A 72089-nucleotide genomic window follows, 5' to 3' on the forward strand; every position below is an offset into this window, starting at 1 on the left:
TAAATCTACTTGCCTGGAGTATTGCCTTGGGTGTTTCATTTGGGTCCTACAACATCTCCTCTGTGGCTTAGGGGTAGTACCCCCAGCTCTACACTTCTGAGACCGGAGTTCTAACCCGGATTGTGACAGAATAACCAAGTCAATCATGGACCCAGAAACACTCAGTTCCCAGGACCTGTTGGCGGTGATCATTCGACATGAGGCTTCTTTCCAGCGCCATGAAGCCGTTCTCAGCCGACAAGAGGAGCTGATGGCTAGACATTCTCAACTCCTGGCCGAAATGATGAGTTCCCTTCACCAGCTCTTTGAACGCCTCCTTGGTCCTCCCCCTTCCCCCCGGTCACCTCCCAGTGATGACAGGCCTTCTCGGTTGGCGGAGCCCCGACTACCACCTCCCAAGCCCTTTTCTGGGGATCCAAGCTCTTGCCAGGGTTTCCTCACCCAATGCTCCCTCACCTTCGAGCTCCAACCCTCAAGTTTTCCCACAGACCGTTCCAAGATTGCCTACCTCATTACCCTTCTTTCAGACAAGGCGCTCGCCTGGGCCTCTGCGGTGTGGCAGTCCCAGGAGGCCTGTTGTGACTCCCACGCTGCATTTGTAGAAGAGTTCAAGCGGGTGTTCGATCATCCTGTCAGTGGGCGGGAGGCTTCCAAGCGCCTACTGTCTCTCCGTCAGGGCCCCCGAAGCACGGCAGATTTTGCCATTGAGTTCGAACCATGGCAGCAAGGAGCGGATGGAATGATGAAGCGCTGAGGGTCTGCTTTCAGGGAGGGTTATCTGAGCCCCTTCAAGATGAGTTAGCCACCCGTGAACCAGCTGAAGATCTCGAGTCCCTCATAGCCTTGGCCATCCGCCTGGACAATCGTCTAAGAGAGCGGAGAACGGCTCGCCGTCAGGTGTCTCAGTCCCAAGTTCCTCTGAGCAGCTCTGTTTCTCCTGTTTGGACTCCGTCATTCAGAGCTGCCCCGGCTCCTGAACTGCCCCAGGATTCCCCGGAGAGCATGCAGTTAGGCCGTTCCAGGCTTTCTTCCAACGAAAGGGAACGTCGCATGAGGGAGCGTCGGTGCCTCTACTGCGGGGTTGCCGGCCACTTCCGCTCCACTTGCCCCGAGCTTTGGGAAACGCCTGTCCCCGCCCAGCTACAGGAGGGTTGTGATGGGGAAAATTAGAGCTCCTCCTACTAACGCGGTCCTAGCTATTCCAGCCACTCTGTCCTGGGAGGGCCACCAGCATCGGGTCCAGGCTATGATCGATTCCGGTGCCGCAGGTGATTTTATGGATGTAACCTTGGCTAAGGAACTTAAGATCCCTACCCAACTACTTCCTCAACCCCAGGCAGTTACAGCCTTAGATGGCAGACCTCTGGAACCAGGAAAAGTTACTGAGGCGACTCAGTCCCTGCGACTTACCATCTCTCAACACCAGCAGGAGGAGACCTTCTATCTCATTGACTCTCCCGAGTATCCTATTATCCTGGGTCACCCTTGGCTATGCAGACATAATCCCCAGATCGACTGGCCTACTGGCACCATTCTTAGCTGGGGTCCCACTTGCCAACTCACCTGCATGCTTCAGAGTTCCTCAGCCCCTAGTACCCAGTTTCAAGAGTCTGTTGACGTCTCCCGAGTCCCCAGTGTTTACCATCGGTTCAAGGCAGTGTTCAGCAAGGCCCGGGCTACTGCCTTACCGCCTCATCGCACTTATGACTGTGCCATTGATCTACTCCCTGGGTGCTGCCCTCCTAGAGGTCGGATCTTTTCCTTGTCCTCCCCCGAGCACGCAGCTATGGACACCTACATTAAGGAGTCCTTGGCAGCCGGCCTCATCTATGCCTCTACTTCCCCGGCTGGGGCGGGCTTCTTTTTTGTTGAAAAGAAAGACGGGGGTCTGAGGCCTTGTATTGATTACCGGGGACTCAACAAGATCACGGTTCGGAATCGATACCCTCTTCCTCTCATGGCCACTGCTTTTGAGCTGCTTCAAGGGGCTTCCATTTTTACTAAGCTGGATCTCCGCAATGCTTACCATCTCGTGCGGATCCGGCCAGGAGACGAATGGAAGACGGCGTTCAACACGCCCACGGGACACTATGAATATCGGGTGATGCCGTTCGGGCTCACCAATGCCCCCGCAGTATTCCAAGCCCTGATTAATGATGTTCTCCGGGATATGCTTAATCTGTTCGTCTTTCGTGTACCTGGACGATATCCTCATCTTCTCGAGGTCACTGAAGGAACATGAGGGGCATGTTAGCCGGGTTCTCCAGAGGCTCCTTGACAATCACCTCTACGTTAAGCCTGAGAAGTGTGAATTTCATGTTTCTCAGACTCAGTTTCTCGGGTTTATTGTCACTCCCGGGCACCTAGAGATGGATCCCAAGAAGGTCAAGGCGGTCCACGATTGGCCCACACCTGCCACGGTCAAGGAGGTTCAACGGTTCATTGGCTTTTCTAACTTCTATCGGAAGTTCATCAAGAATTTCAGCTCGGTGGTAGCCCCCTTGACGACGCTTACCAAGGGAGGAGGGACCAAGATTCACTGGGGTCCGGAAGCAGCAGGGGCCTTCGAGGATCTCAAGCGCCGCTTCACTTCTGCTCCGATTCTGGTGACCCCTGACCCAGAGAGACCTTTCGTGGTGGAGGTGGACGCCTCAGAGGTGGGGGTGGGAGCCGTCCTGTCACAGAGGGGTGCGGATGGGAGATTACACCCTTGTGCCTTCATGTCTCGCCGCCTGTCTGAGGCCGAGCGCAACTACCACGTGGGGGATCTAGAGTTGCTTGCGGTAAAACTGGCCTTGGAAGAGTGGCGCCATTGGCTTGAGGGGGCTCAGCACCCTTTCCAGGTTCTCACAGACCACAAGAACCTGGAATATCTCCAACAGGCTAAGCGGATGAACCCTCGGCAAGCACGATGGTCCCTTTTCTTTAATCGATTCCAGTTCCTCCTGACTTACCGACCTGGCACCAAGAACGTCCAAGCCGGATGCTCTGTCTCGAGTCTATTCTCCCGAGGTACAAGAGAAGCCCTTGGCATCGATTATTCCGAGGTCTAGGATCGTCGCACCTCTTCAGTGGGAACTAGAAAGAGGGGTACGAGAAGCTCTTGCCCATGAGCCCGATCCAGGCGGTGGTCCTGCCGGTCGCCTGTACGTTCCTCTCTCGGTTCGGGCCCGCGTCTTGCAGTGGGGTCATGAGTCGCCCTTGACATGCCATCCTGGCAGTGCTCGCACACTGGAGTTCCTCCGACGGCGGTTTTGGTGGCCGGTCCATCAAGAAGGACGTGCAGGTCTATGTTGAGGCCTGCCCTGTGTGCAACCAGGGAAAGTCGACACGCCAGCGACCCCAGGGACTGCTCCATCCCTTACCTGTTCCTCGAAGGCCATGGTCACACCTTTCTCTGGACTTTGTTACGGGACTTCCTCTATCCCAGGGCAACACCGTCATCCTTGTGGTGGTAGACCGTTTCTCTAAGGCTGCCCGGTTTATTCCCCTGCCCAAGCTGCCCCTCGGCTAAGGAGACTGCTGAGCTCCTCATGAACCATGTCTTCCGGATATTTGGCATTCCCTGGACGTGGTCTCTGACCGAGGTCCCCAATTCTCGTCCCGGTTTTGGGGGCCTTCTGCAGGCTTATTGGGGCCACAGCCAGCCTATCGTCAGGATTCCATCCAGAGTCTAATGGCCAAACGGAACGGATTAATCAGGATCTGGAGACCACCCTGCGGTGTATGGCGGCCAGTAATCCCACGTCTTGGGCCACCTATATCATTTGGGCTGAATATGCCCACAACACCCTCCAGTCCTCAGCCACCGGATTGTCCCCCTTCGAATGCCAGTTCGGTTACAACCCTCCATTATTTCCAGAGGAAGAGGCGCAAGTTGGTGTTCCCTCGGCCCAGCGCTTTGTCCAACGCTGTAGGCGGACCTGGAAGAAGGCCAGGTGTACCCTCCTTCGGACCTCCCAGAGATACCAAAGTCAGGCTAATCGCCACCGCCGGACGGCCCCTAGTTTCCGAGCTGGTCAGAGAGTTTGGTTGGCCACTAAGAACTTGCCCCTCCGGGTCGAATCCAAGAAGCTTTCCCAGAGATACATCGGCCCTTTCCGCATTGCTAGAAAGGTTAACCCTGTTTCGTATCGTTTAGTTCTGCCTCGCTCCCTTAGAGTTAACCCCACTTTCCATGTTTCACTCCTTAAACCTGTCTTGTCTTCTCCTTTTGCCCCCCACACAGACCCCCGCCACCTCCCAGGATCATAGACGGCCAGCCAGCCTACACAGTCCGCCGGATACTGGACTCCCGGAGGGTCCAGAACTCTCTGCAGTATCTGGTGGACTGGGAGGGCTACGGGCCAGAGGAGCGCTCCTGGGTTCCAGCCAGGGACATCCTGGACCCAGGGTTGATCCGAGATTTTCGCACCCTGGGGCCAGGGTGTTCTGGAAGGAACGTCAGGAGTCGTTCCTAGAGGAGGGGGTCCTGTCAGCTTCCTGCTTCCCCTGTTTGTCTCCTGGCCTCTAGAGGTCAGCGGTGTTCCCCTTTGCCTTAGTTCTTCCTCATGTGTCCTAATTAGCTTATCCAGGTCACCTGTGCCTTGTTTCCCCTTGTGTATTTTAGCTGTGTGTTTTCCCCTTGTTTGTCACTTGGTTATTGCGTCCTGACTGTGTGTCTCCTGCTTTGTCTCACCGTGTCTGTCCTAGTAAGTTTTTGAAGTTATCTTTAGTTTGTTTTTCTCCCCTCGTGGAGTTGTTTTGTTTTGCCTCCTGTTTTGTGAACATTAAATCTACTTGCCTGGAGTATTGCCTTGGGTGTTTCATTTGGGTCCTACAACATCTCCTCTGTGGCTTAGGGGTAGTACCCCCAGCTCTACACTTCTGAGACCGGAGTTCTAACCCGGATTGTGACAGTTGGTGAAAATGTCAAGGAAAAGATTCAGGGCTCTGGTTGCCTTGACCTTTCACTTATGATTCTTCATGCTGATAGATTCAACTAGTACAGTACATGATTTAGTGAAGGTCAGAGTCCCTGAACTAAGCAAAAAGTAATGTAGTATGGTATATGTGAGAGTACTACTGCCTCCACCTGAGGCCTGGCCTGGGCATTTATGGTGTACAGTTGTGGTCAAATGTTTTGAGAATTACACAAATACTAATTTTCACAATATCTGCTGCCTCAGTTTTGATGATGGTACTTAGCATATACTCCAGAATGTCATGAAGAGTGATCAGATGAATTGCAATTAAGTGCAAAGTCCCTCTTTTCCATGAAAATGAACTTAATCCCCCAAAAACATTTGCACTGCATTTCAGCCCTGCCACAAAAGGACCAGCTGCCATCATGTCAGTGATTCTCTCATTAACACGGGTGAGAGTGTTGACGAGGACAAGGCTGGAGATCACTCTGTCATGCTGATTGAGTTAGAATAACAGACAGGAAGCTTTAAAAGGAGGGTGGTGCTTGAAATCATTGTTCTTCCTCTGTTAACCATGGTTACCTGCAAGGAAACACGTGCCGTCATCATTGCTTTGCACAAAAAGGGCTTCACAGGCAAGGATATAGCTGCTAGTAAGATTGCACCGAAATCAAACATTTATCGGATCATCAAGAACTTCAAGGAGAGAGGTTCAATTGTTGTGAAGAAGGTGTCAGGGCGCCCAAGAAAGTCCAGCAAGCGCCAGGACCGTCTCCTAAAGTTGATTCAGCTGCGGGATCGGGGCACCACCAGTGCAGAGCTTGCTCAGGAATGTCAGCAGGCAGTTGTGAGTGCATCTGCACGCACAGTGAGGCAAAGACTTTTGGAGGATGGCCTGGTGTCAAGAAGGGCAGCAAAGTCCTCTGTAGCTCAGCTGGTAGAGCACGGTGCTTGTAACGCCAGGGTAGTGGGTTCGATCCCCGGGACCACCCATACACAAAAATGTATGCACGCATGACTGTAAGTCGCTTTAGATAAAAGTGTTGTTAAATGGCATTTAAAATAAAATAAGAAGCCACTTCTCTCCAGGAAAAACATCAGGGTTTTCTGATATTCTGATATTCTGCAAAAGGTACAGGGATTGGACTACTGGGGTAAAGTCATTTTCTCTGATGAATCCCCTTTCCGATTGTTTGGGGCATCCGGAAAACACCTTGTCCGGAGAAGACAAGGTGAGCGCTACCATCAGTCTTGTGTCATGCCAACAGTAAAGCATCCTGAGACCATTCATGTGTGGGGTTGCTTCTCAACCAAGGGAGTGGGCTCACTCACAATTTTGCCTAAGAACACAGCCATGAATAAAGAATGTTACCAACACATCCTCCGAGACCAACTTCTCCCAACCATCCAAGAACAGTTTGGTGACAACCAATGCCTTTTCCAGCATGATGGAGCACCTTGCCATAAGGCAAAAGTGATAACTAAGTGGCTCGGAGAACAAAACATCAACATTTTGGGTCCATGGCCAGGAAACTCCCCAGACCTTAATCCCATTGAGAACTTGTGGTCGATCTTCAAGAGGCGGGTGGACAATCAAAAACCCACAATTCTGACAAACTCCAAGCATTAATTATGCAAGAATGGGCTACCATCAGTCAGGATGTGGCCCAGAAGTTAATTGACAGCATGCCAGGGCGGATTGCAGAGGTCTTGAAAAAGAAGGGCCAACACTGCAAATATTGACTCTTTGCATAAACTTAATGTAATTATCAATAAAAGCATTTGACACTTATGGAATGCTTGTAATTATACTTCAGTATACCATAGTAACATCTGATCAAAATATCTCATAACACTGAAGCAACGAACTTTGTGAAGACCTATACTTGTGTCATTCTCAAAACTTTTGACCACGACTGTAGGGAGTAGTGCTCTCACCTTCTGCACCGAAGGATCCATGGATCAAGCCCCCATTACAGCTCACTCTCTATCCACATCGGCCTGTTACATTGTTGACAGCGGTGGGATGGCCTTTGGCATTTGGGGCTTGGTGCGAATGTGAGGATGCTTTGAGAAAGAGGGGGAATACTGTAGCATGGTGTATGTGAGTTGCCTCTGCACCGCAGGATCCATGGATCGAGCCCACGTTACAGCTCACTCTCTCTCCACATCAGTCTGTTAAAGTAATAAGGAAAAAGCTGTGGCACTTACCCAGAAAAATATTTGTGAAAAAGAGCTATACAATGTGTGAGGGCTGTGTGAGGGAGGTGTTACCGATGGGAATTAAACCATGTCTCCCGGTCGCCAACCCAACCTGTTAAGCATTACACCAAGTAAATCCTCAAGGTCTGAGGGCGACATTTAGTCTTAAACAAGGCTACCTCATCACAAGAGCGTGATTCCAAATAACCTCTGCTACAGAGGCACTAAAGACAGTAGAGAGGACCTCTCAATAGGGGTTTGAGTTGGCTGCGAGCTAGTGGTAATGGAGCTTATAGGTTCCTTTGTAGTGAGAGGAGTCTGCATTAAACGCCCTTGGCCATGACAGTTGCCAAACGAGCCCCTGGTTCCCCTTATCCCATTATCTCCATAATGGCCGCCTGGTTACCCATGGATATCAACCACCCGAGCCACGACCTGTTCACCCTGCTATCATCCAGAAGGCGAGGTCAGTAAAGGTGCATCAAAGCTGAAACCGAGAGACTGAAAAACAGCTTCTATCTCTATGTGGTCCTCTGTAGCTCAATTGGTAGAGCATGGCGCTTGTAACGCCAGGGTAGTGGGTTCGATCCCCGGGACCACCCATACGTAAAAATGTATGCACACATGACTGTAAGTCGCTTTGGATAAAAGCGTCTGCTAAATGGCATATTATATTATCTCAAGGCCATCAGACTGTTATTAAGCCATTACTAGCCGGCCTCCACCCAGTACCCTGCCTTGAACTTAGGCACTGTCACTAGCCGGCTACCACCAGGTTACTCAACCCTTCACCTTAGAGGCTGCTGCCCTATGTACATAGACATGGAATCACTAGTCACTTTAATAAAGTTTACATACTGTTTTACTCATTTAATATGTACAGTACCCGTCAAAAGTTTGGACACACCTACTCATTCAAGGGTTTTTCTTTATTTTTTTTACTACTTTTTACATTGTAGAATAATAGTGAAGACATCAAAGCTATGAAATAACACATATGGAATCATGTAGTAACCAAAAAAGTGTTAAAGAAATCAAAATGTATTTTATATTTGAGATTCTTCAAAGTAGCCACCCTTTACCTTGATGACAGCTTTGCACACTATTGGCATTCTCTCAACCAGATGTATGAGGTAGTCACCTGGAATGCATTTCAATTAACAGGTGTGCCTTGTTAAAAGTTAATTTGTGGAATTTCTTTCCTTCTTAATGAGTTTGAGCCAATCAGTTGTGTTGTGACAAGGTAAGGGGGAGTATACAGAAGATAGCCCTATTTGGTAAAAGACCAAGTCCATATTATGGCAAGAACAGCTCAAATAATCAAAGAGAAACGACAGTCCATCATTACTTCAAGACATGAAGGTCAGTCAATCTGGAAAATTTCAAGAACTTTGAAAGTTCCCTCAAGTGCAGTCGCAAAAACCATCAAGCACTATGATGAAACTGGCTCTCATGAGGACCGCCACAGGAAAGGAAGACCCAGAGTTTCCTCTGCTGCAGAGGATAAGTTCATTAGAGTTACAAGCCTCAGAAATTGCAGCCCAAATAAGTGCTTCACAGAGTTCAAGTAACAGACACATCTCAACATCAACTGTTCAGAGGAGACTGCGTGAATCAGGCCTTCATGGTCGGATAAGAAGAACAGACATGCTTGGGCCAAGAAACACGAGCAATGGACATTAGACCGGTGGAAGTCTGTCCTTTGGTCTGGAGTCCAAATTTGAGATTTTTGGTTCCAACCTCTGTGTCTTTGTGAGACGCGGTGTAGGTGAACGGGTGATCGCTGCATGTGTAGTTCCCACCATGAAGCATGGAGGAGGAGGTGTGATGGTGTGGGGGTGCTTTGCTGGTGACACTGTCTGTGATTTATTTATAATTCTAGGCACACTTAACCAGCATGGCTACCACAGCATTCTGCAGTGATACGCCATCCCATCTGGTTTGCACTTAGTGGGACTATAATTTGTTTTTCAACAGGACAATGACCCAACACACCTCCAGGCAGTGTACGGGCTATTTGACCAAGAAGGAGAGTGATGGAGTGCTTCATCAGATGACCTGGCCTCCACAATCCCCCGACCTCAACCCATTTGAGATGGTTTGGAATGAGTTTGACAACAGAGTGAAGGAAAAGCAGACAACAAGTGCTCAGCATTTGTGGGAACTCCTTCAAGATTGTTGGAAAAGCATTCTTCATGAAGCTGGTTGAGAGAATGCCAAGAGCGTGCAAAGCTGTCATCAAGGCAATGGGGTGGCTACTTTGAAGAATTTCAAATATAAAATATATTTTGATTTGTTTAACACTTTTTTGGTTACTACATGATTCCATATGTGTTATTTCATAGTTTTGATTTCTTCACAATTATTCTACAATGTAGATAATAGTTAAAATAAAGAAAAACCCTTGAATGAGTAGGTGTGTCCAAACTTTTGACTGGTAGTGTATATACTGTATTCTACTGTATTTTATAGTCAATGCCAATCTGACATTGCATGTCCTAATATTTATATATTTCTTAATTCCAATCTTTTACTTTTAGATTTGTGTGTATTGTTGTGAATTGTTAGGTACTACTGCACTGTTGGAGCTAGGAACACAAGCATTTCGCTACACCCGCAATAACATCTGCTAAATATATGTATGCGACCAATCAAATTTGATTTGATTTGATTTAACGATCACAGTGCTCTAATCCGCGCTCGCATTCAGGCCCCCGCGTGCATTTCACACTATCACTTTCACAAGCTGTTGACTCCATTATACACAGGCAAAAAGAAAGAGCGAGGGGGAAAGCGAAAGAAGGAAAAAGGGAGTGTAGGTGAGAAAGAAGAGAGAGAAGGAGCCTTGGGGGAAGCAAGAGAGAAGAAGTGAGCCCAGGCCACCATAAAACCCCAGGAGGGGAGAGAGGCGCACAACTGTAAAAGGAGAAGCAGAGAGAGATGACAGGGTGAAGGAGCTTGAATGAGAGAAGAGAGAATGACAGGGTAAAGGAGCTTGAATGAGAGAAGAGAGAATGACAGGGTAAAGGAGCTTGAATGAGAGAAGAGAGAATGACAGGGTAAAGGAGCTTGAATGAGAGAAGAGAGAATAGTGAGAGAGGAGGGGAGAGAGGCAAGAGATTGGAAAAGAGGGGAAAGAGAAAGCAGTAAGGGACAGAGGGAGTGTAGGAGACAAAGAAGAGAGAAGGAGCCTTGATGGAGGGAAGAGAGAAGGGTGAAAGAGAATGATTCAAAGGGAAAGAAGGGGATGAGAGGAACGGAGCAGAGTAGAGGGAGAGAAGAGGTTGCTCAGAGAGGAGTGAAAAAATAAAAAGGCAGTTTGACAAAGTTTTAAAGAGGTTGAAAAATGCCACTGCATTTGTATATTCATAAAACACACTTAATACAGTATAACTCATACAATGGTGTACTATCACTGTAATATGAAAAGCATCTAATAGAAATACAAGTTAACACATCGGGTGAATTGTCACAGAGCTGTAGTGCAAAGATTTGCAACCAATACATTCAAATTCAATGTCTTATATATGCTAGCCTATATCTTGTACATTTGTTTCCTACAGGTGGATTAAAGTGAGGGTGCACAACAGTGGGCATGGCACCTTTCATTCACAGTAACTTTAAGCACAGACCATCACTGAGATAACTTTAGGGGAAGACAGGTTCAAGTCCACTATGTGGCACAAACATATTCAACACTACAATATAATTCCATTGTAATAGCACATTGAATATACTGTAATAGCACATGAGACACAGCTTTATGTAAGTGAGCTAAGAATTTACTGTAAACTCACTCCACAGCTAGCTTGAAATGCCAATGGAGCTATCCAATTGGATCTCTTTGTATATCTCAATCGGTTCACACGTTGTCAAGTGGGCGGTCACGTGCATTGACGAGGTAGAGGACCCTGGTTCAAGCCCAGTCAGAGGCAAGTTCAGGGAGGCAGCACTATATGCTACTAGCTACTACGCTGAGGCAGGTTATATTTACATTTGACATTTTAGTCATTTTAGCAGACACTGTTATCCAGAGCGACTTACAGTTAGTGAGTGCATACATTTTCATACACAAAACTACTGCTATGTTATAGCCATCTAATATCCAAGACTGTTGTCCACTCATTAAGTCATTTAGATTACATGTATATAGGGGTTTAATCTGAGCACCCCCACGTTTCTGTATGGAACCTCTGGACACACACTGAGAACACAGTGACAGAGAAGAGTGATAGGGACAACTCTAACCCTTTGCAGATCAATAGCGACTCATCAACCAATAAAGGCAGGCATGTCCAGAGACGACAAGACAACAACAAAAAAAAGAAGGACGGTGACATTTCACTCATGACATTTGAATGGAGAAAGACTCAAAAAGACGGTATTGACATGTGACATGCGGCTAAGACCTCCCTCAGTCATAGTTAGAGCCGGTCTCTTTTGCATGACTGACGAGTTGCCTTGTACCTCCTCCAACTCCCATTTCTCTTGTGACACAGCCCAAGCACTGTAAAGTACAGTGCAGACAGCTACAGTACAGTGCAGACAGCTACAGTATACCAAAAATGTCAGGAGGTCCCCAATTTACTTTATTTTTCCTTTGTAGGGTTTCCTTGTGGGTTTCATTATGTTTTTCCTGAGTGTTTGTCCAATCCATCTCCATTTCCTTCTCCTGATCAGACTGCTTATGGCCTCTTGTTTTTCATTTTCTTCCAGGTAATGGTTGGTTATTTTATCTGGCCACCATATCCTCAGTATGTAACGTAGGTAGTTGTTGATGAAGACTTGTAGTTTATTGATTAGGGGTTGTGTGGTTTTCCATGTTTCACAGCTATAGAGATGGAACAATTTTACTTTTGTTTAAAAGATTATGATCTTTGTGTTTGTGTTTCAGAGATGTCAGATTACCAGTTTACAACCATCAAGACCTCTAGAATAAATTTCATATTTAGGTAATTATCTGGTCCAGGGCCGGCCCTACCAATAAGCGACATTAACGTCCACTTAGGGCCCCCCACATGAATTTTTTAAAATAAATTATCTCTCCATCCCATGGCAAAATGTGTATAATTGCAAATATGTTCTTTAAAACAGTAACATTTTGTACTCTTGGCAAAATATGTTGAACTGCAGGAAATGTACTTTAAAATATAAATGTTTCTCTCTGCCACCAAGAGGGGGGTCATGCTAATGTTTGACAGCGAGGTGGGTGCCCCCCAACCAAATCTCGCTTAGGGTCCCAAAAAGGGTCGTCCCTGATCTGGTCAGATAAGGAGAATAAAACCAGTTAGCTGTTTTTCTTTTCTCCATTTTTTAAAATTATTTTTACATTGTTTTACAATCAGTATGCAACCTGACTTCCCTGTGAGTAAAGATGGTACGGTAAAGTTTGGGGTCAATTCAGGAATTAGTTCAAAGTTCTATATTGCAAAGAATGGGTAAATTTAAGTTAATGAATTAGTAGACAAGATGTTATAGGATCACACACCAGGTTTATAGATGTAGCTCTATTATTAGTAAGATTCCTGGTCATTAAGATTATTCGAGAAAAGACAGTGCTGTCACTACTAGGCCTACAGTACCTCGCTTTAAAACCAAGTTGCATAAACTATGGAGCAAGCTGAAGATGGAAAGATATTCAGCAACTCTTGGTAGGACAATGGATCTTTCCTTGTCTAAATAAATAGTTTAGTATATGTTACACTACCAAGGTGTCGGATCAAAACACATGGACCTAGATTCACTAAGCATTTGCACCAAGTACAGAGGTCTGTTTTTACAGCAAGGGATTAAACATGTTAAAACATGAAACTGTGATTATTTAAAATATAACTTAATGTTTTATAATTTCTTCTGTCTTCATTTTACCTTTAAATGTTTACCTTTTGATTATGCAAGAAAGGAGAAGAAGAGGAGGCACTCCCTCTACTGGGTAAGCAACACTTCAAGCAGCAGTAATAGGCCCTCAGCCTCTCATCTCACCAACAAACCAAATTGTCACTAGTATCAGAGAATGCTACAAAGTGGAAATGTTACGTGAGGGATTACTTGATAAATAAGGATAACTAATGTAGCCATACTAAACCACCTTTTTGTATAATGAGGTGAGGTTCTCAGAGCTAATGATTAAAAACACAAGTTCATTAAAACCAGGAGCAAGAGAATAGTAGACATAGTAACTATCACGATCGTTTACGAACGAGAAGGACCAAGGCGCAACGTGATAAGCATACATGTTTATTTAACGAATAAACACCACGACAAAACAACAAACGAAACGTGAAGTCCAAGGTAGCACACAAACATACCTTACACGGAACAAGATCCCACAACTAACAGGTGCCAAAAGGCTGCCTAAGTATGGTCCCCAATCAGAGACAACGAGCAACAGCTGCCTCTGATTGGGAACCACACAGGCCAACATAGAAATAATAAACAGATCTAAAACATAGAAAACAACATAGCAAACACAACACAGAAAATACACACCCTGACTCAACAAATACAAGTCCTCAGAGTCAGGGCGTGACAGTACCCCCCAAAGGTGCGGACTCCGACCGCGCCACATAAACCTAACAGGGTAGGGGCCGGGTGGGCATTCCGCCTCGGAGGCGGATCCGGCTCCGGGCGTGACCACCACTTACTCTCCACCTCCCTGTTGCGCCCCTGGTCTGGTCTGGACCTCGGCGCGCTGCTTCCCTTCTCCTTCCTCCCACGACGTACCAAGCCCTGTCTGGACCCTGGTGTGGGAGACCCCGAACCTGGAGAGGGGCTGACGTCTGGGTCTGGACTGGAACCGCTGACTGGAGCTGGACCCGACGACGGTGGATCGCGCACCACTGGCTTGGTGCGAGGGACAGGAACAGGCCGGACCAGGCTGGCGACGCGCACCACTGGCTTGGTGCGAGGGACAGGAACAGGCCGGACCGGGCTGGCGACGCGCACCACTGGCTTGGTGCGAGGGACAGGAACAGGCCGGGCCGGGCTGGCGAGGCGCACCACTGGTTTGGTGCGAGGGGCAGGAACAGGCCGGGCCGGGCTGGCGACGCGCACCACTGGTTTGGTGCGAGGGGCAGGAACAGGCTGGGCTGGGCTGGCGACGCGCATCACCGGTTTGGTGCGAGGGGCAGGAACAGGCCGGGCCGGGCTGGTGACGCGCACCACCAGTTTGGTGCGAGGGGCAGGAACAGGCCGGGCCGGGCTGGCGACGCGCACCACCGGTTTGGTGCGAGGGGCAGGAACAGGCCGGGCCTGGCTGGCGACGCGCACCACCGGTTTGGTGCGAGGAGCAGGAACAGGCCGGGCCGGGCTGGCGACGCGCACCACAGGTTTGGTGCAAGGAGCAGGAACAGGCCGGGCTGGGCTGGCGACGCGCACCACAGGTTTGGTGCGAGGGACAGGAACAGGCCAGACCGGGCTGGCGACGCGCACCACTGGCTTAGTGCGGGGAGCAGGAACAGGCCGGACCGGGCTGGCGACGCGCACCACTGGCTTAGTGCGGGGAGCAGGAACGGGTCGGGCCGTACTGGGAACACGCACCACTTGCTTAGTGCGGGGAGCAGAAACGGGCCGGACCGTACTGGGAACACACACCACTGGCTTAGTGCGGGGATCAGGAATGGGCCGGACCGGACTGGCGACACGCACCACTTGCATGGTGCGAGAAGCGGGACTGGGTTCCCTTATAAACCCCCGCTCCTTCTGCTGCCTAACCAGCTCCTCTCGCCGTGCCTCTACACTCTCCTTCTCCCTTATAGCCTCCTGTAGCTCCTCCCTCTGACCAAATAACTCCTGCTCCCTCTGAACCAATAGCCCCCGTAACCTGGTGGCCTCCTCTCCTAACCTGCAGAATCGCCCTGTCGCTGCCTCCTGCTGCCTCGTCGTCCACACCGTGTGCCCCCCCAAATTATTTTTATTGGAGTTGCCTCTCGGGTCTCCGTCGTCGGCACTGTTGGCGCCGTTTCTCCTCTCCTACCTGGGCATCCTCATTCATCGCCCTCCGGTAACGGACGGCCTCTTCCTCCGTGATTCTCCCCCAACCGAGGAGGACATCTAGTAAAGTAACCTCCTGTTTAATTCCCGGCGTTTGCTCCTGAACACGCTGCTTGGTCCTATTTTGGTGGGATCTTCTGTCTCGGTCGTTTACGAAAGCATACATGTTTATTTAATGAATAAACACCACGACAAAACAACAAACGAAACGTGAAGTCCAAGGTAGCACACAAACAACATACCTTACATGGAACAAGATCCCACAACTAACAGGTGCCAAAAGGCTGCCTAAGTATGGTCCCCAATCAGAGACAACGAGCAAAAGCTGCCTCTGATTGGGAACCACACAGGCCAACATAGATCTACACATTCTAGATCTAAAATATAGAAAACAACATAGCAAACACAACACAGAAAATATACACCCTGACTCAACAAATACAAGTCCTCAGAGTCAGGGCGTGACAGTAACAATGCAACAGTTTTCCAGTTTCCAGTTCCACAAGGAAGGGACAATCATTTTCTAGAGTTCAGATTTGTAGGTCTGTCAATGAAAATCTCAGTACAATCAATGATGCACCTACATCCTTTGAATCTTCTTTTGAAATATTTTGGCACATTTTGGAAACATTCTTGCTTGACCACTTGATAAGAGGTTTTAAAGCCAGTTTCTTAAAATAGCTATTTGCACTCCACACACATCCACACCCTACTTCCACACTCTTTAGATTGTTGAGAATCCATTCAAAAACCGCCGTAGTCTTACCAGTGAAAACAGAAACTACAATCCTTTTGTTTAATAGAACTAAAAGAAAAATTTACATTTCTGAGCGTTTCTTTTAGTTGGTCATTTAGCAGGCCAGACGTTCTTATCCAGAGAGACTTACCGTCAGTGCATTCAACTAACCATGTTTCTAAAGATCAAATCACTGATAACAATTGTATAGAAAAACATACACAAATTATAATGATAAAACACCCATCTTAAATAGTACTTCTACTGAGCCTTGTCAGCTAGGGTAGAGCTACCACCAACCGGGCCGGGCTGCCCAGTGACACAAGCCTACCAGACGAGCTAAACCACTTCTATGCTCGCTTCGAGGCAAGCAACACTGAAGCATGCATGAGAGCACCAGCTGTTCCGGATGACTATGTGATCACGCTCTCCGTAGCCGATGTGAGTAAGACTTTTAAGCAGGTCAACATTCAGAAGGCCGCAGGGCAAGACGGATTACCAGGACGTGTACTCCGAGCATGTGCTGACCAACTGGCAAGTGTCTTCACTGACATTTTCAACATGTCCCTGACTGAGTCTGTAATACCAACATGTTTCAAGCAGACCACCATAGTCCCCGTGCCCAAGGACTCTAAGATAACCTAAATGACTACCGACCCGTAGCACTGACGTCTGTAGCCATGAAGTGCTTTGAAAGGCTGGTCATGGCTCACATCAACACCATTATCCCAGAAACCCTAGACCCACTCCAATTTGCATACCGCCCCAACAGATCCACAGATGATGCAATCTCTATTGCACTCCACACTGCCCTTTCCCACCTAGACAAGAGGAACACCTACGTGAGAATGCTATTCATTGACTACAGCTCAGCATTCAACACCATAGTGCCCTCTAAGCTCATCACTAAGCTAAGGATCCAGGGACTAAACACCTCCCTCTGCAACTGGATCCTGGACTTCCTGACGGGCCGCCCCCAGGTGGTAAGGGTAGGTAACAACACATCTGCCACACTGATCCTCAACACGGGGGCCCCTCAGGGGTGCGTGCTCAGTCCCCTCCTGTACTCTCTGTTCACCCATGACTGCATGGCCAGGCACGACTCCAACACCATCATTAAGTTTGCCGACGACACAACAGTGGTAGGCCTGATCACCGACAACGATGAGACAGCCTATAGGGAGGAGGTCAGAGATCTGGCCGTGTGGTGCCAGGACAACAACCTCTCCCTCAACGTGACCAAGACAAAGGAGATGATTGTGGACTACAGGAAAAAAAAGAGGACTGAGCACGCCCCCATTCTCATCGACGGGGCTGTAGTGGAACAGGTTGAGAGCTTCAAGTTCCTTGGTGTCCACATCACCAACGAACTATCATGGTCCAAACACACCAAGACAGTCGTGAAGAGGGCACGACAAAGCCTATTCCCCCTCAGGAGACTAAAAAGATTTGGCATGGGTCCTCAGATCCTCAAAAAAATCTACAGCTGCACCATCGAGAGCATCCTGACTGGTTGCATCACCGCCTGGTATGGCAACTGCTTGGCCTCCGACCGCAAGGCACTACAGAGGGTAGTGCGTACGGCCCAGTACATCACTGGGGCAAAGCTTCCTGCCATCCAGGACCTCTATACCAGGCGGTGTCAGAGGAAGGCCCTCAAAATTGTCAAAGACTCCAGCCACCCTAGTCATAGACTGTTCTCTCTGCTACCGCACGGCAAGCGGTACCGGAGTGCCAAGTCTAGGTCCAAAAGACTACTCAACAGCTTCTACCCCCAAGCCATAAGACTCCTGAACAGCTAATCATGGCTACCCGGACTATTTGCACTGCCCCCCCACCCCATCCTTTTTAAACTGCTGCTACTCTGTTAGGTATTTATGCATAGTCACTTTAACTCTACCCACATGTACATATTACCTCAACTACCTCAACTAGCCGGTGCCCCCGCACATTGACTCTGCAACGGTACCCCCCTGTATATATAGCCTTCCTACTGTCACTTTATTTTACTTCTGCTCTTTTTTTTCTCAACACTTTTTTGTTGTTGTTGTTGTTTTATTTTTACTTTTTTGTTTAAAATAAATGCACTGTTGGTTAAGGGCTGTAAGTAAGCATTTCACTGTAATGTCTGCACCTGTTGTATTCAGCGCATGTGACCAATAAAATTTGATTTGATTTGATTTGATATCCTTCAGCATCTGACAAGCCCAGGCTACACACACATTTAGAGGGACTCACTTTAGCAGAGGAACCTCCCTCTCCTCAGGCAGCAGGTCCTCCTCCCAGCCCTACAACAACAGAACAAACATTCAACATCAGTGACCAATGTAATGACATGACAAACAATGGGTCAATCGAAGGATCTTAATGCTACTAGTCAATAGTATGTGTATGTGTGTGTGTGTAACATCTGACCTCATAGCAGTTGTGGCCCTCAGGCTCTGGCTCAGTGAACTGCTGAGTGGTGGGCGTAGAGACGGAGGCAGCCTCCGACCACGCCGAGAAGGAGAGCAGCCCATCCAGCCCCATGTGGAGAGTGGCGTACGCCACCGAGACATCAGTTTGCTGCTCAAAACACACACACACAACACACGTTATTAGAAAACAAAACATATCTAATGGAAAAATGCCCTGTAATTTCTATTCTATATACATAGGAAATTGTTTATTTACCTGGTAGCAGCCAAGCGTCACGGCCACAGACGTCTCGTGGCGGAGGTGAGACGACATACTGGGTCACCCTGCCAGCCACATACTGACAGAGAGAAACGACATGTTAAGGCCAAATGGAGTAAGTGAAGAAAAGCCTAATCTAATACTAATTCAGTAGTATTTACATCTTACCTGGATCCAAGAGATGGACTGCACCTTGGTGGCACAGTAGGGGATGCCCTCTGGACTAAGTCTGTTTGTCTCCTTGGAGATGGCCCACATCAGTTGAGTCTCCAGGCCTCGAACCCTACTCGCATGGTGCATCCTCACCACCACCTGCTGTGGAGTGAAACAACAAGACAACATCAACAAAACAATATCAGCCATCGCTGTAACATATTTCCATCAAGATCACATGACACTGACAATGTAGATTAGGATTAGGTAGTGACAAAGACACATACCTGGGATCCCCCACGCATGTAGGTGATAATGGGGCTGATGAACTGGAAAGTTCTCCAAGCTTCAGCCACCGGACCGGCATTGTTCTGCACAAGAGGGGGTTTGACATTACAATACATTCAGGTTAGAAACAGCAAACACTGCAACAGTGATGTGACTGTGTGTGTGGGTCGCTTACCCTGATCACAACAGGCCCACAGTACAGGGAGCTAAACCTAATCGGTATCAACTGCCAATTACCAGTGGCCTCCTAAAGCAGAAAGCAGACAACAACGATTTTTAGAATGTCAAAGTGACACAAATTGAATATCTGGGATACTTTTCAAACATAAAACTTTCTGAAAATTGTACCTCAAGGATAGTCGGCACATCTGGCACCTCCTCAAGGATGGCTGGCAGCAGTGGTACATCAGGCACATCATCCAATGGCACAACCAACTGGACCTCATCCAGGACAGTTGATTCTAAAATTAGGAACATTGGAATACAAACAAACAAATGTTAGGATGTAAAACGTAGCGAGCTAGCTAGTACTACTAGTTCAAAAGTGCATCTCTTAGCAAAAGTTACTAAAGTTAACGTTAGCTTGCAAGTATGGATTACAGAAATACACAACATTTCACAAATTACATTTATATTGTTAAATGTGGTAAAATAAGAAGTTTAAACTCAACATACCCTCTTCGAAGTCGATGTCGCTGTCCACCTCCCGACGATTGCGAACCCTGCAAAACGGAAAAAGACAACAAAAACAACCCACAAATGAATTTGAACAACCTGTCGACGCAGTAGACCGCCGACGTCCACGCACTCTCTCCATCAATTTTGAAAAGCACCCAGGCATTTTCCAGCCGATTTTTCAGTCTCAGGTCTCAAAAATCAGTCAAGTTTGTTGTTGTTGAACAGCAAACTGAAGTTATTGTTGTTTTCGAACAGAAAACGTTCAATAGAACGCCGAGATGTTCTATCGGTTAGATGTCTCTTGGCAACACATATTTTTGAAAATTGTTGTTTACAAAATGGACAGCTGTGTTGCTATAGAAATTAGTTTGGAACTCTATGGTTACCATTAGAATTCTATAAAAATTCCATTCCATGAGTTTGGAACTCTATGGTTACCATTAGAATTCTATAAAAATGCCATTCCTAGTCATCATTCTAATTCTATTGACCCTATTTTGTCACCAGAGGATTTCCTATGTTGTTGGTATAATATAAAACAAAAACACCAAATGCTATTTTTAAGTCACTAGCTAGGTCAATGGCCCATTGACATGTTTTAGCATGTTTCATGGAAGTTGTTGTTGTTGAACTTCTGAAAGTCTATGCTTTGGCTCAGTGGATAATAAAGTATTGTGGAGCACAGACAACCCGGTTTAAAAATATATTGACCAAATTCACACAAGGGGGGCAAAGCCACAGCCCACTGAGGTAGGAGAGCACTGAAGTATCTACATAATAATAATCCACATTTCTTTTATAAACAGGATAGTATCATTTATTATATAAAAGTGCATGTATGAATAAGTCTGATTGACCTTTTTTCATGGCAGGTTCACCTTCTGAAGCCGGACGAGGTTCCCAAAGAGTGCTGCGCACCCACCAAGCTCAGTCCCATCTCCGTACTCTTCTATGACGACAACAACAATGTGATCCTTTAAGAAGCATCGCAACATGGTGGTCAAGACCTGTGGATGCCTGTGACACCTGTGGTAGCCCATCTATTCTACATCATTTTTATAAACTTGACTACCATTGTTCCAAAAGATACAAACGGGGTAATATACCTTGCAACCAGCAGTTGATAGCAATAATCTGGCAATATGTGTATAAATAGTATGTACAGTGGGGAGAACAAGTATTTGATACACTGGTGATTTTGCAGGTTTTCCTACTTACAAAGCATGTAGAGGTCTGTCATTTTTTATCATAGGTACACTTCAACTGTGAGAGACGGAATCTAAAACAAAAATCCAGAAAATCACATTGTATGATTTTTAAGTAATTAATTTGCCTTTTATTGCATGACATAAGTATTTGATATCCTACCAACCAGTAAGAATTCCGGCTCTCACAGACCTGTTAGTTTTTCTTTAAGAAGCCCTCCTGTTCTCCACTCATTATCTGTATTAACTAGGGGTGTAACGATTCGTTTTAACAACGATTCGATTTGTATCACGATTCGTGGTTGTCGATACGATTCAAGGACGATATTGGTTCATTTAGAACGATACGATCCGAAACGATTCATTGACTTGAAATCGATTCAGTAACCTTTTAGCCAAAAATTCAACCAGTGTGACTGAAATAAATACCTGGATACTGGACAGTGCAGGTGAAGTTTCCTAGATTCCTGTTTCTTGTAAGGACCGCAATGGTGGCTTGATAATTTCTCACTCGTCGGCTTCTCCTCTGTCATCCGCCATGCTATGCTTTGTTGTCTTGGCGCCTTTGCGCTGCTGCTGGCGCAATGACGTCACGGATAGGCAGACTGAATCGAGTAATGTTTAAAGCCTTTATCATTAAAAGTGCTAAGAAAAAACATCCATATAAAGTCTGACGTGCTTAAATCCAATGGGTTATTTCCTAGTATCGATACAATCGATTTATTACATTTTAAAACGATGTTAGATCGATATATGTTGTCCAAAAGGCCAACTCGCTGAGCACAGATCGATGTAGTTGGATCATAGGAATATAAATCGATACATCGATGTAGTAGATGGATCGTTACACCCCTAGTAAAAACACTCCAGTGCGCAAAACAGGGGCACTGGAAAATACAAGGCACACAGGGAATATTCCCGCGATACAAAATACATGGAGCTCCACCGAGCTTCTCTCTCCTCCACAATAAACAATCACACACAAAGACAAGGGGGCAGAGGGAACACTTATACAGGTACTAATGAGGGGATATGAACCAGGTGTGTGTAATAAACAAGACAAAACAAATGGAATGATGAGATGAGGAGCGGCAGTGGCTAGAAGGCCGGTGACGACAAACGCCGAAGCCTGCCCGAACAAGGAGAGGGGCAGCCTCGGAGGAAGTCGTGACAGATACTGTATATTTTTGAAAGAATACTATATTTTGTTGTGATTTAACTGGATAGAACCCAAATGCAGACAAGTACACCAAGCCAGAGAAGTTTTAACAGGTTTATTATAATGTTCAATAGTCCAGGTTTCCAATAAATGGGGAAGAGCAAGTCCAGGTTACAGGGAGGGTACAGATCCAGGTCAGGGCAGGTGTGGTACCGTAATGTCCTAGTGTCCGTGGTGAGTCCAAAGGAGAGGCCCGATAGTGGAGAGCAGGATGGTGGTGGCAGGAGTGAAGCGGAGGCAGGAGTCAGGTTCCAAATATCTGTGGCACAGGAGAAAAAGTAAATAAACAGTCCAAAAAACACAAGAGCGAAAACAGACAGGTTGAGTCGGCAGCGAGACTAACATGGTTGTCTTGACTATGATCTGACGATGAGTGGAAAGTTTGACCGGGTCTTAAAGGCTGAGGTGATTATGGTGAATGAGCTGCAGCTGGAACCCTGACTCCCGCACACCAGACTTCACTCCTGCAATCAAGGACAGACAGAGGGGAGGGGGAGAGCAGAGAGAGAGCTACCTAGCAGCAGTAGGCCTAACAGTACCCCCCCCTCTACGGACGCCACCTGGCGGCCGACAGGGTTTATCAGGATGTAACCTATGAAACTCACGAACCAGAGCAGGATCCACAATGAAGCTCCTGGGCACCCAGGAACGTTCCTCAGGACCATAACCCTCCCAATCCACCAGGTACTGGAAACCACGACCCCGGCGGCGAACATCCAGAAGTCGCCGGACAGTGTAGACCGGACCCCCACCCACGATCTTGGGCGGAGGAGGGGGACGAGAGGGCGGGCACAAAGGGCTAACCGACACAGGCTTAATCTGGGAAACATGAAAGGTGGAATGAACCCGTAGGGAGGCAGGAAGCTGTAGCTTAACCGCGCAGGGGTTAACAATAGACAGTATCTTGAACGGTCCTATAAAACGAGGCGCCATCTTCTTCGACTCCACCTTCAATGGAAGGTCCCGTGACTTCAGCCATACCTCTTGACCAGGAGAGTAACCGGGAGCCTGGGACCGGTGACGGTTGGCTTGCCTCTGCATGTACGCCGAAGCTCGGGACAGAGCTACCCTGGCCTTCCTCCAGACCTTGCAGCAGCGGCGCATGTGGGACTGCACCGAGGGTACCGCAAGTTCCCTCTCTTGGGAAGGGAACAGGGGAGGTTGATAACCCAGAGCACACAGAAAAGGAGACAAACCAGAGGAAGCGTTAGTCAAGGTGTTATGAGCATATTCCACCCAGGGGAGCATGGAGCTCCATGACCCAGGGTTAGACCCAGTGACACAGCGAAGTGCGGTCTCCATCTCCTGGTTCGCTCTCTCGGCTTGCCCGTTGGTCTGGGGGTGATATCCAGAGGACAGGCTGGATGTAATGCCCAAAGCTTTACAGAAAGCTTTCCACACCTGGGAGACAAACTGGGGACCCCTGTCAGAGACAATATCCGTGGGTAGACCATGAGAGCGGAACACATGTTCAACCAAAATATCAGCCGTCTCTCTGGCAGTGGGCAGTTTAGGTAGGGCCAAAAAATGAGCGAACTTAGAAAAACGATCAATCACCGTAAGAATGACAGTCTTACCAGATGAGGGGGGAAGTCCAGTGACAAAATCCATAGCGATATGCGACCAGGGCCGGCTGGGTATAGGTAGAGGTCGTAGATGACCAGCGCTGGCCTGGGTGGAGTTTTTACTTCGTGCACATACCGTACAAGCAGCAATGAAGGCTCGAGTGTCCGCCTCCATCGTGGCCCACCAGAACTTCCGTCGCACAAAGTCAAGGGTCCGCGAAACTCCAGGGTGACAGGTAAGGGGAGACGAGTGAACCCACTGAAGTACCTGGGAGCGAGCAGACTCAGGGACAAACATCCGGTTAGGAGGACCCCTCCCAGGGTCAGCTTGATGATGTTGAGCCTGTCTAACAATCCCCTCGATGTCACATGTGATGACTGCAATACTGCAGGTAGGAGGCAAAATGGGTTCAGGGTTACTACCAGTATCAACAGCCGAATGAACACGAGACAGGGCGTCAGGCTTGACGTTGCGTGACCCAGGACGGTAAGACAGAGAAAAATTGAATCTCCCAAAAAATAGTGCCCACCTGGCTTGACGGGGGTTGAGCTGCTTCGCTGACTGGAGGTAAGCCAGATTCTTATGATCCGTCCAAACGATGAAGGGTTGTTCCGCCCCCTCCAACCAATGTCGCCACTCCTCGAGAGCCAGCTTAACGGCGAGCAGTTCACGATTTCCAACATCATAATTCCTCTCTGCCTGAGAAAGTTTCCTTGAGAGAAAAGCACAGGGATGCAGTTTGTTATCTTCAGGAGAACGTTGTGACAACACTGCACCTACCCCAGTGTCGGATGCATCCACCTCCACGACAAACTGGCGGTCGGGGTCCGGCTGCATCAGAATGGGAGCCGAGGCGAAGCGATGTTTCAGTTCTTCGAACGCTGATTCGGCCCCTTCATTCCAAGCGAACGGTCGTGAGATGGAGGTGAGAGCGGTGAGTGGCGCCGCAATGCGGCTGTAGTCCTTGATGAACCTCCTATAGAAGTTCGCAAACCCCAGGAATCGTTGAAGTTGTTTGCGGGTAGAGGGAGCTGGCCAGTCCGTGACAGCAGAGATCTTAGCTGGGTCCATCCGCAGCTCCCCTGAGCTATGATGTAACCCAAAAAAGAGGTCTCAGACACATGAAATTCACATTTCTCCATCTTCACAAACAGTTTGTTCTCCAACAACCTTTGCAACACCTGGCGCACATGCAGTTCATGTTCCTGGGAGGACTCTGAGAAAATCAAGATATCATCCAGATAGACAAAAACAAACCGATTCAACATGTCCCGAAGGACATCATTGACTAGTGCCTGAAAAACAGCAGGGGCATTAGACAACCCAAAAGGCATAACCCGATACTCAAAATGTCCCAAGGGTGTGTTGAAGGCAGTCTTCCATTCATCACCCTTACGAATGCACACCAGGTGATACGCATTTCGTAGATCCAGTTTCGTAAAGATGGTAGCACCATGAAGGAGGGGAAAAGCAGAATTAATCAAAGGCAGAGAATACTTGTTCTTAATGGTGATGTTGTTAAGTCCACGGTAATCAATACAGGGTCTGAGGGTCTTATCCTTCTTAGCAACAAAAAGAATCCCGCTCCTACAGGTGACGAGGAAGGACGCATAATACCTGCCGCCAAGGAGTCCCGAATGTAGTTCTCCATAGCCTCCGTCTCCGGCCGGGAGAGATTGTACAGGCGACTGCTGGGGAGCGGGGCTCCTGGCTGGAGGTCAATGGCGCAGTCGTAAGGCCGGTGAGGAGGAAGAGAAGTAGCTCTGTGTTTGCAGAAAACGGATGCCAGGTCATGATACACGTCAGGAACAGCAGAAAGATCCATGGACTCCAGTGGAGGTTGAGGCACAGTACTGGCAGGAGTCTGAGCAGAACACAAACAATTCACATGACAAAATGTGCTCCATGAAACAATGCTACCTGTCACCCAATCAATGTGTGGATTGTGTTTTATGAGCCAGGGGATACCAAGGACCAGGGAGTCTGTGGGCAGTCGATAATATGGAATTGAATGTTCTCCTGATGATTTCCCGACACTCTAAGACAAACAGGAACAGTCTGATGGGTAATGCGGGTCAACAATTGTCCATTTAGACCCTTAGCCTGCAGCGGACAGTCCATAGGAACAGTCTCCAAATCCATTTGTTGAGCCCACTCTCTATCCAAAAAGCTTTCGTCGGCACCAGAGTCAATCAGCGCACTAACAGAGAAATTCTGGGACTGCCACTGGAGGGATGCCTGGAGCAGAATGCGGGGAGAAGAGGAAGAATCCGCTGCTCGGCTCACCAAAACTTCTCCCATAAATGATGAGCCGGCCCTTTTCCCCGGACGAACTGGGCAGGAAGGAACGAAATGACCAGCTTCTCCACAATACAGGCAGACCCGAGCCTGAATACGACGTGCACGCTCCTCTGAGGACAACCGTGCACGACCCACCTCCATGGCTTCGGGTTCAGTGCTCCTCGTATCGACTCGGGAAGACACGGCTCTCTCCGTAGGGACGATGCAGGGAGGAGTTTGTTGATGACAGACAGGTTGCTTGGAACTAACACTCCTCTCCCGGCGGCGCTCCCGAATCCGATTATCCAACCTGATAGTGAGTGAAATAAGATTATCCAGCGTAGGCGATTCATCATATGACACCAATTCATCTTTTAAAGTCTCAGACAAAGCATTGATGAACACTCCTTGTAATGCCTCGTCATTCCAACCACTCACTGCTGCTAAAGTCCGAAACTCCACTGCCATCTCCGCCACACTACGAGCCCCCTGCCGAAGAGAAAACAACCGTTTCGCAGCCTCCTTGCCTCGTACGGGGTGGTCAAAAACCTTCCTCATCTCCGTGGTGAAGGCCACGTAAGCGTTGCAAATGTCCGACTGACTCTCCCAGACCGCGGATCCCCAGGCACGAGCGGAACCGCTAGTAGAGTTGATAAGGTAGGCACTACGGGCTCTTTCTGAGGCGTAGGTGAGGGGCTGTTGTTCAAACACTAACGAGCATTGAGTCAAAAAATCGCCACAGGTTCCCATGTTCCCGTCATAGCGCTCTGGAGCAGGAACAAAAGGCTCTCTGATCTGGGCTGAAGGGGTAGTAAGGGCAGACACTTGATTGGTGAGTAATTGAACCTGATTAAGCAGCACCTGACTGTCCTCAGCAATCGTCTTAAACAGGGTATCATGTTGGCCAAGTAGAATGCCCTGATTGGCTATGGCAGTCCAAATTTGAGTGCACTCTGGGGTGGTATCCGAACTACTGTCTGCTGGGTTCATGTTGGTCAGATCATACTGTTGTGATTTAACTGGATAGAACCCAAATGCAGACAAGTACACCAAGCCAGAGAAGTTTTAACAGGTTTATTATAATGTTCAATAGTCCAGGTTTCCAATAAATGGGGAAGAGCAAGTCCAGGTTACAGGGAGGGTACAGATCCAGGTCAGGGCAGGTGTGGTACCGTAATGTCCTAGTGTCCGTGGTGAGTCCAAAGGAGAGGCCCGATAGTGGAGAGCAGGATGGTGGTGGCAGGAGTGAAGCGGAGGCAGGAGTCAGGTTCCAAATATCTGTGGCACAGGAGAAAAAGTAAATAAACAGTCCAAAAAACACAAGAGCGAAAACAGACAGGTTGAGTCGGCAGCGAGACTAACATGGTTGTCTTGACTATGATCTGACGATGAGTGGAAAGTTTGACCGGGTCTTAAAGGCTGAGGTGATTATGGTGAATGAGCTGCAGCTGGAACCCTGACTCCCGCACACCAGACTTCACTCCTGCAATCAAGGACAGACAGAGGGGAGGGGGAGAGCAGAGAGAGAGCTACCTAGCAGCAGTAGGCCTAACATATTTCCCTTGACAGAGTAATGCTGAATGTAAAAAATGGCTCAACTTACCCCACTCTCCCCTACACATGATGTAACATTTGTTTACGATTGACAGATAATGTTTACAGTTTTTCTCAATTGATAAAACACTAAACCCTATTGTCTGAACCAAATGCTCAGTTGCCTGAACCCACTGATTGAATCAATCACTCTTTTGGCAAAACCATAAGCACTTTTCACCTGTTTAGACATAACTTGCCAACACATTTTCATTGTGATGCACCCGTGCTGCATAATGGTGAGCACAGGTGACAAAAGTCAAACACAATTAGAGCACAGGTGTCACCACTTGAACACAACAACTCAAAATTGATCACACTTGTGGCTAATGATGTGAGGGAACATATACAGTAAGCCAGTTCAGAGAGCACTGGTTTGTGAGGCCCTACAATGGATAGAAATCTGAGAGGAAGAGTTCGTGTGAGAGGAGGTCGAGGTGGTCGAGGTGGTCAGCGAAGACAAAGAACAATAATATCTGATGAAATCAGAGCTACTGTGATTGACCATGTTCTTGTCCATGGTATGAGCATGAGGGAGGCTGGACAAAGGGTACAACCAAACATCAGTAGATTCACTGTGTCCACCATAATCCGAAGATTTAGAGAAGAGAACAGGTAATTACCTTTTTTTGACATTATAGGACAGTATGTAAATGTTGACAGCAATTACTGTATGACATACTATATACTGTACCACAGTATACTGTAAGTAAATATATGTTTCAGTACATCACTGTACCAATGTACTGTAGTATTGTAATGGAGGGTTGGTCTAACTGTTTGTAGGCCTAGTATTCCATGTATATTTTTTGTAACTCCATGTTCTCTTTTTGTAGAATTGAAAGACTGCCACATGGGGGTGGGAGGACAGGTATGTTCTCCCCACACCAAGAGACCCTAATTGTTGATATGGTCCGTGAGAACAATGCCATTAAACTGAGCGAAATTCAGCAGAAGATCATTGAGGACCATTTACAGTTTTTTTGGATTGCTTACACACTAAAATTAAAAGTAGTACACTATTAGCAAAACCTTACACTCAAGAAGCAAAACATCAGCCCATATTTGCACAACTATAAGCACATTGTCAACCTTACACTTGTTGCAAAACTCTACACACAGTGATTTGCAAAACACTAAACACACTTAACATACATTACACACAAAAATCTATCATGAAGTCACGTCCTTGCAATACCATAGCACTGACTGTCAAATTACCACACCGTCCAACCAATTGGTTCAACACAGTCATCAGGTGTGCAAACACTCGTTTGCTTAATTGTAGACACACCAATCAGGTGTATAAGCACTATAAAAAGCAGCAGGTGAGTTCATCGGTCTTCAAGCACAATGGAAAGAGTCAGAGAAAGAGTAAGACGACGAGGAGGAGGAGGAGGAGGAGGAGGACGACGAGGACGACGAGAACGAGGAGGAGGACGAGGAGGACGAGGAGAACGAGGAGAACGAGGAGGACGAGGAGGACGAGGAGGACGAGGAGGACGAGGAGGAGAACGAGGAGAACGAGGAGGACGAGGAGGAGGAGGAGGAGGAGGAGGAAGGGGAGGAAGAGGAAGAGGAAGACAAGAAGGTGCTCAAAGAGGACCGAATCTGACAAATGAGATCCGCGCAACACTGGTTGACCACATTGTCAACCACGGCCTGACGCTGAGGGAGGCTGGACTGCGAGTACAGCCGAATCTAAGCCGATATACAGTGGCAAGTGTGATGAGAACATTTCGACTGGAAAATAGGTATTGTAAAAATATCATCATATCAAAAACATCTGCACGGTTTCAGTAACTGCTTACAGTACTATATTCTATGCACTATCAGCACTTCTGTTACCTTTTCCTGTGAAATTACTGTACTATTGTATACTGTTTTTTTTTTCTACATAGGATTGAGGGTCAGGGACGACAAGGGGGAAGGCCTCCTATGTTCACAGAACAGCAAGAGAGGGAGATAGTAAACATGGTTTTGGCCAACAATGCTATAACACTCAAGCAGCTCCAAGCTAACATTGTCAATAACCACGCCATTTTCAACGATATCCATCAGGTCTCAACATCAACACTGGCACGCATCCTAAAAAAAAACATATTCAAATGAAGCAAATTTATCGAGTGCCTTTCGAGCGCAATTCCGAAAGGGTGAAACGACTGCGGCATGATTATGCAGAGGTATGTATTCACTTTAGCAGTGTGATCTTGCATACTGTCTCATAATCTTATACTGTACTGTAATATGTATACTAGATCTACACTGAACTACACAATTTTGCCTGACACTGTTTTTCAGAGAGTTTTACGAATGGATGGAGAGGAGATCCAGCATGAGTTCATTTACGTAGATGAGGCTGGGTTCAACCTGACGAGAACACGAAGGAGGGGAAGAAACATCATTGGCCACAGGGCTATAGTCAATGTCCCAGGGCAACGTGGGGGTAATATAACACTCTGTGCAGCCATTACACAGAATGGGGTCCTCCACCGCCATGCCCATATGGGCCCTTACAACACAGCACTCATACTTACATTCTTGGACCAATTGCACAACATAACAGCAGCAAATCAAATCGATCATATGCAATACATTGTTGTCTGGGACAATGTGTCTTTCCACCGCTCTGCTCTGGTTCAGAACTGGTTTCAGCAACATCCACATTTCACCGTCCTATATCTTCCACCATACTCTCCATTCCTCAACCCTATAGAAGAGTTTTTCTCGGCATGGCGGTGGAAGGTATATGATCTCCGTCTCCAGGCTGAGGTACCCCTCATCCAAGCCATGGAGGAGGCCTGTGACCAGATGGAGGTAGCAGCAATGCAAGGATCGATTCGTCATTCAAGACGTTTCTTTCCAAGGTGTCTTGCTAATGACAACATTGCCTGCGATGTTGATGAATTTCTCTGGCCAGATCCAGCTAGGCGAAGAGACAATGTCTAGTTATTTTTTTAATTTTTTTGAACTTACAATACGTAAAGTGACGTTTGGTTACAGTATTATGAATCTCCATGTCAACATTTTGGGCGTGTTGAGAAATAAATGAGTTTCTTCAGTCTGCAACATTGGTCTTGTGTAGTGTTTGGTGAATTTACATTATATTTGTACTTTGTTGAGAGTAGCCTACTCTAATCATAGGGAAGTAGAAGTGCTAAAAGTGTTTTAGGTTTATCACAGCAGAGTGTAACTCGTGCAAACAGAGTATAGTAATGTGAAACGTGTGTGTTTCATATGGTAACAAAGTGTGGTTTTTAAAAAGAAGTGTATAGTTTTACAAGAGTGTTTAATTTTGCAAAGGATCTGTAGTGTTTTGCTAATTGGGTGTGTGGTTGTGCTAATTGTGTGTAGTGTTTTGAAAACACGGGCCCTGTTTTGAAAATCGTGCTTAAGCAATCAAAAAAAAACTGTAAATTTTGAGGGTATCAACAGTGTCAGCCTCTCTACTGTTGATCGTGTCCTCAAGCGCAACAGACTGCGCATGAAACAGCTATACAGAGTGCCCTTTGATCGCAACTCAGACAGAGTCAAAGAGCAAAGATTCCAGTATGTACAGGTTGGCATATATCCAGACACATTCAATGTTGATTACTCTAAGTAGTGATTTACTGTAGTGGCCTAAATCACTTTTTCCGTATCACTTACAAAACTATATCTATTTCTACAGAGGGTTTTTCAACTGGATGCAATGGAAAGACCCCATCAATACATCTACATGGATGAAGCTGGGTTTAATCTCACCAAAAGGAGAAGGAGAGGCCGTAATGTGATTGGCCATCGGGCCATTGTTGGTGTTCCTGGGCAGCGTGGTGGCAATGTCACATTATGTGCTGCCATCAGCAATCATGGGGTTGTCCACCATCATGCCAACCTGGGGCCCTACAACACTCACCAGCTCCTCATTTTCCTCAATCACATGCGAGATGCTTTGTTAGGGCAGCAGGATGAGCATCCCATCTATGTTGTTGTTTGGGACAATGTGAGTTTTCACAGAGCCCTCCAGGTTAGAGAGTGGTACAATATGAACCAAGGTTTTATCAATTTTTGCCTTCCACCGTACTCCCCTTTCCTAAACCCCATTGAGGAATTATTCTCCTCATGGCGGTGGAAGGTATATGAACGCCAACCTTACACCAGGGTAAATCTCCTGCAAGCCATGGGACTTGCCTGTGGTGACATAGGTGTGGAGGCATGCCAAGCCTGGATACGGCATGCCAGGGTTTTTTCCCCCGTTGCCTGGCCAGACAAAATGTGGCCTGTGATGTGGAAGAAGTCCTGTGGCCTGACCCAGTACGGAGACATGATGCTGTTGCTGAGTAATGCACTTATTTGTATATTTTTGTACTTTATTTTTACATGGGCTTACTGTACACAAGTGGCAAACGCATAAGATTTCTGTTTGTTTTTACAAGTGCTACATGTAAATGCACAAGATTTCTGTTTTGTCTTTTTGTACAAGTGCTAAATGCACAGGTTTTTTTTTGTTTTGCAACATGCATTTAGCCTACAGTGAACAATAAACATTTATTTCTCCAGCTTCATGTCCTGAGCATTGTGTTTTCTATTTTTCTACGTAGTGTTTAGTGACTGTTCAGTAGTGTTTTTAATTTTGATTGACTCGGGGCACGATTTGACAACATAGTTCAGTTTTGAGCACAGATTGAACTGTTTTGAGGTGAAAGTTTGGTTTTGCAAGAAGAGTCTGAGGTTTTGTGAATGTAGCTTGAAAATTGGGTTTTGTGTTCACAGTTAAGAGAAAATGAGAGCAGCTTTCAAGAAATGTGTCTTAGCAATCGAGAAAAACTGTAATATAGAGTTCGGATAGTGAGAAGTAACTTTCAAGACTGAAGCAATTGTGCCCTATAGTGGTCGACTTTATACTGTACCAGGTTACAACACAACTAACATACACTGAGTGTACAAAACATTAGGAACACCTGCTCTTTCCATGACATAGACTGACCAGGTCAATTCAGGTGAAAGCTATGATCCTTTGAACGGCGTATGGTAGTAGGTGTATCATGAATGGTCCACCACCCAAAGGTCATTCAGCCAACTTTACACAACTGTGGGAAGCATTGGAGTCAACATGGGCCAGAATCCCTTTGGAATGCTTTCGACACCTTGTAGAGTCCATGCCCCGACAAATTGAGGCTGTTCTGAGCAACAGGGGGTGCAACTCAATATTAGCAAGGTGTTCTTAATGTTTTGTACACTCAGTGTATGTAGGCCTACATGTTTTTAAATAGTACAGTATCACACATCACAGTACAATGCCATAAAGTGTGGGCCTGTAGTACATGTAAATCAACTTAAAGTTGGTTTTTATTTCCATAAGCAAAGAATAAAGCATAATTGTTCATGTAATATTAGCCTCATAACAATAACAGGAATAGTAAATAGTGATGAAATAATCAAATAAATGAAAAGACAGAGACAAATGCTTTTGAACTACTATTTATTTTATTTAAAAATGTCAAATTCAGTGCAAAGTATAGATCCCTGTTAGGTGGCAAAGTGTCACAAGAATCCTGTGGGGAGAGAAAACAAGAGAATACATTCATTTAATGGGTGTTAACTAATCAGGGTTCAACGAAGCACTTCAAGTCCTCAACTCCATAGAGAGAGAGAGAGAGAGAGAGAGAGAGAGAGAGAGAGAGAGAGAGAGAGAGAGAGAGAGAGAGAGAGAGAGAGAGAGAGAGAGAGAGAGAGAGTGGCGTGGCCCTTCAGGTCTCTGCAGTAGGACTACATGCTGGCCATGAGGTACTCCAGGTGGTACTCCAGGAGGCTGGAGAGCTCAGTGACCAGAGACTCTCGGTTAAAGTACCAGGCCAGCTGCTGCCCAAACATGTCATCTAGCAGAGCCATCAGCCCGCCCTGAAGGGAACCCCACACAACACATAGAAAATGGCTATGAGCTACTAGCTTATCAAGAGGAGAGAGACAATGAGAGTTACTCCCCCTAAAACGGAATTGAAACCCTGTTAATCAGGAACGAGTAAAGAGGAAGTAAACTAGTAATAAGGAAGAAAACAGGAAGTAAACTCTTGACTCTTACATTGAGCAGCAACAGGTATCTCTCAGCCTTTGGCTCAATGCTGGCAACAGTGGGCAGGAAGGAGTACAGGAGAGCGTACAGACGCTCCATGAACCCACCAGGTTGCTAAAGTAAACAGAGGAGAGAAGAGAAATTGAAGTGAAATTGCTAATAGACAGACATCTAAACATTTACCAGCGAGATGCTACTTACCACCATCAGGGATTTCTGAGCTGTCATCATCCCAAACAGCACCAGCTCAAAAAGGACGTCTATCAGGTTAACATGATGGATCTAGGACAAGAAAACACGTTTGGAGAAAATAGGAATAATTTCAAATAGATCAGCTACTGTTCCGTATAAAAGACATGCATGTGGAAGAACTCAAAGTGAGACTTGAAAGAGTTAATGAACTCACCTTTGCCTCAGCCAGCTCCCTCTCAATGTCAATCTGCTTGGAGGGGTCACTCAGGTAGTTCACAAAGTCGTTATAGGCACGGATGAATTCGGCCTCATCCTATCACAAAGCAAAGAGCAGTGATGTTAGTGCACAGAACACATTTCCCACGAGGATGCTCTCTTTCCCTTGAAGGACAATGAGTTAGTGAGCTACCATCTGGTGGACCTGAACCAGTGCACCCAGTAGGACCTTTCCCGCCACAAACAGATGGTTCCTGCTCAGGGTGGAACCGAGCAGGGTCTAGAGAAGAGGGAAGAGTTAGGGTGAGACACCCATCTTCCTCTAGGAGACAGACAGAACAGGAAGACACAGAGAGTCAAAGAAAAGTGGGTCCACTCACAGTAAAGGCCTGGCGCAGGGAGATGAGCCTCAGGCCGATGTCCTCCACTCTCTTGGTGGTAAGGTAGAGGCTGTGGAAGAGAGGGAATGGAGCATGTCAACCAGTACTGTCAATGGGGGATAACAGCATTGTGACCACTATCCTTCAGCATCTGACAAGCCTAGGCTACACACACATTTAGAGGGACTCACTTTAGCAGAGGAACCTCCCTCTCCTCAGGCAGAAGGTCCTCCTCCCAGCCCTACAACAACAGAACAAACATTCAACATCAGTGACCAATGTAATGACATGACAAACAATGGGTCAATCGAAGGATCTTAATGCTACTAGTCAATAGTATGTGTATGTGTGTGTGTAACATCTGACCTCATAGCAGTTGTGGCCCTCAGGCTCTGGCTCAGTGAACTGCTGAGTGGTGGGCGTAGAGACGGAGGCAGCCTCCGACCACGCCGAGAAGGAGAGCAGCCCATCCAGCCCCATGTGGAGAGTGGCGTACGCCACCGAGACATCCGTTTGCTGCTCAAAACACACACACACAACACACGTTATTAGAAAACAAACCATATCTAATGGAAAAATTCCCTGTAATTTCTATTCTATATACATAGGAAATTGTTTATTTACCTGGTAGCAGCCAAGCGTCACGGCCACAGACGTCTCGTGGCGGAGGTGAGACGCATACTGGGTCACCCTGCCAGCCACATACTGACAGAGAGAAACGACATGTTAAGGCCAAATGGAGTAAGTGAAGAAAAGCCTAATCTAATACTAATTCAGTAGTATTTACATCTTACCTGGATCCAAGAGATGGACTGCACCTTGGTGGCACAGTAGGGGATGCCCTCTGGACTAAGTATGTTTGTCTCCTTGGAGATGGCCCACATCAGTTGAGTCTCCAGGCCTCGAACCCTACTCGCATGGTGCATCCTCACCACCACCTGCTGTGGAGTGAAACAACAAGACAACATCAACAAAACAATATCAGCCATCGCTGTAACATATTTCCATCAAGATCACATGACACTGACAATGTAGATTAGGATTAGGTAGTGACAAAGACACATACCTGGGATCCCCCACGCATGTAGGTGATAATGGGGCTGATGAACTGGAAAGTTCTCCAAGCTTCAGCCACCGGACCGGCATTGTTCTGCACAAGAGGGGGTTGACATTACAATACATTCAGGTTAGAAACAGCAAACACTGCAACAGTGATGTGACTGTGTGTGTGGGTCGCTTACCCTGATCACAACAGGCCCACAGTACAGGGAGCTAAACCTAATCGGTATCAACTGCCAATTACCAGTGGCCTCCTAAAGCAGAAAGCAGACAACAACGATTTTTAGAATGTCAAAGTGACACAAATTGAATATCTGGGATACTTTTCAAACTTTCTGAAAATTGTACCTCAAGGAGAGTCGGCACATCTGGCACCTCCTCAAGGATGGCTGGCAGCAGTGGTACATCCGGCACATCATCCAATGGCACAACCAACTGGACCTCATCCAGGACAGTTGATTCTAAAATTAGGAACATTGGAATACAAACAAACAAATGTTAGGATGTAAAACGTAGCGAGCTAGCTAGTACTACTAGTTCAAAAGTGCATCTCTTAGCAAAAGTTACTAAAGTTAACGTTAGCTTGCAAGTATGGATTACAGAAATACACAACATTTCACAAATTACATTTATATTGTTAAATGTGGTAAAATAAGAAGTTTAAACTCAACATACCCTCTTCGAAGTCGATGTCGCTGTCCACCTCCCGACGATTGCGAACCCTGCAAAACGGAAAAAGACAACAAAAACAACCCACAAATGAATTTGAACAACCTGTCGACGCAGTAGACCGCCGACGTCCACGCACTCTCTCCATCAATTTTGAAAAGCACCCAGGCATTTTCCAGTCGAATTTTCAGTCTCAGGTCTCAAAAATCAGTCAAGTTTGTTGTTGTTGAACAGCAAACTGAAGTTATTGTTGTTTTCGAACAGAAAACGTTCAATAGAACGCCGAGATGTTCTATCGGTTAGATGTCTCTTGGCAACACATATTTCTGAAAATTGTTGTTTACAAAATGGACAGCTGTGTTGCCATAGAAATGAGTTTGGAACTCTATGGTTACCATTAGAATTCTATAAAAATTCCATTCCATGAGTTTGGAACTCTATGGTTACCATTAGAATTCTATAAAAATGCCATTCCTAGTCATCATTCTAATTCTATTGACCCTATTTTGTCACCAGAGGATTTCCTATGTTGTTGGTATAATATAAAACAAAAACACCAAATGTTATTTTTAAGTCACTAGCTAGGTCAATGGCCCATTGACATGTTTTAGCATGCTTCATGGAAGTTGTTGTTGTTGTTGAACTTCTGAAAGTCTTTGCTTTGGCTCAACGGATAATAAAGTATTGTGGAGCACAGACAACCCGGTTTAAAATATATTGACCAAATTCAGACAAGGGGGGCAAAGCCACAGCCCACTGAGGTAGGAGAGCACTGAAGTATCTGCATAATAATAATCCACATCTCTTTTATAAACAGGATAGTATCATTGATTATATAAAAGTGCATGTATGAATAAGTCTGATTGACCTTTTTTCATGGCAGGTTCACCTTCTGAAGCCGGACGAGGTTCCCAAAGCGTGCTGCGCACCCACCAAGCTCAGTCCCATCTCCGTACTTTTCTGTGACGACAACAACAACAATGTGATCCTAAAGAAGCATCACAACATGGTGGTCAAGACCTGTGGATGCCTGTGACATCTGTGGTAGCCCATCTATTCTACATCATTTTTATAAACTTGACTACCATTGTTCCAAAAGATACAAACGGGGTAATATACCTTGCAACCAGCAGTTGATAGCAATAATCTGGCAATATGTGTATAAATAGTATGTACAGTGGGGAGAACAAGTATTTGATACACTGGCGATTTTGCAGGTTTTCCTACTTACAAAGCATGTAGAGGTCTGTCATTTTTTATCATAGGTACACTTCAACTGTGAGAGACGGAATCTAAAACAAAAATCCAGAAAATCACATTGTATGATTTTTAAGTAATTAATTTGCATTTTATTGCATGACATAAGTATTTGATATCCTACCAACCAGTAAGAATTCCGGCTCTCACAGACCTGTTAGTTTTTCTTTAAGAAGCCCTCCTGTTCTCCACTCATTATCTGTATTAACTGCACCTGTTTGAACTCGTTACCTGTTTAAAAGACACCTGTCCACACACTCAATCAAACAGACTCCAACCTCTCCACAATGGCCAAGACCAGAGAGCTGTGTAAGGACATCAGGGATAAAATTGTAGACCTGCACAAGGCTGGGATGGGCTACAGGACAATAGGCAAGCAGCTTGGTGAGAAGGCAACAACTGTTGGCGCAATTATTAGAAAATGGAAGAAGTTCAAGATGACGGTCAATCACCCTCGGTCTGGGGCTCCATGCAAGATCTCACCTCGTGGGGCATCAATGATCATGAGGAAGGTGAGGGATCAGCCCAGAACTACACAGCAGGACCTGGTCAATGACCTGAAGAGAGCTGGGACCACAGTCTCAAGAAAACCATTAGTAACACACTACGCCGTCATGGATTAAAATCCTGCAGTGCACGCAAGGTCCCCCTGCTCAAGCCAGCGCATGTCCAGGCCCGTCTGAAGTTTGCCAATGACAATCTGGATGATCCAGAGGAGGAATGGAAGAAGGTCATGTGGTCTGATGAGACAATAATATAGCTTTTTGTCTAAACTCCACTCGCCGTGTTTGGAGGAAGAAGAAGGATGAGTACAACCCCAAGAACACCATCCCAACCGTGAAGCATGGAGGTGGAAACATCATTCTTTGGGGATGCTTTTCTGCAAAGGGGACAGGACGACTGCACCGTATTGAGGGGAGGATGGATGGGGCCATGTATCGCGAGATCTTGGCCAACAACCTCCTTCCCTCAGTAAGAGCATTGAAGATGGGTCGTGGCTGGGTCTTCCAGCATGACAACGACCCGAAACACACAGCCAGGGCAACTAAGGAGTGGCTCCGTAAGAAGCATCTCAAGGTCCTGGAGTGGCCTAGCCAGTCTCCAGACCTGAACCTAATAGAAAATCTTTGGAGGGGAGCTGAAAGTCCGTATTGCCCAGCGACAGCCCCGAAACCTGAAGGATCTGGAGAAGGTCTGTATGGAGGAGTGGGCCAAAATCCCTGCTGCAGTGTGTGCAAACCTGGTCAAGACCTACAGGAAATGTATGATCTCTGTAATTGCAAACAAAGGTTTCTGTACCAAATATTAAGTTCTGCTTTTCTGATGTATCAAATACTTATGTCATGCAATAAAATGCAAATTAATTACTTAAAAATCATACAATGTGATTTTCTGGAATTTAAAAAAAAATTACAGACCTCTACATGCTTTGTAAGTAGGAAAACCTGCAAAATCGGCAGTGTATCAAATACTTGTTCTCCCCACTGTATCTACACTGAACAAAAATATGAACGCAACAATTTCAAAATTTTTACTGAGTTACAGTTCATATAAGGAAATCAGTCAATTAAAATATATTCTTTAGGCCCTAATCTATGGATTTCACATGACTGGGAGTACAGATGTGCATCTGTTGGTCACAGATACCTTTTTAAATAAAGATAGGTGCATGGATCAGAAAGCCAGTCAGTATCTGGTGTGACCGCCATTTGCCTCATGCAGCGGGACACATCTCCTTAGCATAGAGTTGATCAAGCTGTTGATTGAGGCCTGTAGAATGTTGTCCCACTCCTCTTCGATGGTTTTGCGAAGTTGCTGGATACTGGCAGGAACTGAAACACGCTGTCATGCACGTCGATCCAGAGTATTCCAAACATGCTCAATGTGTGAGATGTCTTGTGAATATGCAGGCCATGGAAGAATTGTGACATTTTCAGCTTCCAGGAATTGTGTACAGATCCTTGCGACATGGGACTGTGCATTATCATGCTGAAATATGAGGTGATGGCGGCTGTTGAATGGCACAACAATGGGCCTCAGGATCTCGTCACGGTATCTCTGTGCATTCAAATTGCCATCGATAAAATGCAATTGTGTTTGTTGTCCGTAGCGTATGCCTGCCCATACCGTAATCCCACTGCCACCATGGGGCACTCTGTTCACAACATTGACATCAATAAACCACTCGGCAACGCGACGCGAGATTCATCCGTGAAGAGCACACTTATTCAACATGCCAGGGGCCATCGAAGGTGAGCATTTGCCCACTGAAGTCAGTTACGATGCCGAACTGCAGTCAGGTCAAGACCCTGGTGAGTACAACGAGCACGCAGATGGGCTTCCCTGCAACTTTTTCTTACAGTTTGTGCAGAAATTCTTCAGTTGTGCAATCTCACAGTTTCATCAGCTATCCAGGTGTCTGATCTTAGACGATCCCGCAGGTGAAGAAGCTGGATGTGGAGGTCCTGGGCTGGCGTGCTTACACGTGGTCTGCGGTTGTGAGGCCAGTTGCACTTACGGCCAAATTCTCTAAAACGACATTGGAGGCGGCTTATGGTAGAGAAATGAACATTAAATTCTCTTGCAACAGCTCTGGTGGCCATTCCTGCAGTCAGCATGCCAACTGCATGCTCCCTGAAAACTTGAGACATCTGTGACATTGTGTCGTGTGGCACAAGGTGTGCTGTTTAATCAGCTTCTTGATATGCCACACCTGTCAGGCGGATGGATTATCTTGGCAAAGGAGAAATACTCACTAACAGGGATGTAAACAAATTGGTGCACCAAATCTGAGAGAAATAAGGTTTTTGTGCGAATGGAGAATTTCTGGGATCTTTTATTTCAGCTCATGAAACATGGGACCAACACTTTACATGTTGCATTTATATTTTTGTTCAGTATAATATATTGATTATTTAGTGTGAGAATGGTATATGAATAACACCTCCTCCATAAAGAAATCCTAAATTGAGATCTTCACATTGGACTTATAACTATACTTCACTCTTGATTAAACTATTAAAATCTACATTAATTCAGATAACTACATCACCCTTTGTCATATATTCTATGTATCCAATCAAAGCTGTAAAGTACTGTGACATAAGTGCAATGCTAAATTTCTACCCTTTTGATGGCTATGTTGTCTTGTTGAACCATGAATTTCTCATTGTCTCTTTTAGATGTACTACACATGGTTCAATTAAAAAGCTAAATATATGGACTATATATGCGTGGCAAAAATGTGTGCATTTCTTTAATTATACTTTTAACCAGCATACGTTAGTAGCAATGGAAAACACCAAATGAGCTTTTATTTTGCCATTTTCTATATACAGAGGATCCAATACACAGGAATGTGTCATTGTCAACAGATTTCTGGAGGACTGTGTACTGCTATATTTGTAATAAAAGAAACTAGAATATTTATTGTAGAGGTTGATTTGATGCAGAAGTGAGAGTAAATGCCAGTGAACACAGACCTCCATAAACTGATCGACACTCCTATCCTAGACAGTGTCACCCCTCTTCAGCTACATAGCATTGCAGTATATTGGAAATACATTTGAAAATACTTATAAGTATACATTTGTCTGGTATCAGTATAGACGGAATGGCGTTTAACTTGCATTCGGAAGTATTGATTTTCTGCTAGCATTACAAGGCATACATATTCTCTCACACACACAAAACGTAGTCACTGCTTTCCTTCAGAATGGATCAAACAGGCAGAGGAATGCTTTCATATATATTTCTACATTTATTGGAAATGGTCAAATGCAAAAAACAATTGTTACAACGTGGACCCGGAGACTATCAAAAGTGATTTTGGCATTGTTTCGACCAGGGCCTTTTACAGGCAGAACAAGGCTCAGTCTTGGGCAACTAACAAATCCTTTCCATTATGACACCATTCTCAAAGAAAGCAGAAATGATTTGCACAAGAGTGTATGGGAGGAGGTATAGAAAAGAGTAAGGGGGCAAAAGTAGGACAGCGGTACACAGATGAGAAAAAGTAACACCATGAAACTTTTAGACGTGTAACAGTCTAGATGGTATTGAATCAGGAATGAATGAAGGAAGCGGCATAGGGAAAAGGGATGTAGGTAGAGTGGGCTCATAGAAGTAAGATGGGTGCTTCAATAGAGTCTGAAGTTGAGGGGTGGTTGGACATATACATTTACATTTACGTCATTTAGCAGACGCTCTTATCCAGAGCGACTTACAAATAGGTGCATTCACCTTATAGCCAGTGGGATAACCACTTTACAATGTATTTTTTTTTTTGGGGGGTGTAAGGGGGGGGTAGAAGGATTACTTTATCCTATCCCAGGTATTCCTTAAAGAGGTGGGGTTTCAAATAAGATGGGGTGCTGGTGTGCTTCTGCCCCCCCAATGACCCTATTAGGTCATTGTCACACAAATATTCCCACACCCATGTCCAGGGGTCTCAGTGTTTTGTCCCTTGACGCCATTCAGTCCCAGTTGCAGCGCTCAAATCGTGGTCATCGTGTGTCTGTGAATCACAACATGAAAGGCGATGAGTGACAACATTTCCACATATTGAGCCATATGAAATACAGTTGAAGCATAGGGCAAGAGTTTGCTGCTAACATGTATACTCTGAGTCTGAATGAGAAGAGCATCTTAACCCAGCTGTAGGTCCATTGTGTGTGTGTGGTATTTTAAGCCTCAACATCAACCAGCTCTGGAGGTATTGGGGACTTGGGATGCTTGCTGTCAAAGTGCTGCTTGAATGTCTTCGGGTCCGGCATCTGTGTCTGTAAGGGTCAGGTAAGGAATTAAGGATTTCAATGGCTGAGACTGAATTTTCAGGTGACAAAAAATAAGCAAAGCAATAAGATGCATCAAACTACTACACATCACACAGGCCAGTACAATGGACTAGACATGAAAAGAAACCTAAAACCTGAACTCTATCTGAGAAGTAGTTGGTGAACCAGGCGAGGCAGTCATTTGAGAAACCAAGGCTATTTAGTCTGCCAATAAGAATGCAGTGATTGACAGAGTCAAAAGCCTTGGCCAGGTCGATGAAGACGGCTGCACATTACTGTCTTTTATCGATCGCGGTTATTATATCGTTTAGGACATTGAGCGTGGCTGAGGTGCACCCATGACCAGCTCGAAGAGGGGGATGACCGCGGCACCTTTCCAATCTCTGGGGATCTCAGATGATACGAAAGAGAGGTTGAACAGGCTAGTAATAGGGGTTGCGACAATTTCGGCGGCTAATTTTAGAAAGAAAGGGTCCAGATTGTCTAGCCCAGCTGATATGAAACTCCTGAGTGGCGCAGTGGTCTAAGGCACTGCATCGCAGTGCTAACTGTGCCACTAGAGATCCTGGTTCGAATCCAGGCTCTGTCGCAGCCGGCCGCGACCGGGAGACTCATGGGCGGTGCACAATTGCTCCAGGGTAGGTGAGGGAATGGCCGGCAGGGATGTAGCTCAGTTGATAGAGCATGGTGTTTGCAACGCCAGGGTTGTGGGTTCGATTCCCACGGGGGGCCAGTATATTAAAAAAAATATGTATTCACTAACTGTAAGTCGCTCTGGATAAGAGCGTCTGCTAAATGAAGTAAATGTAATATGTAGGGGTCCAGATTTAGCAGCTCTTTCAGGACATCAGCCATCTGAATTTGGGTGAAGGAGAAGCAGCGGAGGGTGCAGAGCTGGTGGCCGGGGTAGGGGTAGCAAAATGCTTATTGAAATTCTCGATTATCGTAGATTTATCGGTGGTGATAGTGTTTCCTAGCCTCAGTGCAGTGGGTAGCTGGGAGGAGGTGCTCTAATTCTCCATGGCCTTTTCAGTGTCCCAAACCTTTTTGTTGTTAGTGCTACAGGATGCACATTTCTGTTTGAAAAAGCTAGCCTTTGCTTTCCTAACTGATTGTGTATATTGGTTCCTGACTTCCCTGAAAAGTTGCATATCGCACGGGCTGTTCGATGCTAATGAAGTGCGCCACAGGATGTTTTTGTGCTGGTCAAGGGCAGTCAAGTCTGGGGTGAACCAGGGGCTATACATGAACTCTAACATTGGTTTCAGTTGGAATGACGGTAAATGACTCAGACATTAATGGCAAATATGGCAAACTGAAACTAAAATAACCAATTTACCTGAGTCTACAATGGCAGAGTCTTAATATAGAGTTCGGATAGTGAGAAGTAACTTTCAAGACTGAAGCAATTGTGCCCTATAGTGGTCGACTTTATACTGTACCAGGTTACAACACAACTAACATACACTGAGTGTACAAAACATTAGGAACACCTGCTCTTTCCATGACATAGACTGACCAGGTCAATTCAGGTGAAAGCTATGATCCTTTGAACGGCGTATGGTAGTAGGTGTATCATGAATGGTCCACCACCCAAAGGTCATTCAGCCAACTTTACACAACTGTGGGAAGCATTGGAGTCAACATGGGCCAGAATCCCTTTGGAATGCTTTCGACACCTTGTAGAGTCCATGCCCCGACAAATTGAGGCTGTTCTGAGCAACAGGGGGTGCAACTCAATATTAGCAAGGTGTTCTTAATGTTTTGTGCACTCAGTGTATGTAGGCCTACATGTTTTTAAATAGTACAGTATCACACATCACAGTACAATGCCATAAAGTGTGGGCCTGTAGTACATGTAAATCAACTTAAAGTTGGTTTTTATTTCCATAAGCAAAGAATAAAGCATAATTGTTCATGTAATATTAGCCTCATAACAACTCCAGGAATAGGAAATAGTGATGAAATAATCAAATAAATGAAAAGACAGAGACAAATGCTTTTGAACTACTATTTATTTTATTTAAAAATGTCAAATTCAGTGCAAAGTATAGATCCCTGTTAGGTGGCAAAGTGTCACAAGAATCCTGTGGGGAGAGAAAACAAGAGAATACATTCATTTAATGGGTGTTAACTAGGGGTGTAACGATTCGTTTTAACAACGATTCGATTTGTATCACGATTCGTGGTTGTCGATATGATTCAAGGACGATATTGGTTCATTTAGAACGATACGATCCGAAACGATTCAGTGACTTGAAATCGATTCAGTAACCTTTTAGCCAAAAATTCAACCAGTGTGACTGAAATAAATACCTGGATACTGGACAGTGCAGGTGAAGTTTCCTAGATTCCTGTTTCTTGTAAGGACCGCAATGGTGGCTTGATAATTTCTCGCTCGTCGGCTTCTCCTCTGTCATCCGCCATGCTATGCTTTGTTGTCTTGGCGCCTTTGCGCTGCTGCTGGCGCAATGACGTCACGGATAGGCAGACTGAATCGAGTAATGTTTAAAGCCTTTATCATTAAAAGTGCTAAGAAAAAACATCCATATAAAGTCTGACGTGCTTAAATCCAATGGGTTATTTCCTAGTATCGATACAATCGATTTATTACATTTTAAAACGATGTTAGATCGATATATGTTGTCCAAAAGGCCAACTTCCGCGAGCACAGATCGATGTAGTTGGATCATAGGAATATAAATCGATACATCGATGTAGTAGATGGATCGTTACACCCCTAGTAAAAACACTCCAGTGCGCAAAACAGGGGCATTGGAAAATACAAGGCACACAGGGAATATTCCCGGCGATACAAAATACATGGAGCTCCACCGAGCTTCTCTCTCCTCCACAATAAACAATCACACACAAAGACAAGGGGGCAGAGGGAACACTTATACAGGTACTAATGAGGGGATATGAACCAGGTGTGTGTAATAAACAAGACAAAACAAATGGAATGATGAGATGAGGAGCGGCAGTGGCTAGAAGGCCGGTGACGACAAACGCCGAAGCCTGCCCGAACAAGGAGAGGGGCAGCCTCGGAGGAAGTTGTGACAGATACTGTATATTTTTGAAAGAATACTATATTTCCCTTGACAGAGTAATGCTGAATGTAAAAAATGGCTCAACTTACCCCACTCTCCCCTACACATGATGTAACATTTGTTTACGATTGACAGATAATGTTTAAATGCAAAACACTTTATTTTGTGATGGGGCCCTCAGCTCAGTTTGGGAACCTTAATCCAGGCTGGACAGCAGGAACTCAACCTGTATTTCTAGATTCCCCATCACCTCCCCGAGAGCCTCTCTGGGCTTTCATAGATTGACTCATTGAGGTTGAAGATGGATTCTAGCCATGCCTTCATCTGGCCCTGTTGACAACAGACACATCATCAACTATTATGAGAGAGAGAGAGAGAGAGAGAGAGAGAGAGAGAGAGAGAGAGAGAGAGAGAGAGAGAGAGAGAGAGAGAGAGAGAGAGAGAGAGAGAGAGAGAGAGAGAGAGAGAGAGAGAGAGAGAGAGAGAGAGAGAGAGAGAGAGAGAGAGAGAGAGAGAGAGAGAGAGAGAGAGAGAGAGAGAGAGAGAGAGAGAGAGAGAGACAAATGTACCTTAATGAGGAGGTAGAAGTTCCCAGCAGCCTCTGTCCAGGCTCCTCCAGGAGGGTGAATCCTCATTATGACTTCCAGGAGCAGATAAAGGAAGCTACCAGGCTTCTGGAGAAGGAACAGGGGATATGACAACAGTGTGTATAGCATAGATAAACAACAGGATGTTCCATTCTTAGGGCCACTTACAGATATAGGAAGAGATGTCTTTCCTTCTAGAAGGCTTAGTAGAACGAATTCATAAAAAACATCTGCGAAGTTGATGCGGTCGATCTGAAGTCAAACAAATAGGATAATTACATAATCTTCATTGACAAGCACTTTAGAAAGTCTCATTGAGTAGATGTTAGATGAGAAGACGGTGCCTGCAGCTAACGCTCAAGCTTGTATGTAGACCTACTCCTACGAGAGCCATCTCCTGCTCTAGTCGCTCCCTGTTTGCTGGCTCATTAATGAAGTTCACCAGTAGGTCGTAGGCCTGCTGAAACTGCCTCACATCCTCAAAACAAAACAATCATAAAATTCCTTAAAACTTAGATCATAAACTCAAAGATTCAGGTCTGTAATTCAAAGGGCCTCCGATTGTTTGGCTAGTATGACGTTGAAACTTTTCAACTAAACCCTATGAATCACTGTTGCCTAAAGGTAACCCACTGTGCAAGAGCTGGTTGAATCAATGTTGTATCAATAAAAAATGTCAATGTGATGATGTTGAATCAAAGTGGGAAACTGATTGGATTTGAAAGAAGTCATCAACGTAAGGGAATTTAGTATTTTAACCTAAATCCAATTACGTTAATTTTTGGGGGATTTCACATTGAATTCACATTAGTTGACAACTCAACCAAATGTAAATCAAAACGAGACGTTGAAATGACATCTGTGCCCAGTGGGAACTATATATCTGGTCTGATGAACGTTGCACAATTATGTAATTGGTTACCTGCTGGTTGAGCTCGGATAGTCCACTCAACACCATCCTCCCAGCATGGGTGAGGTAATTGAGGGAGGTACTGTCTGAGGATGTCAGAGCCTGTGAGAACAAGACAGTACATTTACAAATAGTCCAGAAATGTTCATGAAGTGAAATACAAAAGGTGCTAAATTCACATTTTCTCACCTCCATAGCACGTCTGATACCGGCCAGCCTCAGAGAGAAGTTGGTTGTCTCTTGGTTTTCAAAGTAACGCCTGTAAATAGAAATGTTCAATAACAAATGTTCAACCTAAGAAGCTAAAACATCAGTGCCATGAAATGAAGAAATAATTTTATGTTAGCCTATATTATAACTGCAGGATTCAGAAAGACCATACCAATGTAGGATCTTAATTTGATCACTCTTTTGTTGCTGAGAATTTTCCTGCACGGTAGGAAATGCAAACTTGTAGCGTATTTGGAATTTTCAAGTTTGTAATTTCCACTTTGAAATTTTAGACTCGATTTGCCCTAACGAAAAATGTATCCTGTTGCTGCAGGATTATTTTCCCTGCTGTAGCAAACTGTCTCAAATTAAGATCCTACATCTGTATAACTACAATATTGGGCAGATTATTTCAAAGCAAAGGTTTTTACTATAGATGAACACATGAAAGCGAACCCACCGCAACTGGGGCACATCTGCAGCATTATTTTGCTCCTCCACAAACTCCTCCTCAAACTCCTAAAACAGACATCACATTAACTTAAACTCTACTAAACTGCATTTCACCTGCAACATCAACTGAAGCAGACAAAACATTCAGTGGCATCATAACAATACTTTCATCTTGACCTAACAACTTGACCCTTGACAGACAACACAAACCTATCGATACCAAAACAATGACACACACCTGTACACACAAGTACAAATGAAATAAGAATTATTGACTGTAGAAAGAGTTTTACCTGAGGAGTGCTGTCAGGGGTCTGGTCCTGGTCCTGGGTGGAGTGGTAAGGTGGAGGGGGACTGGGAGGGGAATCGGAAGGGAAAGGGGGAGGCGGAGAATTCTGGGGGAACTGGTGAGAGGAGCCAGAGGACGGCTCATGAGGGGTGGTGATGATGTCAGAGGTGGAAAACTGATATGCCATCATCTCATCCCCCCTCTCCTGGTACCCCTCCACTGTGGTGGAGATATCCACCTGCTGTTTAACACACAACATGTGACACTGTCAGCCCAACACTGAAAACAACCATATTGAAAACCCCTCAACCAAACACTGAAATAAATCATAACACAGAGAAACAACGGGGTGTACCTGGGCATCCTCATAATAGGTGAACTCAGACCTCCTCTTGACAAGACAGGACATGAGTCCATGGATCCTTCTACCAAGGAACTAAAAATGAGGCAAGAGATTAGAACGTGTAATTTCATTTTCTGTCAACATGTATTTATTCAAATAGGTAAATGGACATTTGCCACTTTACATTTTTTCTGTGAAAAATTTCCTGACTGTACCTTAATACCAGTCAGCTTCTTGTTGGTGAGGACCACCTGGACGAGACCCTTTAAAAGAGACAGAGAAACATTACATTTCATCCAGGAAATATAAGTAGACCTATAGCATGTGCGTCATTTGACACAAATCAGGTGCATTTGAGACGAAAGACCAGTTGAGAATCTCTCACCCATGGGTCCAGGATTTTTTTCCTGGATGACTCTGCTCCACCACAGCTGCTTCTCCACTCCCCTCACAATGCACAGGTGATGCATGTCCTCTTCATTTTGCTATAAAGAAAAAACTCCTTCAGTCTCCAGACCTCTCTCTATATGTTAGCTGTAGATGTCTATAACATTTGGCAGGCGATTTCAGTTCTGAGTATAATCCCTGGCAGTGATATAGAGCCCACATGATGTTCGTACGACAAGTTTCCCCTAGGTTTCAATTAGGGACAGACATACAAAAGAAAACCCAGAGACAATTGGGAGTTCAAATACACAGGTGTGTTCATAAATGTTAAGAATATGTCTGAAGTACCTGCACTCGTCCATAATGGATATTCCAGTAATGGAAATGAAACGAACCCCAGTTCCCAACCAGCTGCAACTTCTCATAGGGAAAACCAGAGTCTTCCCTATTTGGCTGAAAAAACAAAGACATCCCCTAATTATAGAGATTGCTCTGTGATTAATAAGACACACAATTGTGGAGATAGAGGACATGGTAATGTGTACTATTACTAATCAGCTATGACTGTCTAATAATGTGATTGACTACCTGTGAATGGCTATCTGAAGGTGCTGACAGTTCGTCAAGCACTAGCCTCCCAGCTTCAGTGAGGTGAATGGTAGGCTCCTCAATAACCAATTTGGAAGTCTGTGAAAAAAAGGGAACAGGGTAAAGTAAATTCTCCCTATAAGATCAGATGAGCTTTGGTTAATAATGTGTTTGGTTACCTGTGTGTTTAACACTGCAAGCTCTGTTACCAGCATTCTCCCAGCACGAGTGAGGTAGTAGACTGGTTTGGCCTTGGAGAAGACAGGCTATGAAGACAAGGGAATATGTTTTTTCATTATGTGGTTTTATAGAAAACTAGTGACTTGATGTTAATCTTTAATATCCTCTAAAGACCAGAGAGTATCAGAATGGATAGACTCACAAAGATAGGAACACACAAGGGTCCAGACCAAGGGATTAAAGCCAGACAGGACCGGTGCCCAACCTCCTCATCCACATACTAAGGAACAAGACAGGATTAAATTAAGAGTCAGTTTGAATGATAGACAGGTAGCCTATAGGACTGACAGACTGGAATAGGGAGGATCGCAAGAGGAGGCCACTGCATGATAGATGCTAAGACAATTGGCAGTTGAAATACACATGTCTGTGTTCAAAGGTTAAGGAAACATCTGAGGTACCTGCCTATGAATGGTTACCTGTTCATTTTGAGAGGACAGTTCCTCCCATACCATCCTCCTAGCAGGAGTGAAACTGATGATAATGGGCTGCTCCATTGTGAAAATCTGAGAAAATGAGGGAACAGCTTTAAAGATATCAAAGTATTCTACTAGTGGATACTGAAGGTAATTATCCCTATTAGATCAGATGAGTAATGGTTCATAATCTGAATGGTTACCTGTGTGTTTAACATTGCCATCTCTCTCACCAGCATCCTCCCAGCGTGGGTAAGATAATAAATTGGCTGCAGTTTGACAGGCTATAAAAAAAGGGAATATGTTTACAGAAATGTATTTCCAGAAGTTTCTTTTAGAAAAGTTATGTTTATGTTTAAGCCCCCCTAAAGACCAGAGAGTATCAGAATGGATGGACTTACAGCGTTTGAAACCCACAGAGGTCCAGACCAAGGGATTAAAGCCAGACAGGGCTGCTGCCGAACCTCCTCATCCACGTACTAAGGAACAAGACAGGATCAATTTAAGAGTCAGTTTGAATGATAGACTGGTACTGTATAGGAGTAAAATATTGGCATAGGGAAGATTGCAAGAGGAGGCCACTGCAATGATAATAGTTGAAATACACAGGTCTGAGATATAAATGTTAAGAACATGTCTGAAGTACCTGCAGATGAATGGCTACCTCTTCAAGCTGAGAGGACAGTTCATCCAATACCATCATGCCAGCACGAGAGATGAAAATGTGCTGCTCAATCTTGCAAATCTGTAAGAAAATGAGGGAACAGTTCTAAGGGCATCAAAGTATCCCACTACCATAGTAGATACTGAAGGTAATCCTGCCAATTAGATAAAATGAGCTTTGTCCAATAATCTGCATGGTTACCTCTGTGTTTAACACTGACAGCTCTCTCGCCAGCATCCGTCCAGCATGGGTAAGGTAATAAGTTGGCTGCAGTGTTACAGACTATTACAAAAATAGGGAATATGTTTACAGAAATGTATTTTCATATTGTTCTACAGAAAGCATCATGTTTATGTTTAAGTTACATAAACCAGTCTAAAGACCAAAGAGTATCAGAATGGATGGACTTACAGAGCTGGGAACCCACAGAGGACCAGACCAAGGGATTAAAGCCAGACAGGTCCGCTGCCCAACCTCCTCATCCACATACTAAGGAACAAGACAGGATCAAATTAAAAGTCAGTTTGAATGATAGACAGGTAGCCTATAGGTCTGACAGACTGCTATAGGGAGGATCACAAGAGGAGGCTACTGCATGATAGATTCTGAGACACTACACAGGTCTGTGTTGAAAGGTTAAGGAAACATCTGAGGTACCTGCATATGAATGGCTACCTGTTCATTTTGAGAGGACAGTTCATTCCATACCATCCTCCTAGCAGGAGTGAAACAGATGAAAATGGGCTGCTCCACTGTGAATATCTGTGAGAAAATGAGGGAACGAACATCAAAGTATTTCACTACCGTAGTGGATATTGAAGGTAATCCTGCCTATTAGATCAGATGAGCTTTGTCCAATAATCTGCATGGTTACCTGCGTGTTTAACACTGCCAGCTCTCTCACCAGCATCCTCCCAGCATGGGTAAGGTAATATGTTGGCTGCAGTTATAAAAAATTGGGAATATGTTTACAGAAATGTATTTCCATATTGTTCTTCAGAAAACGTCATGTTTATGTTTAAAGTACATAAACCAGTTTTAAGACCAGAGAGAAGACCAAAGAGTATCAGAATGGATGGACTTACAGAGCTGGGAACCCACAGAGGTCCAGACCAAGGGATTAAAGCCAGACAGGGCCAGTGCCCAACCTCCTCAACCACATACTAAGGAAGAAAATCAGGATCAATTTATGAGTCAGTAAAATGACAGTTTGAATGACAGATTGTTATTGAACCAATCCTGCTAATGAAGCAGTATTGTTATAGCCTGGGTGCCAGTCTGTTTCAGCTCTCTGTCCACTCCTTATGGGATTGTGATGCCAATATCATATTGCCACGATGGAATTGGCAAGAGAGCAGAAAGACTGGCACCCAAGCTATTGATAGGCCTGCAGCATTCTTACCTGAACAAGGACTGGGTCCTCCTGGTCCAGGGTGGGCTCATTATCTTTAAATAAAGGATTGTTTTCTCTAAGTTTAAGAAATACTAGCTACAAGACACCAGACATCTGTCCATGTAGTTAGGCTGATCATATATTTACTTGTGTTTTATATTGTATGACATCAAATGTATGTATGTGTCTGCATAATGTACCAACATGTTCAATTAAACCTAAAGCAACGGTTTGGTTTCAAAGGAGCAAGTTTGTTTGTTGTTGTTAATCTAGGGCTATACTGTAAAAAATCTCATCACCATGATTGCTACCTAAATGACACCCTATTCCCTATTTAGTGCACTACTTTTGACCAGCGCCTTTTAACCATAGAACTATGGGTCCTGGTCAAAATAAGAAATAGGGTATTGGGTGGCATTTGGGACTATTACTATTTAGACATTGTCAAATATGTAAACTTACCCTCCTCAACCGTGACAACACGGTCCACGCTCTCCACGGTGGCCAGTGCATCCTCACCGATACCGTAATATTTGCTATATGTGGTCCTCTGTAGCTCAGCTGGTAGAGCACGGCGCTTGTAACGCCAAGGTAGTGGGTTCGATCCCCGGGACCACCCATACACACAAAAAATGTATGCACGCATGACTGTAAGTCGCTTTGGATAAAAACGTCTGCTAAATGGCGTATTATTATTATGAAAGTAAACTGCCGAACCGGTCGCAAACAACAGGTCAGCTGCACACAGAAGCGACCTCTCGCGGAGGAATCTCAGCGGGGTCGCTTTCAACAAACGACTGAACATAGACCTACTCATTATCGCTCTACATACTGCAGTGATTTTGACTGAGTTCAAAACCATCTGACAATTCTTTCTTAGAATTACAGGGTTTTATAGGGACCATTAATACGTCAAAGTCTTCCATAAGTCATGGTTGGCTATGTTACAATGGGATAAACATGTTTATCAAACTGATTAAAAAACACTCAACAGTTACATCAATTAAATTGAATTTTGAGCATGATTTGGGAGTTTATACAATTGTAAACTATGAAACCATTGTTTAGAGAACAGTAGGAGTATAACCATTTAGAAAATACTGTATCTATGGCTCTAAGTAGGAGTAGAAGGGACAGCGTCACAATGCGCTCGCCATGGTTCTGAAAAAGAACGTTGCTGCGTTCATCAGCTCTGTGATGTTCTAGGCGGAGACACTCACTGAACCACTCACTTTCACGTTCAAGGTGTCAAAGCGTTCAACCAACATGCATTGGACTAAAACATCATTCAAATAGTTACTAAAAAGCCTACAGATATGTTTTACATTATTATTTTAAATCTCCTGCATAAATCAGCTGAGATAGCCTACTCTTCTCATCTCTTCGCCCTCCTGCCCTGGTGGTTATATCTGAGCGTTTTGATAACTGATTGATAATTTGGATTATTCATATCCAAAGTGAAATGCTGATTGTGTCATATTTATAATGTAGGCCTAGTAGCACACGTTTCATGACATAACCCTAATCCTAAAATAGACTAAAATTGAAACCCTGGGCGAGCACACAAGCTCTGGCTGTACAGCCGGCAACAATAATACATCCAAAGAGGGTGGCTGTTGAGGAAATCCAGTACACCAACACAAATCTTCATTAGGAGATAAAAGTAATCAGAGGCTAAAAGAAAATGGCAGACAATAGAAATCTAATGCGTATGTTACGGCTGGTTAGTGTTTTAATTACGAAGGACTCCCACAAATCTATTGTCTCTCTAAAAAACTGTAGGCTGCATATTGGTGGTCAAAGTGGTCGAAACGGTGTAGTGATCCTCGCTAATACAGTGAGCCACATTACAATTCTGACCAAGTGGGTTAAATCTGTTGGAGCGATGCGTAGGGTGTGTGCCTTTCACGCATGTAACCTGGGTTCGCTTCCCCGCCCCTTGTTTGCTACACTATTTTAGGAAAGGGACATCTTCATGACCAACAATCTTACTCTAAAAACGTTTGTGAAAAAAGTTTGGTCAGTCTGTGAAAGTTAGAAAAGGTTGGTTAGTCTGTGAAAGTTAGAAACTTCCAGCAGGAATTGACAGTCATCAGTCAAGGTGGTTGGATTATATAGCTACAGTGGTGCTATGGTTCCAAAAGTGCTGGTGATAAAATTAACATTACTGGCATACATATTTCAAAACAAAAGCCTATGATCAGGTATGGAGTTTTGGAAATGTTGTTAAACCCAACAGTCTATACTCTATAGCACAAAGTGTGATGTCCCCAATGATAAAATTGCATGTTACTCTAATTGTGAGATGTGTTACAGTTTACAATAGGCTACTTGGGTCTACTATACCTTCATCCTTTATTAAAGCATTCGGTTGCTAGCATTATCTCCACAAGCAAGGGTATCCTGGGGAAAGACAAATCTTCTCCTCCCAGTAGACTAACTGGATCAAAGCCGGTAGCCTCCAACATTACTGCTAGATAGCCATGTAAACACGAACCTCAGTGGCAGAGCTAAAGCTCATCTGAGATCTTGCATAGGCTGCTGTTTACCATAATCAGGATATTTTTTTACAAACCTTGGCGATACTTTCTTTGTTCTCGATTCGGAAGAAACTTGTCTCTTATGAACATCTGTGTGCAGTTGCAGGTGGAACTCCAAAAAACAGAGAATATTCAGAAAAATATTAAATCCACTTTTTGTATTGAGCGATAAATACCGCTTTCATATGTGTAGATCTTTCTTTTGGTCGCACTGTGGGAAGTGCTGTCATTAAGGCTACTTCTACAAGCGGCCGCAGCCGCTTCGCATAGAAACGACTAGTTACTGCAACGGTGTTGGGAAATGTGAGATGTGCACAGCTAAAATGCCGAGGACTGTGCAAAAGGTGGATTTAATATATTTTTTGTCGAATTTTCTCTAGTTTTTGGAGTATGCTACCTGTAACTGCACACAGACGTTTATAAGAGACACATTTCTTCCTAGGTTAGGGGTCTATAATTGTAAAATAAATGTGTTTGATTGAATAACTAGCCTAATCTAACTATCGTGGTCATACATCTGGACTCTTCATCATCATCATCATCAACACTTTGAATTACTAAGGAATATTCCTATAGCAACTGGTTGCTAGGGGAAACGAGACACTAGCATTATCCTCTTGTTGTGAGACTGAGAGGGAGGATTGGAGAAGTGCACGAGGAGGGGTGGGAAGCAGAGAAGACGGAGCATGGTTGAAATTCCACCAAATGAATAAGAAGAGGCAGACAAAGTTTGACACATTTATGTTTTCAGTGGTTGACCGACACGAATGAACGAGTAAACCTTGTTTTAGCCTAGTGAAGTATCACAAATTAATACCTCAGTATTAATTATCCACTGCACGGAATCTCCATGAGGGCACAAGTCTGCATGACGATTTTCGCGTAAAGAGAGGCAGCGCGGGAGAGCTGACTTGTCGCCTGGCAGGTATGTTCTGCTATTTTGAATAAAGCTAGCCATACAGCTAATATAAGTTTTAGGCTATTATTAATTTCGTATAGCTAACTAAATAAATGAAGCTATCTAACAGCAATGCTGTTGTGGGCTTACACATGTAATAATTACAACCAGGAGCCTATAATGGAGGAAGTCAGCATTTCAGTCAGTCCTATCATTTATATTGAAAATAGGTTATTATAACACAAGGTAAACACACATTTACAATAATTGTTAGGTCTATGTTATTAGCCAAAAATTTACTGATACAAGTACAGAAACATTCATAGCCAGAGGCAACCTAGGCTACACTGCAATTAACACTATACTTATTATACACGCTATGTTCTACAGTGCTGATTCTAAGAACAGGGTTAATTCCCATAAAGTATTAGTATCTCTGTCTCTATCACATACATGCATGGCCAAGGAAGATAGGTTGCATAAACAGATACAAATATAGAGCGATAAGGCGCAAGGGGGACAGGGGAAGAGAATAAACAGTGAGAGGGAAAGAATTGGTGAGTACGCTCTGTCCTGCAAATGCCAGAGCACATCAGCGCCGGAGCTACATCTAGTTTGATGTAAGAAAGTAGCCTACTCGATTGCCTATCCAGGGGCCTTGTATGTGATCAGACCTGTTGAAGGTGGGGTTCGTGTGTGAATGTGAGTATGAAAGTGTGAGTATGTATAGCTGTAAGTATGAGAACGTATCAGTGTAAACTAGGGGTGTAACGATTCGTTTTAACAACGATTCGATTTGTATCACGATTCGTGGTTGTCGATACGATTCAAGGACGATATTGGTTCATTTAGAACGATAGGATCCGAAACGATTCAGTGACTTGAAATCGATTCAGTAACCTTTTAGCCAAAAATTCAACCAGTGTGACTGAAATATATACCTGGATACTGGACAGTGCAGGTGAAGTTTCCTAGATTCCTGTTTCTTGTAATGGAATCAGGTATCAATTAATTATGAATATAAATAAACAAGTAAACAACAATGAATGGCAAATGCATTCACATTTTATTTGAATAAAGTGCAAACAACACTTTAGGTTGAATTAACAGGAAGTTAAAATTGTCTGATCTCATTTTCAATATTCAATACATTTTCAATAAAAGTACAGTAAGTGCAACCAACATTTCAACAGTAGGTTTACCTGCTACTTCTGCTTTTGTTTTTCAACATAAAAATATTACAATATTAATATCAAAAATAAAGTGCAACCAACATCTCTTCAGGTTGAATTAACAGTAGGTTTACCTGCTACTTCTGCTTTTGTTTTTCAACATAAAAATATTACAATATTAATATCAAAAATAAAGTGCAACCAACATCTCTTCAGGTTGAATAAAGAGTAGGTTTACCTGCTACTTCTGCTTTTGTTTTTCAACATTACAATACAAATACAGTATTAATATCAAAAATAAAGTGCAACCAACATTTCTTCAGGTTGAATGAGCAGTGGATGAACCTGCTACTACTCTCATTTTAATAAACAAACAATATTCAACAAAAGATCAAGTGTAACCTACTAGGCTACTCTTCAATGACTACAGATTTTTTTTTCAAAAATATCAACTGATCAACATGATCTGGCTGCAGAACACTTCTCTGTGCGTTCACTATGTCGCCAGCAGTACTAAAAACTCGTTCTGCTGGCACACTGGTGCCTGGAATGCACAGGTACCGTTTAGCAAGGGTGGAAAGTACAGGTAGCTCTTTCTCCTGAGATCTCCACCACTTCATGGCATTTTCAGTCAAAGGCAACGCATCTTTTGCTCGGTACTTTAACACCTCTGCTCTGGCTGTCTCGCTTGTGGATTTTCTTTCTCTTTGGATGAAGGAATCGCCAAACAGCGCATCTAAGGCTTTCTTCTTACAAGGAGGTGACTCATTTGGAGCTACAATATAAGAAATATATTTCAAAATATAGTCATGTTTCTCATTAATACAAAACAACAACAATCTTTTATTGGTATCACATGAAACACACCTGTGGTCTCTTCATTGAATCCTGACAGCTTTGTGCTTGAGCTTCCCTCGTCTTCCTCCTGATTCCCATTGCTTGCATCTATTGATGTAAGAATGTGTGAACTGTTCAAATTTCTGCTCTGTAATACTGCACACATAAATTTAGAGGAAGATAAAGAACAGATGAGATTTGAGAGAGGACAAATGAAAGGGGAGAAGAGAAAAGAGCAGAGGAAAGAGGAGAGAAGAGTTACCTGGTGGGACACTTCTGCCTCAAAAACCAGTTTTGTGTAGACCTGTTCTCTGTCCTCTTTTTTCCAGGTAGGGCAGTTCTTTAAATCGCGGGTCCAACGCTGATGCTGTTTAAAGAACAAGAATATTGCATTCATTGCATTATTAAATTAAGTTGACCTGAAATTGCAAGTGATGACCACCTCCTCATACACAAAATAATCAGAAGATTAAACTTTAGTATGTTTAAAAGAAATGTGGCACAGTGATGATGTAAAGCCACCATGAACTAAGAATTGTATTGCAGATATCTTGTTTACTTTTCCATATGAAAAAACAACTCAAATTCAAACTTGAAAACGCAAAGGTGTGGCATTTTACAAATTAATACAGTCTAATAACCTAAAATATTAACCAAGTTGATTTTAATTAAGACTCCAAATTAATTACCTATGTTGAGAGCATCTTGGGTGCCTCTGTAGCGTGTGGAGAGGTCACTGGCCATCACCCTCTTAATCTCTGCAACCAGGGTTGAGTCGTCTTCGCATGGCTGTAGGTGTTTCAGCAGTTTTGCTTGAAGAGGAGCAATTACAGAGAGAGTTGGCTGGTCTTCTTCACACATCACAGTGGTTGCCATTTTGACAGGACCCATCAACTGAACAATGTCATCCATGTTGGCAATATCACTCTCACTCAGCGTGCCTACATCTGTGACCCCCTTTCGTAGATCCTTGGACATCAGAGTTGCCATTATAGCTGGCTGTTGTTCCAAAAAACGTTCAAGCATTTCGAATGAACTGTTCCATCTGGTGATTATGTCTTGGATCAGTTTATGTTTTGGTAAATCCATCAGAGTTTGTTTTTCCTGTAGGGCGTGACATGCAATCGGGCTGCGGTGAAAATATCCAACCATTTTTCGCACTTTCCCCAACAACCTGGAAGCACGGTCCACCCCCAAACCCTTCTGCGAGGCAAGGTTGAGTGTATGTGCGAAGCAGGTAATGTGTGGACTGAACTGGGCTTCTGCACCGGCCACAATCATATTCCTGGCGTTATCTGTGACGATGGCAGGATTCTTGTCGTAGATTTTCCACTCCATGCAGGCTTCACGCAGTAACGCGCCAATATTTTTACCAGTATGGGCTTCATTTAAAACTCTGGTTAGCAGAACAAAGGTCTTCATTTTCCACTCCGGATCAATGTGATGAGAGGTAATTGTCACATACCCTTGATTTGAGCATGACGTCCAGCCATCTGTCGTTATCGCTACTCGTTCAGCTTGAGAAAGCGACAGCTTCACATCATTCTTAGTACTTTCGTACAATGCAGGAATAACCTTTTCTGAGAAGTGTGGTCGGCTTGGTATTGTGTACCTTGGCTCCAATGTTTGAATCATTTCACGGAATCCCGGATTTTCAACCACACTGTAGGGTCGCATGTCTTTGCAGATAAACTTGGCAATTGTTGCCGTGATGTTTTTCGCCCGAGCTGAGTTTTGGCCTAGTCTCTGACTAAACATGCAGGCGAGACCTGAGGCTTCTGCAGAGTTGACTTTACCTTTCGCTGCTGTAGCAGCGGGAACGCTGCAAGAGGTGCCTGGACGGTCGGTGTTGTGTGAAATCCCATGGCGCCTTAGTAGGTGGTTGGAGAGATTTGTCGTATTGCCGTTGTACTTTACTTGACCTTTACATATCCTACAAACAGCGAGCGACTTATTTAGAACATCTCCGTCTTTGCAAAAGCCAAAGTGTTTCCACACACTGGACCGCAATGGTGGCTTGATAATTTCTCGCTCGTCGGCTTCTCCTCTGTAGTCCGCCATGCTATGTTTGGTTGTCTTTGCGCCTTTGCGCTGCTGTTGGCGCGATGACGTCACGGATAGGCAGACTGAATTGAGTAATGTTTAAAGCCTTTATCATTAAAAGTGCTAAGAAAAAACATCCATATAAAGTCTGACGTGCTTAAATCCAATGGGTTATTTCCTAGTATCGATACAATCGATTTATTACATTTTAAAACGATGTTAGATCGATATATGTTGTCCAAAAGGCCAACTCGCCGAGCACAGATCGATGTAGTTGGATCATAGGAATATAAATCGATACATCGATGTAGTAGATGGATCGTTACACCCCTAGTATTAACTGCACCTGTTTGAACTCGTTACCTGTATAAAAGACACCTGTCCACACACTCAATCAAACAGACTCCAACCTCTCCACAATGGCCAAGACCAGAGAGCTGTGTAAGGACATCAGGGATAAAATTGTAGACCTGCACAAGGCTGGGATGGGCTACAGGACAATAGGCAAGCAGCTTGGTGAGAAGGCAACAACTGTTGGCGCAATTATTAGAAAATGGAAGAAGTTCATGCTCCATGTAAGATCTCACCTCGTGGGGCATCAATGATCATGAGGAAGGTGAGGGATCAGCCCAGAACTACACAGCAGGACCTGGTCAATGACCTGAAGAGAGCTGGGACCACAGTCTCAAGAAAACCATTAGTAACACACTACGCCGTCATGGATTAAAATCCTGCAGTGCACGCAAGGTCCCCCTGCTCAAGCCAGCGCATGTCCAGGCCCGTCTGAAGTTTGCCAATGACAATCTGGATGATCCAGAGGAGGAATGGAAGAAGGTCATGTGGTCTGATGAGACAAAAATATAGCTTTTTGGTCTAAACTCCACTCGCCGTGTTCGGAGGAAGAAGAAGGATGATTACAACCCCAAGAACACCATCCCAACCGTGAAGCATGGAGGTGGAAACATCATTCTTTGGGGATGCTTTTCTGCAAAGGGGACAGGACGACTGCACCGTATTGAGGGGAGGATGGATGGGGCCATGTATCGTGAGATCTTGGCCAACAACCTCCTTCCCTCAGTAAGAGCATTGAAGATGGGTCGTGGCTGGGTCTTCCAGCATGACAACGACCCGAAACACACAGCCAGGGCAACTAAGGAGTGGCTCCGTAAGAAGCATCTCAAGGTCCTGGAGTGGCCTAGCCAGTCTCCAGACCTGAACCTAATAGAAAATCTTTGGAGGGAGCTGAAAGTCCGTATTGCCCAGCGACAGCCCCGAAACCTGAAGGATCTGGAGAAGGTCTGTATGGAGGAGTGGGCCAAAATCCCTGCTGCAGTGTGTGCAAACCTGGTCAAGACCTACAGGAAACGTATGATCTCTGTAATTGCAAACAAAGGTTTCTGTACCAAATATTAAGTTCTGCTTTTCTGATGTATCAAATACTTATGTCATGCAATAAAATGCAAATTAATTACTTAAAAATCATACAATGTGATTTTCTGGAAAAAATAAATAAATTACAGACCTCTACATGCTTTGTAAGTAGGAAAACCTGCAAAATCGGCAGTGTATCAAATACTTGTTCTCCCCACTGTATCTACACTGAACAAAAATATGAACGCAACAATTTCAAAGATTTTACTGAGTTACAGTTCATATAAGGAAATCAGTCAATTAAAATATATTCTTTAGGCCCTAATCTATGGATTTCACATGACTGGGAATACAGATGTGCATCTGTTGGTCACAGATACCTTTTTAAATAAAGATAGGTTTATGGATCAGAAAGCCAGTCAGTATCTGGTGTGACCACCATTTGCCTCATGCAGCGGGACACATCTCCTTAGCATAGAGTTGATCAAGCTGTTGATTGAGGCCTGTAGAATGTTGTCCCACTCCTCTTCGATGGTTTTGCGAAGTTGCTGGATACTGGCAGGAACTGAAACACGCTGTCATGCACGTCGATCCAGAGCATTCCAAACATGCTCAATGTGTGAGATGTCTTGTGAATATGCAGGCCATGGAAGAATTGTGACATTTTCAGCTTCCAGGAATTGTGTACAGATCCTTGCGACATGGGACTGTGCATTATCATGCTGAAATATGAGGTGATGGCGGCTGTTGAATGGCACAACAATGGGCCTCAGGATCTCGTCACGGTATCTCTGTGCATTCAAATTGCCATCGATAAAATGCAATTGTGTTTGTTGTCCGTAGCGTATGCCTGCCCATACCGTAATCCCACTGCCACCATGGGGCACTCTGTTCACAACATTGACATCAACAAACCACTCGGCAACGCGACGCGAGATTCATCCGTGAAGAGCACACTTATTCAGCATGCCAGGGGCCATCGAAGGTGAGCATTTGCCCACTGAAGTCAGTTACGATGCCGAACTGCAGTCAGGTCAAGACCCTGGTGAGTACAACGAGCACGCAGATGGGCTTCCCTGCAACTTTTTCTTACAGTTTGTGCAGAAATTCTTCAGTTGTGCAATCTCACAGTTTCATCAGCTATCCAGGTGTCTGATCTCAGACGATCCCGCAGGTGAAGAAGCTGGATGTGGAGGTCCTGGGCTGGCGTGCTTACACGTGGTCTGCGGTTGTGAGGCCAGTTGCACTTACGGCCAAATTCTCTAAAACGACATTGGAGGCGGCTTATGGTAGAGAAATGAACATTAAATTCTCTTGCAACAGCTCTGGTGGCCATTCCTGCAGTCAGCATGCCAACTGCATGCTCCCTCAAAACTTGAGACATCTGTGACATTGTGTCGTGTGGCACAAGGTGTGCTGTTTAATCAGCTTCTTGATATGCCACACCTGTCAGGCGGATGGATTATCTTGGCAAAGGAGAAATACTCACTAACAGGGATGTAAACAAATTGGTGCACCAAATCTGAGAGAAATAAGGTTTTTGTGCGAATGGAGAATTTCTGGGATCTTTTATTTCAGCTCATGAAACATGGGACCAACACTTTACATGTTGCATTTATATTTTTGTTCAGATAATATATTGATTATTTAGTGTGAGAATGGTATATGAATAACACCTCCTCCATAAAGAAATCCTAAATTGAGATCTTCACATTGGACTTATAACCATACTTCACTCTTGATTAAACTATTAAAATCTACAGTAATTCAGATAATTACATCACCCTTTGTCATATATTCTATGAATCCAATCAAAGCTGTAAAGTACTGTGACATAAGTGCAATGCTACATTTCTACCCTTTTGATGGCTATGTTGTCTTGTTGAACCATGAATTTCTCATTGTCTCTTTTAGATGTACTACACATGGTTCAATTAAAAAGCTAAATATATGGACTATATATGCGTGGCAAAAATAATAATAATAATAATATAATATAATATGCCATTTAGCAGACGCTTTTATCCAGAGCGACTTACAGTCATGCGTGCATACATTTTTGTGTATGGGTGGTCCCCGGGATCGAACCCACTACCTTGGCGTTACAAGCGCCGTGCTCTACCAGCTGAGCTACAGAGGACCACAAAATGTGTGCATTTCTTTAATTATACTTTTAACCAGCATACGTTAGTAGCAATGGAAAATACCAAATGAGCTTTTATTTTGCCATTTTCTATATACAGAGGATCCAATACACAGGAATGTGTCATTGTCAACAGATTTCTGGAGGACTGTGTACTGCTATATTTGTAATAAAAGAAACTAGAATATTTATTGTAGAGGTTGATTTGATGCAGAAGTGAGAGTAAATGCCAGTGAACACAGACCTCCAGAAACGGATCGACACTCCTATCCTAGACAGTGTCACCCCTCTTCAGCTACATAGCATTGCAGTATATTGGAAATACATTTGAAAATACTTATAAGTATACATTTGTCTGGTATCAGTATAGACGGAATGGCGTTTAACTTGCATTCGGAAGTATTGATTTTCTGCTAGCATTACAAGGCATACATATTCTCTCACACACACAAAACGTAGTCACTGCTTTCCTTCAGAATGGATCAAACAGGCAGAGGAATGCTTTCATATATATTTCTACATTTATTGGAAATGGTCAAATGCAAAAAACAATTGTTACAACGTGGACCCGGAGACTATCAAAAGTGATTTTGGCATTGTTTCGACCAGGGCCTTTTACAGGCAGAACAAGGCTCAGTCTTGGGCAACTAACAAATCCTTTCCATTATGACACCATTCTCAAAGAAAGCAGAAATGATTTGCACAAGAGTGTATGGGAGGAGGTATAGAAAAGAGTAAGGGGCAAAAGTAGGACAGCGGTACACAGATGAGAAAAAGTAACACCATGAAACTTTTAGACGTGTAACAGTCTAGATGGTATTGAATCAGGAATGAATGAAGGAAGCGGCATAGGGAAAAGGGATGTAGGTAGAGTGGGCTCATAGAAGTAAGATGGGTGCTTCAATAGAGTCTGAAGTTGAGGGGTGGTTGGACATATACATTTACATTTACGTCATTTAGCAGACGCTCTTATCCAGAGCGACTTACAAATAGGTGCATTCACCTTATAGCCAGTGGGATAACCACTTTACAATGTTTTTTTTTGGGGGTTGGGGTAAGGGGGGGGTAGAAGGATTACTTTATCCTATCCCAGGTATTCCTTAAAGAGGTGGGGTTTCAAATAAGATGGGGTGCTGGTGTGCTTCTGCCCCCCCAATGACCCTTTTAGGTCATTGTCACACAAATATTCCCACACCCATGTCCAGGGGTCTCAGTGTTTTGTCCCTTGACGCCATTCAGTCCCAGTTGCAGCGCTCAAATCGTGGTCATCGTGTGTCTGTGAATCACAACATGAAAGGCGATGAGTGACAACATTTCCACATATTGAGCCATATGAAATACAACTGAAGCATAGGGCAAGAGTTTGCTGCTAACATGTATACTGTGAGTCTGAATGATGAGAGCATCTTAACCCAGCTGTAGGTCCATTGTGTGTGTGTGGTCTTTTAAGCCTCAACATCAACCAGCTCTGGAGGTATTGGGGACTTGGGATGCTTGCTGTCAAAGTGCTGCTTGAATGTCTTCGGGTCCGGCATCTGTGTCTGTACGGGTCAGGTAAGGAATTAAGGATATCAATGGCTGAGACTGAATTTTCAGGTGACAAAAAATAAGCAAAGCAATAAGATGCATCAAACTACTACACATCACACAGGCCAGTACAATGGACTAGACATGAAAACAAACCTAAAAAGGTAGGGACGTCAAACGTTCAGGCTGCTGCACAGACTATGGAGGCTCTAGTCTACAGCGACCAGTTAAATTGTGTTTGAGAGCATTATTTTACTCTCTTAATGGTTAAATGAGTGAGAAATAGATGTCATTGTTGCAATAGTTTGTGAGTGGGCAACATAATGTATACTATCATCTTAAATTGACATGTTGAATTATTTTGGCATAGTAAATTATTGTATATTCCGCTAATTTCCCGAATGTGGACTGTGGACAGTTTGTGTTACTACCTTACACAAGCCTGCATTTTCACCCCATAAAATGTAGTGGAATTACACATCCATTTTACCTCAGATTGGTGATATTAGTATAAATGTTTATAGTTATCACAATGACTGTAAAAACTATTGGTCGCTAAATAATTGACGGACCATGTAAAATACTGTTAGTCACTAAATCCAGCTAGAAAGACCACGTAAAACAGCTGGCTAGTATGCCCTCACCCGTCTGAGCGGTCGGCTGTGAATGCCCTCACCCGCTATATACTTATAACTGATTGGTTTGGTTCTGCGCACTATAGTGCTGTCCGGTTAGAACATGATGTTGAGGCCCATACTAAACACTTGGTCACCACCACACGCACACACACGCAGACACAGCTGTTTGTATTTGAGGATGTTTATATGATTGTGGTAATCCGAATAGCTTGGAATCTTATTGTTGTGGTTCTATAAGACAAAGATATGCACAGAATTTAATGAAACGGCACAGAATTTAATGAAATAGCACAGAAAATTTGAGGTGGTCTCTCTATTAAAGGCCTTGGCCACACACCAATTCATGGTTTGACAGTCAAACTATCACTTAAATAACTGCCAACCGTTGTCACTGTTGATATCCAATGCCGCTTCGTGATTCGTTTAAATTAGTCTAACAAACAAAAAAGTGGTCTGTTCCCTCCCGAAATCAACACCTGACATTCCAAAATATAGATGTAAGCCTTCTACAAGTTTATCTAACCAACCATAGGTTATTCCATATGTGAATAGTGTTAGTTCAAACAGCGATACACCCCAAACGTTTTTTGAATTGATTTGACCACCCATACAAAAAATGTATGCACGCATGACTGTAAGTCGCTTTGGATAAAAGCGTCTGCTAAATGGCATATTATATTATATTATATATTATATTTCAATGTGATATCGATATGAGTGATTGACAAAACACAAAGGCACACACCTGTCTATATAAGGTCCCACAGTTGACAGTGCATGATAGAGCAAAAACCAAGCCATGAGGTCGAAGCAATTGTCTGTAGAGCTCAGAGACAGTATCATGCTGTGAGGATGTTTTTCAGCGGCAGGGACTGGAAAACTAGTCAGGATCGAGGCAATGATGAACGGAGCAAAGTACAGCGAGATACTTTATGAAAACCTGTTCCAGAGTGCTCAGGACCTAAGACTGGGGCGAAGGTTCACCTTCCAACAGGACAACAACCCTAAGCACACAGCCAAGACAAGTCTCTGAATGTCCTTGAGTGTCCTTGAGTGGCCCAGGCAGAGCCCGGACTTGAACCCGATCGAACACCTCTGGAGAGACCTGAAAAAAGCTGTGCAGCAACGCTCCCCATCTAACCTGACAGAGCTTGAGAGGATCTGCAGAGAAGAATGGGAGAAACTCCCCAAATACAGGTGTGCCAAGCTTGTAGCGTCATACCCAAGAAGACTTGATGCTGTAATCGCTGCCAAAGGTGCTTCAACAAAGTTCTGAGTAAAGGGTCTGAATACTTATGTAAATGTCTTATTTCAGTTTTTTATATCTAATAAATTAGCAAACATTTTTAAAAACCTGTTTTTGCTTTGTCATTATGGGGTATTGTGTGTAGATTGATGAGGAAAAATAACAATTTAATCAATTTTAGAATAAGGCTGTAACGTAACAAAATGTGGAAAAAGACATGGGGTCTGAATACTTTCCGAAGGCACTGTATTTATATTTATCTCAGTCTTGTGAGCACTCTAGCCATCCATGAAGTGACTATACAAGTGAATTTAGCTAGGTTGACCCCATTTATTCGACTGGTCGATTGTTTGGTCGATAGGCTGTTGGTCGACCAATATTTATTTAGCGGAGCAGTAGCAAAAAATAATGTACAAATATCATGGTGTACAAAACACCTGTCTGATTTGCGCCAGTCTGAGTGGACTAATCCATTGTGGAGGCCGTGGGGATGGCACAGTCCATCACTCTAAGACGTGTTACTGAAATTGCATTTGGTTATATTACATAAGAACAATGGTGCAAGAATAAAAATTATGTTATTTTATAACAAATGCACTTTCTCCCGCGTTGGATAGTGGTCACTCTCCGCAGTTCTGAAACACATCAGTGCTCTGTTGAATTGGTGCCTTTTCCTTAGACCATGTTGCTATGTGTATAATAGCAAATTTTACCCGCGTATTGGTGTTGAGAACAATGTGGCAGAGGCAGCAGCAGAATGAAGAGATGAGAAAACAGCCCTTGTCTTATTGTCTAAGAAAAGTGAGGAGAGGAAACCCAGACTTAATTAGGTCAATAATCAATAGCTTAACTGTTAAATGTGCCTGGCTTTATAAATGATCCATATACAGTTGAAGTCGGAAGTTTACATACACATTAGCCAAATACATTTTAAACTCAGTTTTTCACCATTTCTAACATTTAATCCTAGTATAAATTCCCTGTCTTAGGTCAGTTAGGATCACCACTTTATTTTAAGAATGTGAAATGTAAGAATAATAGTAGAGAGAATGATTTATTTCAGCTTTTATTTATTTAATCACATTCCCAACGAGTCAGAAGTTTACATACACTCAATTAGTATTTGGTAGCATTGCCTTTAAATTGTTTAACTTGGGTCAAACATGTTGGGTAGCCTTCCACAAGCTTCCCACAATAAGTTGGGTGAATTTTGGCCCATTCCTCCTGACAGAGCTAGTGTAACTGAGTCAGGTTTGTAGGCCTCCTTGCTCGCACACGCTTTTTCAGTTCTGCCCACAAATATTCTATAGGATTGAGGTCAGGGCTTTGTGATGGCCACTCCAATACCTTGACTTTGTTGTCCTTAAGCCATTTTGCCACAACTTTGGAAGTATGCTTGGGGTCATTGTCCATTTGGAAGACCCATTTGCGACCAAGCTTTAACTTCCTGACTGATGTCTTGAGATGTTGCTTCAATATATCCACATAATTTTCCTTCCTCATGATGCCATCTATTTTGTGAAGTGCACCAGTCCCTCCTGCAGCAAAGTACCCCCACAGCATGATGCTGCCACCCCCGTGCTTCACGGTTGGGATGGTGTTCTTCGGCTTGCCAGACACTCCTTTTTCCTCCAAACATAACGATGGTCATTATGGCCAAACAGTTCTATATTTTTTTCATCAGACCAGAGGACATTTCTCCAAAAAGTACAATCTTTGTCCCATGTGCAGTTGCAAACCGTAGTCTGGCTTTTTTATGGCGGTTTTGGAGCAGTGGCTTCTTCAAAGCTGAGCGGCCTTTCAGGTTATGTCGATATAGGACTTGTTTTACTGTGGATATATATATATCTGTGTACCTGTTTCCTCCAGCATCGTCACAAGGTCCTTTGCTGTTGTTCTGGGATTGATTTGCAATTTTCCCACCAAAGTACGTTCATCTCTAGGAGACAGAACGCGTCTCCTTCCTGAGCGGTATGATGGCATCGTGGTCCCATGGTGTTTATACTTGTGTACTATTGTTTGTACAGATGAACGTGGTACCTTCAGGCATTTGGAAATTGCTTCCAAGGATGAACCAGACTTGTGGAGGTCTAAAGAACATTTTCTGAGGTCTTGGCTGATTTATTTTGATTTTCACATGATGTCAAGCAAAGAGGCACTGAGTTTGAATGTAGGCCTTGAAATACATCCACAGGTACACCTCCAATTGACTCAAATGATGTCAATTAGCCTATCAGAAGCTTCTAAAGCCATGACATCATTTTCTGGAATTTTCCAAGCTGTTTTAAGGCACAGTCAACATAGTGTATGTAAACTTCTGACCCACTGGAATTGAAATACAGTGAATTATAAGTGAAATAATCTGTCTGTAAACAATTTGATTGTTTGTTTAATCCACCTGCCCAGAGGGAAATTACAACCCCTACCCGTTCCACAACGGCCGTGGTCCCACCTATCGGTGGATTTTGTTACGGACCTTCCCCCCTCACAAGGGAACACCACGATCCTGGTCGTTGTGGATCGGTTTTCTAAGTCCTGCCGTCTCATTCCTATGCCAGGTCTCCCTACGGCCCTACAAACTGCTGAGGCCCTATTTACAGTAGCCATTAATTATTTCATGACCAGAGCTTTTTCAACTTCATTGCTCACCTTTACTAATGCATTGAAAGTATATCTACCTTTACAGAATCCACTTTGACATTGACTCAATAAACGTTGTTCCAGGAAATATGACAATCATCTTTTCCATCAGTATACACAAGTTAGAGGTCAGTGCTATTGGTCTATAACTATCAGCACATGAAGGGTCCTTACCAGGCTTTACTAAAGGTAATATTACTGCACGTTTCCAACCCAAAGGTATAACCCCCTCACTCCAAATCGTATTAAATAATCCCAGGAGAACATGTATGACCTCATCAGGTAGATGCTTAAACATTACATAGCACAACTGATCATAACCTGGAGCTGTATATCCACAGCCTAAGGCTGAACGCATCTCATGGATGGTAAAAATAGCATCCAAAGAAGAGTCAACCATATCCCTTTACTTATACACATTATTCTTCTTTTTTTTTGTTGTCATTTAGCAGACTCTCTTATCCAGAGCGACTTACAGTTAGTGAGTGCATACATTTTCATACTGGCCCACCGTGGGAAACGAACCCACAACCCTGGCGTTGCAAGCGCCATGCTCACACCTGCATTGTTTACATACTTCATCCAAAGTCACCCCACTATGAACCCTACCAAATGTCTTCCCCAACAAGTCAGCCTTTTCTTGATCAGTTACGGCCATTTTTTGACCCACAACCAAAACTGGAATTCGAGTGGACTTGCTTCTTGCAGTCATCTTCTTCAACATAGACCATACATCCCCCAGCTAAGTACCCCTGCCTATTGTAGAGCAGAACTGTCTCCATGCATTTCTCTTGACAGACTTAATGACCCTATGTACTAAAGCTCTTTTCCTTTGGAAATTAAGTATTTTCTCAGGAGTCATATTCCTACGCAACACTCTGTAAGCCCTATTTCTTTCTCGAATAGCTGCAGTGCACTCTTCAGTCCACTTCAGAAACACCTTCCTTTTCTCACCCACTTTACTCTCTGGAAATACACATTTGTAGCACTCAAAATCAGAGAATTCACAGAGGCAGCACATACATCAACCGGCCTCTCTAAAGACAACTGTCCAACAGACTTTAAGCAATGATCACCAAACTTTTCCCAGTCTGCTTTATGAAAGCACCATCTTCTGAATGATACCCTATCTGGAATAGTAACATCAAAATTAATGGTGCACGAAATCGGGAAATGATCACTTCCAACAGTAGAATAATTCATTACATTACATTCACACGTAAATGCAATAGAGTTAGAAGCCAGTGTGAGGTCCAGGCAGGATGTAACCCCTCTAACAACATAAACTATTGTACCACATCCATCGTTATGACACACTAATGCTCTTGTTTCCATCATATCTTCCGCAACAGTTCATTAGCATCTGTATGTGTGCTTCCCCATAAACTATCATGTGCATTAAGGTAAGGGTGCTCTCGAGTGACTAGATGTTCTTTAACATTCGGCCATCAGATTTGCTACCAACGCTCCTTATATGACACATCACAGCACTCTATACTCCTCCTCTGTAAACTGGCCATCTTTGTATATCTGGCGCAAGACCCACTGGTTGATGCTTATTTCTAAAACCCTCTTAGGCCTCACTCCCCCCTATCTGAGATACCTACTGCAACCCTCATCCTACACATACAGCACCCGTTCTGCCAGTCAAATTCTGTTGAAGGTCCCCAAAGCACACACATCCCTGGGTCGCTCCTCTTTTCAGTTCGCTGCAGCTAGCGACTGGAACAAGCTGCAAATAACACTCAAACTGGACAGTTTTATCTCCATCTCTACATTCAAAGACTCAATCATGGACACTCTTACTGACACTATCACTCTTTGTAAAGCTACATTTAGCCAAACCACCAGATTTCATACAATAACCCTAGCCAGATGTTTGAAATTAAATCATTAAAGACTATTGTTTTGCTCAGTTTTTCCATTAATAAAGGAAAACACAAACTCTTTATAATTCTTGAAATAAAGAATACATAGGCCTACAATTTGAGGTAGCTACACATGGAATTAATGGTTTTAAGTTATTTCGTATTTCCAGTTTAATTGACATATCAGAAGTCAAAATCAACAGTTACATTTACATTTACAGTCATTTAGCAGACGCTCTTATCCAGAGCGACTTACAGGAGCAATTAGTTACAAAATCAAGTAGTGAGTACTTACTTCCAAGACTCAGTTTGGTTCCACCTTTTAAAAAATTACCAAACCTATGCAGCTTTAGTGTCTCTTCGTAGTGTGTGATTTGTTTCCATTTACCACAGCTGGCAGCCTGCTCGGCCTGTGATATAGTTGTAACCACAAGAGGACACTATTGCACCGCGAATGTGATGAGGCCTGCTTATATTAAAGTCACCGTGCACCGTGCATTGAGAGCGCATTCAGCAAATGCAGATGTCTGGTGATTCGCTCGTGCTACAGTAAGTTATCTTGTTTTCCCAAATAGTTGGCCATCGTCTTACAGAATATATTTTCAAAGCCTGGTGGAAAGCATCATTTAATTTGTAAAAAGTGAGTGACAAATAGATACCTAGATAATGTTGCTAGTCCTGAGGTGATCTTTATCGATACTGAAGGTAGCCAGGAGTCCTACTAGGACAGAGAATGTTGAGTCACTGATGAAAGTGTTGACTCTTGGTTGAGTGGCTTTGTAGCTAACGTTAGATTGCCAGCTAAGGATAGCTTGGATTCTGATCACTTTTATTTCACAGAAAAAAACAGTTTGGCAGTATATTACAGCTAGCTAGCTATATATGATTTAAAAAAAATACAAGCATTTCTTTACACCCGCAATAACATCTGCTAAATATGTGTATGTGACCAATAAAATTTGATTTGATTAAAATTCCTCAAGTGAGCTAGCTAGCTCAGTAGTTGACTACAGGACATTCATTGTCAGTCAGCACAAGAAATCATAGAAATGTTGGTCCAAAGAGGAAGACTACTACAGTAACCTACTACAACCAATGGTATTAACCTTACCCACATCATTGACTACAACCAAGCTAAATGTGAAGAGTCAGTAAGGGAACATGAAGGTATGTTGAATTTCGTAAAACTAAACTCTGTTTACTTTATACTCTCATAGACTGCTGAAAATTACCAGACACATGTCAAGTGATGAGAGTGAGGATTCCTGCATACTACTGGAGATGGAACCCTCCACCATCCAGCTCCGCTTTAGCCCTCCATCTTCTCCTGAATCACAGACCCCTCTAGAAGATGAGGATGCACCACAACCCATAGTATACCCACGTATACTTTGTGTGACATCATTGTATGGGAAAGGGGAGAATTTTGAGCACTGGGCAGAGCAAAATGGTTTGGAGGAGTGGGGCTCCCATGTGCAGCAGTGTTTGGTCTCTGAGGAGGGGCTACATGCTAAGGTTAATGA

The 72089-nt window shown here is 44.2% G+C and overlaps 3 protein-coding genes and 3 long non-coding RNA genes across 6 annotated transcripts; all 6 read right to left on the bottom strand.

The window, feature by feature from the left end:
• Positions 1-18051: 18051 nt before the first annotated feature.
• LOC123491530 lies at positions 18052-18559 on the bottom strand. The gene is made up of 3 exons (XR_006661361.1): positions 18508-18559; positions 18250-18399; positions 18052-18122 (listed from the first exon to the last, which is right to left on the bottom strand). It is a non-coding gene; the product is annotated as an uncharacterized LOC123491530 (long non-coding RNA).
• A 14655-nt stretch (positions 18560-33214) lies between these two features.
• On the bottom strand, positions 33215-35181 carry LOC123491531. Its single transcript, XM_045222375.1, has 9 exons — positions 35127-35181; positions 34957-35037; positions 34699-34848; positions 34524-34573; positions 34333-34402; positions 33951-34049; positions 33746-33826; positions 33554-33658; positions 33215-33372 (listed from the first exon to the last, which is right to left on the bottom strand). The coding sequence occupies exons 3-9, from the start codon at positions 34810-34812 to the stop codon at positions 33241-33243; spliced, it is 651 nt and encodes a 216-aa protein (XP_045078310.1). The 5' UTR covers positions 34813-34848; positions 34957-35037; positions 35127-35181; the 3' UTR covers positions 33215-33240.
• A 4-nt stretch (positions 35182-35185) lies between these two features.
• LOC123491532 lies at positions 35186-35662 on the bottom strand. The gene is made up of 3 exons (XR_006661362.1): positions 35574-35662; positions 35399-35482; positions 35186-35273 (listed from the first exon to the last, which is right to left on the bottom strand). It is a non-coding gene; the product is annotated as an uncharacterized LOC123491532 (long non-coding RNA).
• Positions 35663-45409: 9747 nt separating this feature from the next.
• LOC121580197 lies at positions 45410-48292 on the bottom strand. The gene is made up of 10 exons (XM_041895256.2): positions 48171-48292; positions 47968-48048; positions 47617-47853; positions 47331-47389; positions 46850-46919; positions 46673-46762; positions 46130-46228; positions 45919-46002; positions 45733-45837; positions 45410-45493 (listed from the first exon to the last, which is right to left on the bottom strand). Exons 1-10 carry the CDS (start codon positions 48249-48251, stop codon positions 45410-45412), a joined length of 990 nt encoding a protein of 329 aa, XP_041751190.2. The 5' UTR covers positions 48252-48292.
• A 1731-nt stretch (positions 48293-50023) lies between these two features.
• On the bottom strand, positions 50024-50695 carry LOC121580198. The gene is made up of 3 exons (XR_006661312.1): positions 50452-50695; positions 50233-50331; positions 50024-50065 (listed from the first exon to the last, which is right to left on the bottom strand). It is a non-coding gene; the product is annotated as an uncharacterized LOC121580198 (long non-coding RNA).
• A 6676-nt stretch (positions 50696-57371) lies between these two features.
• Positions 57372-58981, bottom strand: LOC123491468 (E3 SUMO-protein ligase ZBED1-like). The gene is made up of 2 exons (XM_045222256.1): positions 57780-58981; positions 57372-57457 (listed from the first exon to the last, which is right to left on the bottom strand). Exons 1-2 carry the CDS (start codon positions 58846-58848, stop codon positions 57372-57374), a joined length of 1155 nt encoding a protein of 384 aa, XP_045078191.1. The 5' UTR covers positions 58849-58981.
• Positions 58982-72089: the final 13108 nt, after the last annotated feature.

The sequence above is a fragment of the Coregonus clupeaformis genome, chromosome 8 (assembly GCF_020615455.1).
Source record: "Coregonus clupeaformis isolate EN_2021a chromosome 8, ASM2061545v1, whole genome shotgun sequence".
Lineage (NCBI taxonomy): Eukaryota > Metazoa > Chordata > Actinopteri > Salmoniformes > Salmonidae > Coregonus > Coregonus clupeaformis.

Excerpts from the sequence above, each read along its gene's own strand:
- LOC123491531 (XM_045222375.1), bottom strand. The coding sequence starts at position 34,812 with ATGGGGCTGGATGGGCTGCTCTCCTTCTCGGCGTGGTCGGAGGCTGCC. Across the intron at positions 33,827-33,950 it reads GGGAGCTGGCTGAGGCAAAG|ATCCATCATGTTAACCTGAT; the intron begins GTGAGTTCATTA and ends TTCTTGTCCTAG. Across the intron at positions 33,373-33,553 it reads GATACCTGTTGCTGCTCAAT|GGCGGGCTGATGGCTCTGCT; the intron begins GTAAGAGTCAAG and ends GGTTCCCTTCAG.
- LOC121580197 (XM_041895256.2), bottom strand. The coding sequence starts at position 48,251 with ATGAAATGTAATGTTTCTCTGTCTCTTTTAAAGGGTCTCGTCCAGGTG. Across the intron at positions 46,920-47,330 it reads GCAGATGTGCCCCAGTTGCG|GCGTTACTTTGAAAACCAAG; the intron begins GTGGGTTCGCTT and ends TTCTATTTACAG. Across the intron at positions 46,763-46,849 it reads GTATCAGACGTGCTATGGAG|GCTCTGACATCCTCAGACAG; the intron begins GTGAGAAAATGT and ends TTGTTCTCACAG.
- LOC123491468 (XM_045222256.1), bottom strand. The coding sequence starts at position 58,848 with ATGTTTAGTCAGAGACTAGGCCAAAACTCAGCTCGGGCGAAAAACATC. Across the intron at positions 57,458-57,779 it reads CCAAGATGCTCTCAACATAG|CATCAGCGTTGGACCCGCGA; the intron begins GTAATTAATTTG and ends TTCTTTAAACAG.